General features: G+C 50.2%; 1 protein-coding gene across 2 annotated transcripts; it reads right to left on the minus strand.

The window, feature by feature from the left end:
- Positions 1-34,228: 34,228 nt before the first annotated feature.
- Positions 34,229-54,723, minus strand: GATA3 (GATA binding protein 3). Of its 2 annotated transcripts, none has more exons than XM_075552399.1 (6): positions 54,450-54,723; positions 53,289-53,947; positions 50,452-50,988; positions 44,879-45,021; positions 40,414-40,539; positions 34,229-36,433 (listed from the first exon to the last, which is right to left on the minus strand). In XM_075552399.1, the coding sequence occupies exons 2-6, from the start codon at positions 53,527-53,529 to the stop codon at positions 36,149-36,151; spliced, it is 1,332 nt and encodes a 443-aa protein (XP_075408514.1). In that variant the 5' UTR covers positions 53,530-53,947; positions 54,450-54,723; the 3' UTR covers positions 34,229-36,148. The 2 variants fall into 2 exon arrangements, with proteins under 2 accessions (XP_075408514.1, XP_075408513.1); XM_075552398.1 differs by having other exon boundaries at positions 44,879-45,024.
- Positions 54,724-67,444: the final 12,721 nt, after the last annotated feature.

Genomic DNA, 67,444 nt, shown 5'->3' on the forward strand with positions numbered 1-67,444 from the left:
AAAGCTGTGGAGCCAATGCCACCAACATCTAAAAGCTGCCACTCAAATTAGCACCTTTGGCCTTGGCTTTGATTCTCTTGGAGCCACACCTAAACACGATGGTGTTATCTCACCAGATCTGAGTTTTGGGGGGAGAACTGTCAAGGCTGGCTTCCTCCCTCTGTCCCGGTGCCAACTCAGAGCTGGAAAGAAAGAGCATTATCACAGGGGATCGTGGCCACCATGGTTCACCCTTATGATTATTGTTTATAGAAGACTCCAGCAGGGTTATCAACACACAGGGTGGTGTGGGGATGCCCCCTAGTCATTCTCAGGGGAATCAGCTTAGGCTCCTCTTTGCCACAGCATCAGATAATGGCTGACATGATAAGTTTCAGCTACCCTGGCTGAAAACGCTTCCATCATTTGATCCCAGTGAGGGATCTGATTCCCTCTTAATGTGAGTTCTCTTTGATGTCTGAGATTCTCCTGAGGATAAGGAGGGGAGTCTCTGGAGGTGACTGCCTGCTTCTGGGAGCCCCAAGCCCAGCTGGGTGGGGTGGGGGGTGGGGTAATCTGTGGGGCTTGATGTGGCTCTCCTTGCAGCCCGTAGGAGTTTGTTCACTCCACATCAGGAAGCCTGGTCGGCGGGGGTGGGGGGGGGGCCTGCATGAGAATTAACACCATTTTTAAAAACAAGCATCAGTAAGACATGCCACAGCATGGGCGCGCCTTGAAACACTATGCCAAGCGAAGTAAACCAGTCACAAGTGGACAAATGCCCTCCCCTGGCCCCCACGCTGCCACAAATGCAAAATAGGCAAATGTACAGACAGGAAAGCTTACTGGTGCTTGCCAGGGTGGGATAGGGAGGAGATTAGGGGGGAAAAATCATTAAGGAGCCCTGGTAGCTCGGTGGATTAGGCATCGGGTTGCTAACCCCCGGGTCAGCAGTTCAAACCCACCAGGAGAAAGATTGGCCTGCCTGCTCCAGGAAGGATTTAGTCTCAGAAACCTTGCAGAAGGTCACAGTGAGTCTGAAAGAACTTGGTTGGCAGAGGGTTTGGCTTGAAGGTAAGGGAAGTCACTGCTTAATGGTGGCAGAATAATTTGGGAAAGGAGATTGGTGATGGTTGTACAACACAGCGAACATCGGGAAGTCACTGACTTTAAACATGCAAAAGGTGCTGAACTGAATAAATGGTTTGTTGCATGATATATAGATATATATATCGTCTACCACAATAAATGTTTTTTTTAACACTGGTCAGTGTAAGACATTAAAAAAAATAAATTATCAAAGGTTTGTGAGGGAGGGGTGGGGGGAGGGAAGAGGGGGGAAATGAGGAGCGTATACCAAGGACTCAAGTAGAAATAAAATGTTTTGAGAATGATGATGGCAGTGTATGTACAAATGTGCTTGACACAATGGATGGATGGATGGATGGATGGATGGATGGATGGATGGATGGATGGATGGATGGACAGATGGATGGGTTGGGATAAGAGCTGTATGAGTCCCCAATAAAATGATGTAAAATAAATAAACAAGCCTCAGGAAAAGGCTTTCTTTCCATGCTAAGGACATAAATCTTGGGATACCAAAGGGTATCCATATTTGAAAGCAGTCCAATGTGCACTGTGTGTTATGATTCCAAACCTGGCTCTGCTCTCCCATAAGGAAGACTTTCTCCACGGACCTCATTGACCAGGGCAGCATTGTGTGGATGAGGATGGGGGGGGCTCTGTGCCCCTACTTAAGTTAATATTCAATCACACAGATTTATGAGATCACCGGCCTGGAGGTTTCGATTTCCTCTCCAGCAAGGAACTTCTAGAAGGCCTGGAACGGAGCTCAGGGAACCGTGCAGACTCCCTTTTCACTAGATTTGCTGAGTCACCGAAAATCCCCAAACTGTCCCAGTGAGTTGCGAGCGAATTGCTTCTAAACAGAAAGACAGAGAGAGAGCTTTAACCCTTCCCCTCTTCTTTGACTGCTAGAGATTGGCCTGGTGCACAAGAGCTCTGGGGTGGGAAGGGGTTTATTCCAGGTTCTTGACTTCTGGACCCTCAACCCCCAAATATATATATACACTTGTCCAACTTGCACACACACACACACACACACACACAAGCCTTAGCACACTAGATAGCTTGCATATTAAAACAAGATCAGATCACAGGTCTGATAGGGCCAGGTGGGGTAACCGGCCTCACTCCCCGAGCATCAAATACCAGGAGTCCTCTGGCCACTCCGGGTTCTCTGTCCCCTAGGACAGCTGAAGGGCTGTCGGCTGATTGACCTAGTTTTTCCCAAGTACACACAGCTCTGCCTTTGTGGAGGTCAGAAAGGTCATAGGGGCAAACTGGACCTGTCCTCGGCTTCTGCTTCAACATCTCCCACTAAGAATGCAGGTGGGGACACACTCGACCACAGGGCAAATTCCAGCAGGCTTTAAGCCAACAGATGGGTTTCTGCAGTCCTCAGTGCCTCCTTCCAGAACTTTCTCCAGAGTGCCCAACCTTCTCAATTAGGGGTTACCCCCAATGGCAAAATAAAAAACATTCTGGGCAAAGTCCTCCCGGAAAACATCCCCTCGTTGCCCTCACCCTGAGGTTTGCTTCCTAATTTTTTCAATCTCCCCAAACAGCTCCCAGCTCTCCCCCCGCCCCGCCTCAGGCATGCAGCAGCTCGATAGCAGCCCTCCTCCCTCTTCCCTGGGGAGGGACCAGGTGGCAGCCCAACAGGTGTCTCTGCCGCTCCTTTTTCTCCCAGGGCAAGAGGCAGATGCAGGTGCCTCCTGCCCCTCCTTCCTTCCTCTGTGGGAGTGGGTGGCTAGGGAGGAGTCTCTACCACTCCCTCTGGCCCCCCAGGGCTGGTGGCTTAGGGCGGGACCTCCTTCCCTCCTCCTCTTCCAGAACTAAAGACTGCAGTCAATAATCCAAACAACGCTGCCTTCCCCCACTGCATTCCCTCCCCAGCCCATCCTCACCTCCCCCGAACAGCCAGATGAGCCATCTCCTTCCTTCAGAGAGAACTGCCCTGCCGCCAGTGGGGACGTGACATCGTGGCTTACGAGTTAGGCTGCTAACTATGCAGTCAGCAGTTCAAAACCACCAGCCACTGTGCGGATGAGACAGGAGGCTTTCTGCTCCCAGAATGAGTTACAGTCTCGAACACCAACAAGGGACAGTTCTATTCTTGCTAGAGGCTTCGCTGGGAGTTGGAATCAACTCAATGGGAGTGAGATGCTACACCAGCTTCTGTCCTCCATGGCTGCTGACCTCTATTTCTTCTCTTTTTTTGTTGTTAACCATTTTATTGGGGGCTCATAAAGCTCTTATCACAATCCATACATCCATCCATGGTATCAAGCACATTTGTACATTTGCTGCCATCATTCTCAAAGCATTTGCTTTCTACTTGAGCCCTTGGGATCAGCTCTTCATTTCCCCCCTCCTTCCCCACTCCCCGCACCCTCATGAACCCTGATCATTCACAAATTAGTATTATTTTGTCATGTCTTACACTGTCTGATTTCTCCCTTCACCCACTTTTCTGTTGTCCAGGGAGGGGGTTATATGTAGATCCTTGTAATCGGCTCCCCCACCCTCCCTCCACACTGACCTCTATTTCTGCGGTGCAGACTGAGACCCACATGCCAGCCTGCAGCTGGGCTGAGGCAGCACAGAAATGCAGGGGGCAGCCCTGACCTCTTACTGCCCATCCTGGGCCCTAACTGCCTTACTGCCTTACTGCCCATCCTGGGCCCTAAGTCTAGGTTTTATCTGACCCCCGCCAGAACAGGACTCTGGGAAAGCATCCCTGTCATCACCCAGACCCTGAGGAGGTGGAAGGGAGAGAATTGGAGGGTATGAAGGCAAGGCCGGCGGGGGACAATCAGATTTTTCTGGATGCGCTCTCCTTTCCCTGTAGCTCCCAGGAAGAATGCGGATGATGTCTGTGCACTTAGTCTGTCCGCATGGTTGCAGTGCTTACTCTTTCCTGAGACTCAATAATAAGCCGACAGGTATGTCTTCTAGAAATGCGATTGCTCACCTCTGCACAGCCCACAAAACTCCTTAAAAGTAAAAGAGCTGCAACCAGAAAAATTTTTTAAAATTAAATCACTTGCATGAGAGGGCTTGGGAAAATGGGATTTTAAATTTAAATGGAATTTAAAATTAACGAAATTTTTCCACCAACTTTTTGTGGACACACACACACATACACACAACTCCCAAGAGCTCCCTGGTCACCCATCCACACAGCCGAACATGAGCCAATAGTAATACGTGAATGTTGGTGGGGAAGGGCCTCCAGATACTTCCTAGGCCATCCCTCTGATTGGAGTCCCAGAGGATTAAGTCACTTGTCCAAGGACACAGCTAGGGTTGGCCTGAGTCAGCATTGGTCCCACAGGCGCCAAACTTCAACTTAATAAGAAAAGGAAGAACTTGGCATGGCCACAATGAAGCTTGGTGGCAGGGGTCATTGTGGAATCGGTCCCCCATTCCCACTCCCAGCCCTGACTCAGGGTGACCCCATGCAGAACTGAATAAAATGCACAAATTGCACCAAATGCCTGTGCCCCGTCGGGCTGATTTTCCAGAAGTAGATCCCCAGTAGCGGATCTCCCCAGTCTCAGTCTGCAAGCTCTGCTGAAACCCGTTCAGCATCATGGCAACATGCAAGCCGCCGTTGATAGATGGGTGATGACTGAATAGGAGGTGCTCTGGCCAGGAATCAAAGCCGGGCCCCCCACAGATGAGACTGCTGCCATGGAAGCACCAAAGCTCTGGACCAGAACTCTCAGCACTAGCCAGTACACAGAATCCTGCTACGAACACCCTGCTTACTCACATAATCTCACTTGTAGCCACAACTGGAGTTATACAACACTGTCCGCAGCTGGACCGCTGGGGGAAAAGACATTTGTCCCCAAGGTTTCAGAAAAGAGCATGACATCAGGGTTCCTAATAATACCAATTAAATGCAGGGATGCCTTACGTCCTGCAAGTTCTAGACCATCGTGTTGTTATTGCATTTTTTGAAATGACCCATTTGGCTACACTAGGCCACATGAAGTTATCCTGGTGACTCCTTTTTATTTGCCCAGCATCTTCTTGCAAAGCAAATAGTTCCTGATGCTCATAAATCAGTTGTATGTAAACGGAAGTGTGTGTCTGTGCTGAAAGCGAATCCTCCTATTCTGCTTAGTGCCGCGCAGATTCCACGATGGACACTACATTAGGAGCAACTGGGGGGGAAACCATGTGAGCACGAGTGAACGCAGGAGCTAATCAGACACGTTCCCTGCATTTGGTCTTGCCTAAGTTCTTCAGTTTATCTCGTAATCACAGCAAAACCCCAGCCCTAAAGCCAGCCCCAAGCCCCCGACCCCAAATATTTTGGAAGGAACTTTATGGAAAGCAAATGATTATTAATAAGACAAAGAAGGACATCTTTTTTAAAATCATTTTTGGGAGCTCTTACCGATATTATAACAACCCATAATTCAATTAGACCAAGCATGATTGTACAATTGCTGCCACCATAGTTACAACGCATTTTCTTTCTTTTTGAACTCCTTGATATCAGCTCCTCTTTATCCCCTCCTTCTCCCATCCTAACACCCACCCCCCCAGGACCCCTTATTATTACATGTTAATATATATGTTTGCCTGTATCTTGCACCAACTAGTGGATCCATTCACCTACAATTCTGTTATTCACTCCCCTCAAGAGGAGTTATACTGACATTACTGTTATCAGTTCCCCTGTCCCCCCACACCCCCTTTCTCTTCCCACACCCTCAGGCAATCATTACTTCCATTAATGTTTCTAAAGGGTTATCTATCTTGGCTTTCGTTCAATTTAGGAAAGATCCTAATTATATAAATGAGCATAAGCAGGTCTGACAAGATTAATGTGGTAAAGCAAAGACCATAATAGTAAGGGGAGGAAATATTAAAGAACTAGAGGATAGTTATGCGTTTCATCAGCGCTACACCGCACCCTGCATATATCATCCCTTCTGTGTGGCCCTTCTGTAAGGGACTGTCTAATTATCTTCCAGGTGGGTTTTGGGGCTCCACTTTGTCCATGCCTCTTCATGTCAATTTGATTGCTTGTTTTTGAACTTCTGATACCTATTCCCATTGACACCTTGTGATCATACGGGTGGGTGTGCTTCTTCCATTTGGGCTTTATTGGTTCCCTGTTTGATGGCTGCTTGTTTAACTTCAAGTCCAAGCCTTTAAGACCCAGCCACTATATCTTGTAATAGCCAGGCACCATCCACTTTCTTCACCACATTTGCCTATGCACCCGTTTTGTCTTCAGCGATTGTTATGGAAGGTGAGTGTCATACAGTGCTACATTATTGGAACAAACCATTTTTTTCTCTCTCTTTTTTATTTATTCCTTCCAACACCACCACCACCACCCCTGAACAAACAAACTGTTGTTGTTGGACTGAGGTAGGATTTAAGCAGAGCCCCAAAGTCAATCTGCTTCCTTGTTATATTTATATATATACGTACATATATACACACACACACAAGTACACCTATCTTTATATATTTATATACTTACATATATACATATCTGTATTTCTACCTATATATAATTTTTTACTTTCTTCTTTTTCTTCCCTCCTGCCCCACCGTCATGTTTACTCATCATTCCTCTCAGATACATTTCAATTGTCCAAACATGACCAGGGGTGCTACACCCTCCTCACCATGAATTTTAGAGCCCTGGCTATTCCCCTGTCCCAGTCTTTATTGTCTCATTACTCCTCTCCCCCACCTCCACCCCGCACCCTGCCTCCTCCCTTCTAATGCCCCCAGCTGTCCTGTGGCTATCTCCTTAGGATTGCTTATCCTGCCTATCTTAAATAGATAGACACAGGACATCTGTCTTACTACAGGGCAAGAAGTAAAGGTCAACTAATTCTGGATTATTCCAAAGGGGAGGGGCAGAAGAAGGACCCTGGAAAGATATGGAAAAGATTTCAAGAAAGTTCAACAGGAATTAGGCGAGTAAACTCCTGTGACCAAGAACGAAACCCCTGGTCTTGAAGGCAACTCCAACTCGCGGCCACTCTCAGGGACAGCCTGGGCTTGCCTCTGCGGGTCCCCAGTCTGCTATTTACAGAAGCAGACCACCACGTCTCTCTTCCGCAGAGCGGCGGATGACTTCAAACCGCGGGTCTTTCCGTTAGCACTTAGCCACTGCACCATCAGGATTCCCTAACCCCTTTGAGGAGAATGATAAGCATTTTAAAAATTATTATTATTGGGGGTTTTATTGGGGGGGGGTTGCTTCTTTATAGAAAGTCCAACGAGAAATCAAAAGAGCAAGATTCAATTCAAAGGTAAAGCCAGGTGAGGTGCGTTGAAGGGAAGGAGGTGGCCCGTGTCCCCATCGCCCTGAGAAGCGGCAGTGAAGGTCGCTAGAAAGTGTTGGGGTTCCCTCGTATTCTCTGCTGATGCCGTGGTAGAGAGCACGTCAGATGCTCACGGCAGGAACTCTGGAAAGTACACTGCCCAACGCAGCCTCAATCACTGCTCAGGTAACCACCCCTCCACCGTTTGGCCAAGAGGAAGTTTTCTTTGCTCTGAAATGGTACCAATGAGTCTCTCCAAGGGCGAGGGCAGAACATTCACTTCCACGTCAAGGAATCCAGGGGGCTGAGCTGCGCTTCCTGCCACCTGAGGCTGCATTCCATGGAGCAGGATGACTAAAGCTTAGGGACCTGGAAAATAACCGTTCCACATTCCCAGGGCCCCTTCCCGCCAGAGCAAATGGGCCGAACCCTGAGGAGCTCCCGCCTGGCCCAATCCCCACCTTGCCCTTCTGCAATGTGAGACATTGGTCCAAGTGAGGGTGGAGCACTCCACGTGCTGACAAATGTGCATCACCCTGGGGCACCGACTGCTCCTAAATCGAGTTTTCAGTACAGGGGAAAAAAACCAGGAGAGGAATTTTCCACTGTCCCTTTATCAGGAGAGCAAGCAGCCTTCATGGCAGGACCCAGGGCTTAGGACCCACCCAGCTCCCCGCCACCACTTACCACCGCCCTGCAGAATTGGAACCAACTTACTATGAACTCACTAATGTGAATTTTTTTTCAGAGAGAGAGAGAGAAAGTGAGTGAGTGAGTGAGTGAGTGAGTGAGTGAGTGAGTGAGTGAGTGAGTGTGTGTGTGTGTGTGTGTGTGTGTGTGTGTGTACTGAATACTTAGGCAGTCAGGCAGGTTGGCCTCTTAGCTCTTCCCACAGTTCCAGTTGGCAATACACGGTAACTTGAAGCCGATTGAAGTATGGTTCCTGCTGGGTTCACTGTGGCTGACAAGACCCCACAGATTCAGCGCCTTTCCCTGCCCCTGTGTTCCTCGCATGAGACAATTAATTAAAAGGTCACTCCCTCACTAATTAGCTGCATGGAAACCTAAAACTAGACCGAACTCAAGTCAATTACAACTCAGAGTGACCCTACAGGACAAAATAGAGCTGCCCCTTTGGGTTTCCAAGACTATAAATCTTTTTTTAAAATAAATCATTTTATTAGCTCTTATAACAATCCCTTGTGTCAAGCACATTTGTACGTTTGTTGCCATCATCATTTCCAAAACATTTTCTTTCTACTGGAGCCCTTGGTATCAGCTCCTCTTTTTCCCCTCCCACCCTCAAGAACCCTTGATAATTTATAAATTACTTGTATGTTCATATTGTACACTGTACACTGCCTCCCTTCATGTATATTTCTGTTGTTCATCCACCTGAGGGGTCAGGGGGGCTGGGGGAGGGCTGTATGTCGATCGTTGTAATTGGTTCTTCCTTTCTCCCCAAGACTTTAAATCTTTAGGGGAGCAGGAAAACCTCACTTTTCTCCCACTGAATGGCTGGTGGGTTCACAGTACTGGCCTGGGTTTGTAGCCCCACAGGGAGCCAGCCCCCTAAGCCACCAGGTCTCCTTATTCTGACTCATCGTGATCCTATTGGAGGATAAATGATGACAGGAGCAGGCTGCTTTCCCTTTCTCCTGTGGAGCAGCTAGTGGGTTTGAACCATGGACTTTTCAGTCAGCAGGCCAATACATAAGCCATAGCTCCACCAGGCCTCCTGGTATGAACTCAGGCAAGTCATTTTTACCTCTCTTCCATGTGCCTCCATCTCCTCATCTGTAAAACGCTAATTATATAACCCCCCCAATAACATTGTTATTAAGATTAAATTGAGTTAAACACATATAGAACCAGGTACGTAAACATCTAGTGAATGCTAGTCATTAATGCCCAAGAACTTATTCATCCGGCAACTATTTATTGATGGCCTGAAGTGTCTCTGCAGACAGTGGTTTCTGCTTTCAAGGAAGTCAGTGGGAGAGACGGATGTTAATAACACATCATTATCACACCGCATGACAACTTTTGTGAGGGGTGTATTGTGATCACCCTATCATAGGCGATCTCATAAAATCTTGCCCATAATGCTGGAAGGTAGAGATCACTGTGCTGATGAGTTTGAGGTCTAGAAGTCAGTCACCGAGTTAGTAAGTCGATGTTTATGTACTTGAACCCAGATCTTCTGAGTTCAACCACAGACTCTTGATTCACCACCACCCCACCCCACTCCCCAGTTCTTTCCCCTTCCCCAGAGGATCCACCATAGCAGTTGGCCTTCTGAAGGGAGCTCAGGAGGTCCGGAGCCTAGCTCTAAATCGGAGTCCTTGGCAGGTTGATACTAAATCGCCTTCAGACTTTCATCAGGCCTGGTCCGTGTGGTTGTTTTTGTCACTCCTGTCTTCGTCTTTACAGATTTGTAACCCTGAATGTCACTCTAGGACATATGGCACCAGGTCTATAAATGGTCATCAGGCCACTGCTGCTGAAGGCTGTCCTTCACTGCCTGACAGTGATGATTAAACATTGCCTATTAAAGTGGCCATAAAGAAGCCAGGCATCCTGCACGGATGAATGGAGTGGAACACAAACAATGGACCAGAGTTTCCTGTCTCTCAGGGGACTCCCTCCCTCCTCTTTCAGAGAGGGAAAAAAAAACATAATCCTGGGCTGAGAATCTGCAAAGTAGCCTAATGGAGGCAGGGGTGGGGGTGGGGGGAAACAGGGGCTCGGGAGAAGTATCCTGAACACAGACACCGACCTAATTTTTTTTAGGGGTTCATACAGCTCTTATCACAGTCCATGCATACGTCAATTGTGTAAAGCACATCTATACATTCATTGCCCTCATCCTTCTCAAAACATTTGCTCTCCACTTAAGCCCCTGGCATCAGGTACTCATTTTTTCCTCTCCGTCTCCACTCTCCCCTCCTTCATGAACCCTTGATAATTTATAAATTATTATTTTGTCATATCTTGCCTTGTCTGACGGCTCCCTTCACCCACTTTTCGGTTGTCCGTCCCCCAACCAACCTAATAAACCTTTTACTGCTCACATGTGCACCTGAAGCTTAAAGAAAGAAAAAAGAAGTTGTCTTTCTTCTGGATTCTTAGTACAGATTTCCCATGGCACTGTTGCTTAGACAACTAACCCTAACCCTCAAGCCCACCAGCTGCTCTGTGGGTACAAGAAGAGGCTATTTGCATAAAAAATGTATAGTTTCAGAAACTCTGTACAAGGTCACTATAAATTGGAATCGACTTGATGGCAGTGGGTTTGGATGTGAGTTCGATTGTATGTCCCAAGAAGCCTGGGGGCGCCATGGTTGAAGCAGCTAACTGTAAGGTTGATGGTCCCGACTCATCAGCTATACTGCATGGGTAAGATAGGCCCGTCTGCTCCCGGCCATGGACGTTGATTCTAACTCGTCGCAACCCTGAAGAACAGAGCTGACCTTACTGAGGCTGTACAACTTTATAGGAGCAGACCGTCTTGCTTCTCTCCCAGGGAGCGACCGGTGAGTTAGAACCACTGACCTTACGGTCACAGGTCCAAGGCATATGAGTGAATCAAGCTGACACCATCGGATTATGGTCTGTAGAGGTAGATTAGCCAATGAGCAAGATAAGCATGGCTTTACTTAGGCTTACTTATTACTCTGTAGTGAACAGCTTCACACATTCATCTTGTTTACTGTCTGCCCTTGCCGTCTGTGTGTCTTGCTTACAGCGTCCTTGTCAGGAATCCTACATTTGACAGAGGCTGGGATTTTGTAGGAAGGTGCGGCCGAGTTGGGAGAGACAGAGTACAGCCAGACCAAGACATCGAATCTGTGAAGGGGTGGGGAAAGGTGAACTTGTTCACTACAGATTCATAAGCAAGCACAAGCCTGAGCTTACCTTGCTTATTGGGTAATCCTGTCTGCCCCACGTTTGCCATTTTTACTGCCCTCGATTGCCATGCCAGACCAGTCCCAGTCTTATGTTTCCGCTCTTGGTGCTCAACTTCTGAGTTCCTAGAGGGGAGCACCCTCCGTCCTTGAAGCCCCCGCCTGCCTGTTTCTCCGGTCCTCCCTGCTAAAAGGGGACCTCCAGTAGTGGCTTTGGTTCTAAGATAAGAAGGAATTTTGTTTGTTTTTGTTTTTATGGATTTGCATTTCCTTCCACATTTTTCTCCCTCTATAACTGGGACATGCTGTGGCTCCCTGGTCAGAGCTATCAGTGGCAGTAGCTGGGCACCATCAGGTAAAGGGGCTTGGGGCTCATGGGGACCATTATGTGGTTCCTGTGGACTAATTACTTCCTTGAGTCTCTGGCTTTTTTCCCCTCTCCTTTGTTCAAAACAGGAAGAGACCAATAGTCGTATCTTAGATGGCCCTTCTAAAAGCCTTTAAGACCCCAACTGTTACTCATCACAGTAGAATAGAAAATATTATCTTTATGAACTATGTTGTGTCAATTGGCCTAGATGTCCCCCAAGACGGTGGTCCCTAGTCATCAAGCACAATAACTCAGGCCCATGAGGTGTCTGGATATGTGACAGAAAGTTTTCATAAATATGCTGCCTGTGTGTGTGTGTGTGTGTGTGTGTGTGTGTGTGTGTGTAAATAGGTGGCATATACAACAGCATACACTAGTAAGAGGTGATGGGGTCCTTGGGAAAGTAAAGGAAATGAGAATGGTATCACTATTTTCCCTGTCACCCAATGTTGACTCTTGACTTCTCTTCAGGTTACCTCATCTCATCAAGTTTCCAGGTTCTATGGAATTTTCCTTCAAAATCTCTCTCCTGCCCCAGCCCACTTTTCCAAGTTGCTCCCTTGCATCTATGCTGTTTATTACCTCCAATTTGGGCTTCTCTGATGGCTTTGTGGCTGCTCTCTCTTCTGCCCATGGCTCAGCTTTCTGACCATGCTACTCATTGTCAAATGTACAGCTTTGAGTGGACCGCTGCTAAAGCACCATTCCTGCCTCCCTGCTGAGCGCTGAATAAAGTCCCAACTCTCACCACCATTCGGAACCTCCATTAGCTGACCCCACTTCTCCTTTTCCTCATACAAATCCTCCATACTCCTGAAAATAAGACAACCATTGTCTTATCCTTCCCTGCTTCCATGTTTAGCTCATGGGTTTTCTTCTGCATACAGTGTCCTGGCTCTTGTTTCCACTCTGCCTAAAAAATAAAAATTTTAAAAACCACCTCACTCATTCTTCAAGTTCAAATGACAATCGCTCTCCAAAATATTCCTTGGCTTGACTCTTTGGAACCTTTAACACTCCTCTTTCATAGTTGATGTTGTCGGTGTTTGGTGTTGTCAAGACAGTTGTGACTCATAGAAACCGTATGTTCAAGAACACGGCAACACTGCCCAGTCCTTGGACAGCCTCATTCTTGTTGTTCAGTTTTGTCTGTTGCTGCAGCCTCCTGGTTAGTAATGTCGTGACTTATTGCACGATTCACCATGTAGATTCTAAGCCCTTAGAGGGAAAGGGCCATATCTTTTATTTCCTGCATCTCTCCTGGAGCCTCGTTTTGAAGGTTAATCGAATCTCTGCAGAAGGTGTCCTTGACTCAAACACCTTCGTCACAAGGGCCTTTGCTCTGAAAGGCATCTACGTTGGAGCATCAACAGCACTTCCAAGGGTAGCATTGAGTCTTTCTAATCAACATCAACGTGATGTGGCAAATATCTACTCTCCCCATTTAAAAAAAAATGTTGCCATCACATAAATTCGAACTCCCTGCCACACACTGTTATCAACATGTGTCAGCGCGTCCATCTGCAGGAAGACCCCCATTTCACAGGTGAGAAAGTGAAGTTTCCATAAACTAAAAATGTGTGATTCTGTGACTCATCACCAGCACCACCCCTGCCACCCCGCCTGAAGTTCAGACTGGGGAGTTAGCTGGCTACTGGCCTTGGTGCCTACGTGTAAGAATATCTGAGTTTACACAGTCACTAATTTTCTTGATGATGGGCCACTTGTATGGAATTTGCCTCTGTTATTAATCAGCTCGAGCTACGAGTCAATAGGACACCAGAGGCAAGAGAAGCAGTCAAACTGGTTTGCCATCGTGCAACTGAATCATTTCTTTTTCCACTTTTGAAGTTTTATGCCTCTTCCACACCTCCGGAGACCCAGAGAATGCATCGCGCATTATCTGGACACTTCACACCTTAGTGATTGGTCTTAATGCTATTGAATTCTGGTGTGTGCACAGTTTTAAGCTATAAGCACACAATTTTGTCCCGATGGACTGAAGGGATTGGCTGCTAACCCAAAGGCTGACGGTCCAAACTCGTCCAGGGACTCTAAGGCAGAAAGACCTGGTGCTCTGCTTCCAGGAAGATCATAGCTTAGGAAAACATGTCAGACAGTCCCAGGCTGGCCTCCTTCTAGCTTGTTAGAAGTCAGACCCGGCTTGATGGCACAAGGTAACAAGCACAGGCAGACACGTCTTCTAAAGCGCTTAACAGAAGTTGCCTCCTCTTCCTCTCTCTGATTCTAAGATGCTATGAGAGAGCCAAGTGCTTACGGTAGTCTACACTATCTGGCAGAGTGGTTCTCAACCTTCCTATTGCTGCGACCCTTTCATACAGTTCCTCATGTGGTGGTGACACCCCCCCCCCAACCATAAAATTATTTTCGTTACTACTTCATCACTGTCTTTTGCTACTGTTATGAATCAGGCAACTCCTGTGAAAGGGTCGTTCAACTCCCAAAGGGCGCCCAACCCACAGGTTGAGAACCACTGAGCATAATGCATTAGGAACCAAGTTTAGATAAGAATTCAGGTCAACTGATACCAAGGGCTCAAGGAGAAAGAAAATGTTTTGAAAATGATGATGGCAACAATTTTACAAATGTGCTTGACACAATGGATGGATGGATGGATTGTGATAAGAGCTGTGTGAGCCCCCAATAAAATGATTAAATAAAAAAAAGAGTTCGGGTCACTAAATTTAATTGGGTTAATAGTTTCTTAGAGCTATGCCAGGGGAGGTTGGGGGAAAATGATAATAATAAGCATAAGGATGAAAAATGCTTGAAAATTTATTGTGGGGAGGATAGCACAACTCCTTTCAGTGTGCTTAGACCACTGAATTGAACAATATGTGAATTGTGTCAATAAAACTGTGGTTTTTAAAACTTCTTTAAGTGTTCAGGCCACCAATTAGCTTGGCGGTCCCCAAAACTCCTTATACTCCTTGAAAAGCATGAAGCCAGCAACTGCACACACGGCAGAAACAGCCCTAAACAGGATAGAGCGGGCTCCTTGTGCTCACCAGAGCAGGGGAGACCAGCACCCTGAGTCTTGTCAAAGTGGGGTCTCCAACCTGAACATATGAGAATCAATGGATTCCACAGCGATTTCTCTCCAGTGAATTCAAGTAGCTAGACAATGGCCATTGAGTCCATTCCAGCTCACGGAGTCCTTATGCACAAATCAAATTACCCTCGGGCAGGGGGGGCGGGTGCCACCTATTTGAATCCAGCTTTGTCGCTGTTGAGCAGACCCTTCTCACCACGGGTCTCTTTCACCTTGCTGGCTCTCTGCTCCACCGAGCATGATGTCCTCTTCCAATAACTGATCCTTTGATGGGTATCATTTGTGGTGGACCTATATGGAGTCACCTACTCAATGCAATATGGATTCTTTTTATTCCAAGGGGGGCTTTTGATGCTGCGACCCAAGTAAGCAAATTGGACAATGCTCTATTGTCATCATAATGCTTTCACTGACAAATTCTCGGGAATATATCACCGAGTTTTTCTTCCTGGTCTTAGTTTGAAAACCCCACTGAAATCTGTGTGCCATGGTGTGACCCTGTTGGGACTAGTGGTAGCACTGCTTCAGCATGATAGAGGTTTTCAGGCCACCACAATATGGAAAACTGGCAGATAGGTGATGGTCCAGGAACTCATCCCTCCTTGAAGAGAAGGAATCCTTGAGAAATATTCTCTTCCTGATCCAAATATGAAGCTTCTGATATCTGTTCTGGTGAAGATTTAAAAAAATGCAGGCATCTGAAAATCATGATCAGACCTAACCTAATTTATTGTGGATTTGGACCATCAAGACGAACACACAAATATGTAAGTGCTTGCATATCCCCTGAGAAACATGTAGTCACACATACTGTCAGGCATAAATGAACACCCACTCTTGTGACTATCCTCAATGGAGTCAATTATGAGAGACCATCACCTAGATAAAAATAAACTTTATGAACTTTCTCCTGTTTCTAAGGATCTGTTTGGATTCCTGTGGAGCTGATATCCACACGGCCAGCATTTTGCTCTGGATGCCAAGAGAACATCTACACAATGAGGCAAACAGCAAGTTGCATTATAACATTTTAAAAAATCATTTTATTAGGGGCTCATAAACTCTTATCACAATCTAGACATACATCAATTGTATAAAGCACATCTGTACATTCATTGACCTCATCATTCTCAAAACATTTGTTCTCCACCCAAGCCCCTGGCATCAGCTCCTCATTTTCCCCTCCCTCCCCGCTGCCCCTTCCCTTATGAACCCTTGATAATTTACAAATTATTATTTTGCCATTATAACATTTTTAAGTATCATCCAACTAGGTGACCTTACCCTTGATTTGGTTAACAATCCTTGGATGAAACAAAAGAACTGACAACACTTTTTACTGATCTACCCTGCACTAACAGACGCGGAAGCTAGAATTTCCATACCATTCCATGCTCTGGAAATGAGAAAACTATCGTGTAAGGAAATTAAGTCCCCTGATCTGGTATCGTGTAACAAGTAAAAGGTGGGGCAGAGTCTAAGAGCGTCTACCATTCTGTACGTTTTTCAGCCCTTTATTTCACAAACTTGGTGATTCTAAGAAGAAAGTGGAAGTTGGATGAATAAAGCCAAGGCTTGGCAAGCATCTGTTCCTCCTTCTCTGATTAGTTCATTGTAATGACACTGACAGAAAAATACAATTAAAACCTGTATTACACTTACCAGTGGTATCCCAATCCTTGGAAAAATTAGGGTTTAAAAGAAATAAGGAATCTCTGGAGTCCGACATTTAGAAAGCTGATGTGCTTGGCTAATTCCGAGTGGGTTACAGTCTCCATGTTTTTCTTTGTTACTGTGGTACAGCTGCGTCTTCTAATGGTCAATAATGGCCTTTTGAAATCCAGTCGTCATCTCTTAGAAGGCAAGTCATTTTCATTTTCAGTTAGTTTGAGTTTTGTCACGAATGGTTGGTTCCAGCATCCCATGCTGGGTACCATTTGTATTGTTGTAATGTGCAGTCACCTATCCAATACAACATGGGTTTGCTTGTTTGTTTGTTTTCCATGGGCTGCTTTGGTTTTGAGAATAATTCACAAGACTCAGTCAAAATATTCAGTCCTACCTCCACTGTCAAAGCGAGTAACTAACTAGTCTCCTTTAAAACTGCAATGATTGTCCCAACTAAGACATAAGATCTATCTTCAATTAAGGCTCCCACATCAATCTTTTAGTTGGTTGAACAGCAGTGGCTTCTTTACTGGAAGTTTTGCCACCAATATTTCAAATGCCAGTAGGGTCACCGGGGTGGACAGGTTGCAGCCAAACAATAATCTACATTTGAAAAGTAGCCAACGAAAACCCTGAGGAGTCTAACAAAATATTGTTTCATAGAAGGCTGGAACATGAGCCCCCTGCGTTGGAAGGCACTCAAAATACACACCGGCCACAACAATGGACTTGAGCACACCAGCCACCAGAGGGATCACACAGGATGGACGGGGCAACCATTTGCTGGTCATACATTAATCCCCATGAGTCAGAGCCACCTTGACAACACCGAACAATAAAAAACATATAGCTCATGTGGTTTTCAATGCCCTAGAAACAGAAATGCACGAAGCCACTCATCCTTCACAGTTCCTTCAACTCTACTGCCTCCTCAAATTTTCCTTCCAGCGCCCTCCCTATTCTCTGTGATCCCATTGCCCATGCTAACCCGCCCTAGAAGAGGCTTCTGTGCAGAGATGTTTAGCCTGTGTAAATTAGTTGGAGTCACTTTTCAAAGCATTGCATTTGGGGGCCATTTTTTTAATCATTTTATTGGGGGCTCATACAACTCTTATCACAATCCATACATCCATCCATTGTGTCAAGCCCTTTCGTACATTTGTTTCCCTCATCATTCTCAAAACATTTGCTTTCTACTTGAGCCCTTGGTATCAGCTCCTCATTCCCCCACTCCCCACTCCCCCATCCCTCAGGAGTCCTTGATAATTTATAAATTATTATTATTTTGTGATATCTTACACTGTCTGACGTCTCCCTTCACCCACTTCTCTGCTGTCTGTCCCCCAGGGAGGAGGTTGTATGTAGATCTTTATCATGTGTTCCCCCTTTCTCCCTCCCCTTCCCTCCACCCTCCCAATATCGCCACTCTCACCACTGGACCTGAGGGGTTCATTTGTCTTGGATTGGGGGTCATTTATTTATCATCCTCATTCCTCTTTTTTTTTTACTTTAATAAATCTTTTTATTGGGGCTCATACAACTCCTATCACAATCCATACATACATTAATTGAGCAAAGCACCCTTATACATTCATTGCCCTCGTCATTCTCAAAATTTGCCTTCCACTTGGGGTTCCTGGAATCAGCTCGTTTTCCTTTTTTTCCCTCCCCCTCATTCCTCTTTTTGTCCAAAGTGTCCTAGAGCCAAGATTTCCAGATAACTGCTCAAGGGCCAATGGAGAAACTCCATGGATTGCCCTCAAGACCATTTCAATTCATGGTAACTGGCCCAGAGGGTTTCCAATGTCGTAATTTTTAAGAAGCAAACTGCCACGCAACGTTCTCCCTCTGATCTGCCAGTGGGTTCAAACCACCAACCTTTTGGTTCACAGCCAAGTGCTTCACAACCAAACTGCCGGGAGTCTTCATGGCAGAGTTAGACCAGGGCAAAGATATTTTTGGAGCCCTCTCACGCTCTCCATCGAAAGGATGATCACTGATCGCCTAAGTACCTGTGGCCTGCTGTTCACCGATCCTTTCTTGGCAATCCACTGATAACTGAAGACTAGAATGCCTGGACAGACTTCCGTAGTCAAAAGAGTAACACTACTACTTTACCAGTGTAGGTATTAATAGGTAGTGGTTAGGATTTGAGCTGCTAACTGCAAAGTCAGCAGTTCGAAACCGCCAGCTGCTCTGTGGGAGCAAGAAGAGGCTTTCTACCCCAGTAAAGAGTTACCCTCTCAGAGATGCATGGAGCAGTTCCATCCGGCTCTATAGGGTCCTCGGGAGTCAGAATTGACTCGATGGCAGTGAGGTTTGTTTTTTATTTGGTTAACAATCCAACATAGTTCTAAGAACATTACATAGAGTATTTCATTTAATTCCTGCAGTGGCTAAATGCCTAGAAATATCCCTACCTTCCTGATGAAGACAAATGAAGTCTAAACAGATTAAACAATTCTCTATCCATGGATCCATGATTTCCTTCTCAGTCAACTGGCTTCAGAACCTACCTGTGCTCCCTTACCACTATGCACAGGTGAGGTAGCAGACAGCTGTCTGTTCCAGGACTGACTCTGGCCTCGGCAGCCCAATTTGCTGATTAAGGAGACCTATCTTGGCTGCCATTTTCTTATCACTTCTAAATCTCTCATCTGAGTGATATGCCCCGCTGGCTAATGCTCTTTTACCCCAAACTCATGGAGAACCATTCTGGCCTCAGAGCCTTATGACTTTCCAAATCTTCCCTCTGGTGGATGACTCTGGAGAGTGCGCATGCCCCTCTTGGCTGTCATCCTTGCACCCCAAATCCAAACAAAGAAATGCACACCTGACATATCTCGCCTTTTGAAATTTGTCACGGGGTGATCCTCCTTCACCCCGCCCTCACCCCACCCCAACCCTCATCTTCATTCCTCCTCCCAAGGGAAGGGCATGAGTGATCTGGGTCCTCAGGAGTCCTCTTCACAAACCTACTTCTCGGCCAAGCCCAGCAAGCCAGAGGCGTGTGCAGCACCATGTGTGGAAACGCCCTGGCCTGGTGGCTTCTGTTCAAACCTCACAGGCACGAAACCCGAGTCCAGCCCACCGCCTCCATCCCTGCAAGTGGAGAGAGTAAGCAGGACCAGATCCCAGCGTTCCAGGAAGTCCCTGACAGAGAGACCAGACCATTTCCGGAAGTCTCAAACTCGAGTCCTACATGTGTACCACTTCTTCACCATTGTCACGTAATCAACATAGCACGCAAGTCAACAGTTCGATCGTATCAAGAATTGTACAATCCATTTCACACCATGTTCTTTTTCCTGCCCCCATGATTCAATGGCCTTTAACGTGAGTTGTATAATCACCTTCAGTTCTAGAGGTCACCCCCCTCCCACTTTCATTGTTTACTTCTGAAATCCCCTCCCCCTCTCTATTTCCCCTCCCCCACCCGCCCTACCTCCCCTACAAACCCCTGCATCAGTTATTATCGCCGTGCATCCACTCCTGTGCTTCACAAACTGTTGGACCCGACTGTAACTATAAAACAGAAAGGAATCAAGAACTCAAAACGAAATGAAACGCCTCCATGCCTTCTGATCCTTCAGGGAGAGGCTCAAGGGGCTGTATTTTCACCTCCAGGTTGACAAGGCCAATAGACATCACTTAGAAAAACAAACCTCCGCAATCCCCGCTTTCTTTTGTAGACCCGCCTATAGCGCGGATGGGGCAAGAGGCATATTAATTAGCATGCGCCAGTCACTCTCTGGTCTGGGATGAAAGGCCAGAGAACCATTAATAATAATATTATTATAATTATATTTTATGGTGGTTTCTCTAACCTGGACTACTCAACACCGGTTAATTTCTCCATTATAAAAATAAAAAGAAGGTTCTTTTATGGGGCCGGTGTTTTGTGATTAGCTCGGTTGAGTTAGACATAATTAAAGGGGCGGGAAGCCTCCATGTGGTACCTGAAAACCCGTTATCCACTCGAGCAGGTTCAAAGAAAGGACCACTCTCCGAAGGTCGCCCAGACCCTCCATCAGTCTCAAAAGTGCCGTCCACACTGCAGAGGCTCATGGCTTTCCCCTCCCCCCAGCGTCCCCAAGACAAGGGTCCCAAGCACGGTAACTTCGAGGTTTCACCCCAACCTTGACCTTTCCCTGCCATGAGATGTTGGACAGGTCACTTAACCTTGTGGGTGTTAGGGCAAATGGTTAGCCTGCCTTTCAAGGGAGAAACTGTGAGGCAACCACTCAGCAGAAAAAAAGCCAATTAGAAAACATCCAAGGGGGCGGGGAGAATCCAAAACCTGAGCACACCGGGCGCAGGGATCCTTACCTCCTGTCTGGTTTCAGGGCCTGGAGGAAAGGCCTGGCCGAACTAACGCAAGGTAGAGCAGGGCAGCACAGCTCTAGGTGCAGGGAGCCTAAGGAGCTGTGAGCTAATTACACAAATCCACATTTCTAAGACCCTGCTGCGGGAAAGCAATGCAAACTCAGAAACCCACGGAGGCAGTTCTAACCTGCCCTCTAGGGTCGCTAAGAATGGAAATCTACTCGCTGGCAGTGGACTTGACCTTGGCTTTGGAAGGCCCTTTGTGGAGCCATGGGTTAGCCTTGCAGTCGGCAGTTTGGAGGCACCAGCTGCCCCGTGGAAGAAAGGTGGGGCTTTCTACTCAAAAGTCCCCCCCCCTCGGAATTCCCTAGGGGCGGTTCCACCCTGTCCTCTAGGGCCACTATGAATGTTTTCGGGTTTTTTGTTTTATTTCCATCCCTTTGTCTTCACAGGTAAAAGGCGGATAATTTGTGGGGATACCTCCACCCTCGGGTTGCAGGAAGGATCACAGAGGTAGAACACGCATAGTCTGCGCATCATTCAGACGAGCCTAGAAATATAAGAACATGCAGACTTGGCTTATTGATCTCAATGCTGAGATAAAATAAAATAAGGATGATATATCTCAACGTGGTAGCCACCCTGGGCATTAAAAAAAGAAAAAAAAACACTGCTATTCATAGCAACCCTATAGAACAGGGTGGAATTGACCCTCTAGGTTTCCAAGACGGGTAACTCTTCCCAGGAGCAGAGAGTCTCATACTTCTCACTCAGAGCACCTGGTGGTTTTAAACTGCTGACTTTGCTGTTAGCAACTCAACTCATAACCACTCTGCCACCTGGGCTCAACAACAACATAGTACCAGGCCTTGGTCGACTCTGAAAAGGTCCCTTTGCCCAAAGATTTTCTATCTCCCTGGGTATTGTCTCAGATTCCCATGGGACGCCTCTTGCCCGTAAGGTTTAAAGTTTTAAAGGCTTCTTTCACTTGCCAAGCTCAGCAGGATAGAGTAGCTCTCAGCCATTAACATCATCCACAGCTTAGCTCAATAAGAGTGTCAACTCACTCTCAGCAGAAGAGTTTCACCGGAGGAAGGCCGTGACAGGTCAGTGGTAGAATCTCACCTTCCATGCAGGAAACACCAGTTTGGTTTCCAGCAGATGCACCTCATGTGCAGTCACCACTTGTCTGTCAGTGGAGGCCTATGTGGTGCTGTGATATGGAGGCTTATGGGGTGTTTAGGCTTGCAGACTAAGATGGGCTACGAAGAAAGGCCTGGCTATCTACTTCTGAAATCCAACCAAGGGGAAATCCTATGGATCTCCATAGTCTGATCCTAAAAGGATCACGGGGCTGGTGCAGGACTGGGTAGCATTTTGTGCCAGCGTTGGTAGGGCCCCCCAGGAGTCAGGGCTCACGCTTCCAGCGGCTGTTAACAACAAACAAAGGAATCAGAGCATAGCATGGGTTTGTTCTGAGAGGGCGATGGGGTCAGTTGACAACAGTCCGGAGCTCAGGGCTCTACGTGGGTCAGGATTCTGCAGTAGAATAAGGGACAGTCCCAGGCACTTGGCATTGTGGTGACAGGTACCAAGACTGAGCCAGTGGGCACCGGGAAGGGTGGGAACTGGTCTCCAGCGAGCGTCATTTTCTTGAGCCAGTCACCTAGCTACAACTCAGGTCACCATCCCACAAAACAAAGCCTGCTCTGTCCTCTCAACCTCTAGGAAAACCACCATTTCTTTGGAAAGGTGCAAGATGCAGCATTTGGCCCTCTTTTCGCATGGCGCATTGCGGTCTGGGCCGTTCTGCCAGGGGGCGGCGATGGCCACCTCAATGCAGTCCTACTGACAGTGGTGGAGAGGCTCCAGGAGGCTGGGAGCTGGTCCCACATGGAGATAGGGATCACCCTCCCCCGGCTGCACACCACGTGAAAGAAGAATTGGGATGGTTAACTAGCCTATCTTGTACCCGCTAAGTCTTCTGGCAACAGCCTCTAGACTCGCCGGCCTGTACCTTCAGCAGACCGTGCCTCTCTGCTAGAACTCTAGGCAGGGCGGCATGCTACACAAGGCTGGAGCCACGTTCATTAGAGAGCAAACAGATTGGGCTGAAGGGTGCATGGGGTGTCTGTATTAGGCGTTCCCATTGTTCATGTGGATGAGTTGGATCCTTTAAGGTCTGGGGGGGAAAAAACCCAGAGGGTGAACGGTCAACACCAGGCACAAGAATTTTGCCCTGAACAAAGTGACCTTTGAATTCCTAACTGGTTTCCTATTTTTCAGGCCTCGTTGGTCACTCCCTAACATCTCACATCTTGAAAGGCATTTGTCTGCCGGTGGGGTTTATCCTCTGTAGCCAATAGCCACTGATTAACATCTAGTCCGAAATGACGTAGAAACGTAGCCCTCCAGAAAACGGGCGCATTCCAAGGAAGGCAACACATTGTATGGGGGTGCACACTTCAGCCCAACCTGAGCATCCTTTCTCACTCAGTGACGGCTGGCTGTCCAGCATTAGCAGAAATCCACGCTGGCCCCCAGGTTGTACGATCCAGCCGGACCTCTTCTTTAACACCTATCATCAGGTATGCAGTTCAGTGACTGAGGGTTGCAAAACACACGGTCTAAGACATTACATGGGACCTCCATCGACAGAAATGGGACGTTTTCGAATGTGGAAGCCGGGGGACATGTCTTCCGTGAGGAAGAGCCTTTTCTAGGGACCAAACACCTCTTTCTCAGGAGGAGGGCAAAGCGGCACTTCCTTGAGGCCAAAGGTTTCCTGTTTCTTCTCTCTTTTTTATTGTTCCTGCTGAGAACAGGTGGGACAGGTCTTTGACGACAGGTCTTCGTGTCCTTGGGTAACTCAGCTACGTCCTCAGGGCTTCAGTTTCCCAGGTCACGACAGAGAGGAAACGGCAGCCAGCAGTCTACCTTAGGGGACTGGGCCGATGGAAACTGTGGATTGATACACGCCTCTCTTTCCTTCTCTCCTTTCACCTTTGGGCAGCCAGCTGGCTATGAGGGGGACCTTCCGCCAGCTCTGCTATCTGTGGTAATGGAAAGAAGAGACACCTAATCCCCAAACTTCATCTTAGACACCACTGAAGTTTAAAACCTCTGCCTTCATCGGAGCTGCTGGTGAATTCAGACGGGCTGGCAGAGACCTTGCTGCCTTTGCTCCCCGCTTTGGGAGAGAAGTGTGTGCGACAGCAGGGAAATAGGCTGGGTTGGGATCCAGAAGGAAACACTGCAGAAGTCAAGGGCATGTCTATTCCACAAGGGGATGGTCAGCCCCTGATGGACCTGAAGTGTGGGTGCTGGCAAGAGTCGTAAGCAGTGGACTCAACTTCAAGTGCCGTCGCTACACCTCTCCCCACCCCGTCAATTACATTTGGAAAACCTGGTGGCAGCTCGAGATGCCCTGGTCCAATCAAGAAGATTCGGCCTGCTGTCTCTGTCATAATAGGATTGAGCACCTCAGCCTGCTCTGTGAGTGAGCCAGACTCTCAGTCCCAATTTAATTGTTCTCAGGTTCATCTTGTTACCCCGAAAGAGAGGGGAAACCTTCGAAGCTCAGGTTTGCCTCGACACATATTTGGATGAGATGCTCACTTACTCTTGTCACTGATGGGAAGCTGGAAGGTAGCTGTTTCCTTCCCCTGATACATGTCCTGCTACTCACCCATTTTATTTCGTTTTTATCATTTTATTGGGAGCTCTTACGGATATTATAGCACTCCATAGTTCAGTCGCATGAAGCAGTATTGTACACTTGTTACCACAATCAGTTTCCAAATATGCTCCTTCTTCTTGACCTTGATATCCGCTCTCCTGTATCTCCTACCCCCGAACCCTTATTTTATATATAGTTTATATATATGTCGTATCTTACTAGTGTAATATATCCATTTACCTGCAATTCTATTGTTTGCTCCCCTCTAGTGCAGTTATACAAGCATCGTTGCTATCAGCTCCTCCTTCTCCCTCCCCCGCCTTCCCATGCCTTCAGGAAACGGTTACTTCTGTTACTTTGGTGGGGGCGGGGGCAAGTACTCACCCATTTCAGTCACTGAAATTCCACTCCAAGAAAAGCATCTCACTTGGGTTAAATGCGATCGCCGAAAAGCCCTCATGGACACACAGCAAAAGCGGGCAGAACAACAGGGATCGCTGTCATTTTACTACACTCCCGCAGAAGTCCTGCAGCAAGAGGCTATAGGAAGAGGCCTGCCCCCCGCTAACACACCCCCCCCCGGGGAGGTCTTGAATGAAGACGTCCCCTCAGCATGTCTGGACAGAGTCATCATAAAATGAAGAAAGTCCCACTCCGCCTCACTTTGGAGACCAAGGAACCGTGGCCACCATCAGAAGCCAAGGACGAACCAGCCCTGGGCTTGGCGACAGGTGTGTCTTCCTCCACTTCTTTAACCGTGACTGTGGATAGGTGAAGCGAACTCCGCGGAATTCACACCTGATGCAAAGACAGACCAGTTTGTGGCCCTGCCCCCAGGTGGGCCCGGCCAAATCTGTGCAGAAACAAATGTGTATTTTTCCATTCAGATGGGGGAGGGAGTGGGACCCTTTAATCACTGCGGCCTCTACCCCATGTCTTCGTCCAAGGTGAAGGGCAGCTCCTGATTTTTGACCAAAGGCAAGCAGGGCAAAGGAAGAGGTCTCAGTGTTGCCAGGAAAGGCAACTGAACCATGAGGCCTCCCAGTACAGGCAAGGGCAAGGGCAAGGGCAAGGGCAAAGCTTCTTCCACAGAGCCAACAGAAGGAATCAGTCCTCCGGCGGCCGTGGCTTCAGCCTAGCGAATTTGCAACTTCCGGTCTCCTAACTCTAAGGAAAAAATTGTGCGAATTGAACACCCCCCACCCCACCCCTCACGGTTTATGGTCGTTCGTGACAGCACCAAGGGGAGACGAGCACAGGTTTTGTTTTCACAGACAGGGCCCTTGACCTTGCTGATGAGTTTGTGTAGAAGCAAAAGGTTGAGACGATCTTGCCGCCTCAATGGTGAAGCTTCTGACAACCAGCAGAAAGAGCGGTGATTGGAACCCACCCAGGGGTGCCCTGGAAGAAAGATCTGCCTGTCTGCGTCCAAAACATCCCCGCAGGAAAGCCTTCAGGAGCCCAGTTCAAAGCACGCGGGGTGTCACGATTCAGAATCACGTCAATGGCAGCTGGTGTGGTCTTTTTGCTTCCTTTGGCGGCTCCGTTGCTAATTTCTTGCATTGAAGTATGTACATAAACTATATGTTTTTCATTTAAGAAGCATACCTGGGTCCGTGTTTTCAGCCAAACCACTCGAACCCTCCTTTCTAAATAAGCCCTAAGGGTTAGAAGGAAGACACAGTGGGTGCCCCTGTGCTGCTGGGAGTCCGCCATGATTCCATGCTGTCGCCAGGAGCCCTGGAGTCTTCAGAAGAGAGAAACCAATCCCTTGTCTGCCGGAAAACTGAGACTCCTCGGAAGGAGGCCCAACTTGCTGCGAGTCACCTTGGGTGACTCGGCCACAGCAAAGGAGGCCGGGGATTTTCAAAGAGAGAAACAGGGCCACTTCTTGCACCCAGGGCTCAGATTTGTAAAAGACAGTTCAGCTTGGGTGGCTCGTACAAAAAACAGCTTGTCCAGGGTGGGGGGTGGGGGGGACTTCATGCCCCCTATTATCAAGGCAGAAAAGAGGACAATCTAGACATCTTCTGCTGTCAGCAGCGCTGGTGTATCACTCTAACACATTACCAATGTGTTCAGTGGGGGTGGGGGTGGCAAGCTGCTGTGGTCATGTTCAAGACCTGCCCGGGCTGTCCTGAGTGTGGCTGTGAAATCGTTCTCTCAGGAAAAAGGGATGAAGCCTGCCCTGGCAATAAGAAGGGAGAGAGAGAGGCCACCTTGTACCAAATCCTTTTATTAGACAATCTCTTCCCGTTCATCAAGGAGCCTTTGTGGCGGAGTGGTTACCAGTTGGGCCGCCAGCTGCAAGATCGTCAGTACAGAACCACCAGGCACTCTTCGTGAGAAAGATGAGGCTTTCTACTCCCATAAAGAATTAGTTCTCCATTGGTTCTCCATTTGGGGGGTTGTGTTTGTTTCCAGTTTGGGGGGTTGTGTTTGTTTCCAGTTCATCGGGTCACTAACAATATTGGAACCTACTCGAGGGCAGTGAGATTGGCTCTTCTGTTCCAGCTCATGAGCAGAGGCGAGGTGAGGCTGTCTGCTCCCATAAAGAGCTGCAGCCTCGGCACAGGACGGAGCAGTTCTACAATGTCCTCCAAGGTCACTGAGAGTCACAACCAACCAGATGCCAGGGGATTTGGGTTTGACCCAGTTCGCAAACTGGAATTTGAATGGCCTTCAAAAAGCCAATGCTTTACCCAAGTCCCCTCCCCCACCCTCCCACATTGGGGCATCCAAGATAAAGTGCTCAAAAGACTAGACCACACATGGCCAACTCACCAGCGGCAATGGGCAACATTTCAGTTCCTTCTGCGTCTTAAAGGGAAAAGGTTTGGGCACTTTGCAAGTTTGCTGAGTTAAAATCAATATTGCAGAAGACCCAGAAATCAAAACATCAGCATAAAGGCAATGGATCTTTGATAAGGGCCCAAAAATATTAAATGGGAAGCAGATGCCATCTTCAATAAATGGTGCTGGAAAAAAATGGATATCCACCTGCAGAAAAATGAACCAAGACCCTTACTTCACTCCATGCACAAGAATAAACTCAAGGTGGATCACAGACCTTGAGATACAACCCCAAACAATTAGGGCCACCAATGAGGGAATTGGGACAAACCTGAGACCCTTGGCACAGGGATTACATAGGCGACCAGAAATAGGGAAGGATACAAATACAGAGGAGACACAAATAGACAAGTGGGATATACTGAAGATAAGACACCTGTGTACATCGAAAGAATTCACCAAGAGAGTGATAAGAGAGTCCACTGACTGTGAAACATCTTTAGCAATGACACATCAGATAACAGGCTTTTTACTAAAATCTACAATACTTTGCAAGCTTTCAAGAAGAGAAAAACTAATTGCCTACTGAGGAGATGGGCAAAGGACCTGAACAGAAGTTTCACAGGGGCAGAAATCCGAATGGCCAATAAACATATGAGAAAATGTTCCCGATCTTTAGCCATAAGAGAATTGTAAATTAAAACTACTATGAGATACCACCTAACACCCTCAAAGATAGCCCAATTCAAAAAATCAGAAAGCAACAAGTGTTGGAGGGGTTGTGGTGAGATAGAAACTCTCATCCACTACTGGTGGATCTGTAGGTACGTACAGCGCTATGGAAATCGATTTGGCGATTTCTCAAACGGATGGAAATTGAGTTACCATACGACCCAGCAATCCCCCTACTGGGCATTTACCCAGAAGAGGCAAGAAACAAACCACGGCCAGACATCTGTGCTCCAGTGTTCATTGCGGCACAGTTCACAATCACAAGGAGTTGGAAACAACCCAAATTTCCATCAACAGACAAATGGATTTAATAACTGTGGTACATACATACAATGGAGTACTACGCTTCGCTAAAAAGCAGTGATGAACGCATGAAGCATATCGACGTATGGGAAGAAATGGAGGAAATTATGCTAAGTGAAGTAAGCCGAGCACAAAAGGACAAGTATAACATAAGTCCGCTGAGGTAAGTGTATAGATAGATAGATAGATAGATAGATAGATAGATAGATAGATAGATAGATAGATAGATACAGAGAACAGAAAGGTAAGTGCAAAGGGACACAGGGAAAAAGCTACTGTATACAAACACTCCAGGGCTCCAGGGGTAAGGTCCAGGTAGTATGGCAGGGGCCAGACCAAATCCAGGGGTACTTATGGTAGCAAACTAAAAATGCGGTGGAGAGAGGAAAGGGGAAAGAAAAAAAAAAGATGTGTGATGGGGGAATAGGGAACTGACCCACCCAAACGGAGGGTATTGTTTGTGTCTCCACAGGGAAAGAGGGACCAGATATAAAGCCAGAGCCAGATGACTGCAGTGTGCTGGCAAGGAGTAGGGATCCAGTGGAGGGGCCTGAGGGCTCGGCCCCCATACCAGCTAGGTGGACAACTGCCCCTCACCCCAAAAGAATTTACTTGAGAGGATGGCACTGAAGCTACAGTTAAGGGAGAGGGGCATGTGCAATCAGAGAAAGTTGGAGCAAAGAAGGGGGAGGAAGAGAGAGTGAAGCACATCCTGGCCCACCAGGCCTGGAGGACGATATCTCCACTCTGAACAGCCAATGCACAGAGTGGACAATATGGCTGATCCCACTATGAGACACACCATCCCTTGATGGCCCAGGTCCCTAAGGGGGACAACGCTGGAGACTTAGGGCCGGGACTGGCCAAGACTGACCCTATGACACTGAGGCAAACCACTAAAAGCGTGCGACAGAGCAATCATGGGATCAGAGCAGGGAGCCCCAAAGGAGTACAAAGGACAAACTCTGGGGCCAAAGCATGGTACCCCATTGGACCTGACTGAAGGACACGCCTAGAGATCAAAAATAAGACCTTGATCTATTTACAGGTTTTCTTTCTTTTTAATTTTTTTTCTTTTTTATTAATTTATTCTTCTATGGGTAATTGGTTTCCTTTTTTATTGTCATAGCTGTGTTCTCACTCATCATCTATCTGGCTATGGCTTGATTTTTGGTGCATATTATTATCTCTACAGATCTATCTAGATAAGATAGACCGGATGAATAGTCTGGAGGAGAAAACAATGGGACCAATGGTCCCGGGGGACACAGGAGAGGGGGAGGAGGGGGCAAGGAGGTGGTGCTGACCAACCCAGGGATAGGGGAGCAATAAGTGATCCAAAATCAGTAGCAAGAAGGGTGTTAGTGGCTGAGCATGATAGTGGGACAAGAGGAAAGTAAAGGGAAATAGAGGAAAGATCTAGGTGACAAAGGGTATTTATAGAGGTACAAAGACTGGAATATACATATGAAAATACATTTATATGAGTGTTAGGAAACAGATCTATATGTATATATTCATAGGCTTAGTACTAAGGCAGCAGATGGACATTGGGCCTCCACTCAAGCACTTCCTCAATGCAAGAACACTTTGTTCTATTAAATTGGCATTCCAGGATGCACACTTTCCTGACACGATTGCTGAAGAAAAATGGTGCATAAGCTGATGGTGCCTGGCTATCAAAAGCATCTGAGGTCTTAAAGGTTTGAAGATAAACAAGCGGCCATCAAGTTGAGAAGCATCAAAGGCCACATGGAAGAAGCACACCAGCTTGGCTGACCACGAGGTGTAGAAGGGACCAGTTATCAAAGAACTAAAAATCATATCAGTGGGTGCCCACCTTCCTGATACGACCACTGAAGACAAAGTGGGTGCATAAGCAAATGTGGTGAAGAAAGATGATGGTGCCCAGCTATCAAAAGATATAGTGTCTGGGGTCTTAAAGGCTCAAAGTTAAACAAGTGGCCATCTAGCTCAATAGCAACAAAGCCCACATGGAAGAAATACACCAGCCTGTGAGACCACGAGCTGTCGAAGGGATCAGGTATCAAGCATCAAGGAACAAAAAAATCATATCATTGAAAATGTGGGTGAGTGCAGAGTGGAGACTCGAAGCCCATTGGTAGCCAAACGGACACCCCTTACTGAAGGGTTGTGGGGAAGAGATGAATCAGACAGCGTGCAGGGTAGCAACGATGAAACGTATAACTTTCCTCTAGATCTTAAATGCTTCCCCCTCCCGCCCCCCCCGTACTATCATGATCCCAATTCTACCTTACAAATCTGACTAGACGAGATGATGTACAAAGGTACAGATAGCAACTGGAAACACAGGGAATCCAGGACAGATGCCTGCTTCAGGACCAGTGGTGAGAGTGGCGATGCCTGGAGGGTGGAGGGAATGTGGGGTAGAAAGGGGAAACTGATTACAAGAATCTATGTATAGCCTCCTCCCTCGGAGAAGGACAGGAGAGAAGAAGGCGGGGAGAGACATCAGACAGTGTAATATATGACAAAACAATAATAATTTATGAATGATGAAGCGTTCATGAGGTAGAGGGGCATGGGGGGAGGGGGAAATGAGCAGCAGATATGAAGGGCTCAAGTAGAAGGCAAATGTTTTGAGAATGATGATCGCAACAAATGTAATATGTTCTTAACACAATAGATGTATGTATGGATTGTGATAAGTCGTATGAACCTCCCAATAAAATGATTTTAAAAATCAATATTACAATCCTTAAAAAAGGAAGGAGGAATTAAAACAAAAGAAAGATATCCATTTTCATATATATATTATATTCCTACAGGTCAGAAAACAGATTTGGCTGAATTCCTGGTAGACTTTCTGGTTGGTAAAATAACATTGTACAGACACCTTTCTCCAGCAGGTTCTGCTTCAGACCAGTTCATTGAATTAGCACTACTTAGTTTCCGGAGCCAGTTGCCTTGACTCACTCCCACTATCATCTTCCTCTACTACACAATTCTAGGCTCCGAGCTGGTTCCTTAAAACACACATTTACTTTTAGGTCCTTGTGCACACCGATGGGGCCGTTGCTTGGTTCGGGTACCCTCACTCAGGAGAGTACTGGGAACACCTGTAGATTTTCATCCTGCATATCTTTGTGTGTGTGTGTTTTTTTTTTTCCTGCATATCTTTGTACTTAGCTTCAGACCAACAAGGAAAGGAGCGGACAGGGCATGGGTTGTATATTCGTGGGTCTACGCTCCAAATCCCCCCTCCAATGTGCAACTTGCCAAACTGTGCACACAGACATGACAGGGGATTGTGAAAATGCACCATAGACAATGGGGCTAATGTACCAGGATCCCTGCAAAGCAGTTCAGGGGAGAGTTAGGAAGTCACTAGGGATATCAGGATGTGAATTGAGCACCCTAAAAGGAAACGCTTCTTTAAACATTGATCTGCTTCCTCTCTTTATCCCCTTCTCCAGAGAGAGACAGAGAGAGAAGGAAAAAAGAAACACTGGCTATATCCCTGTAAGTAATTCAGGCAGAATTTCTTTACACAATGGATGAGTGAAATATGAACCACACTGGCAAAATCAGCTAGACAAGCAAGTCCTGTGTATTCAGCTCAAGAGGAGCCTGGACACATTTCCAAAAGAGCAGGGAATCTGAAGAATGAGACACTGCCTCCTGTTCTGAGTCGACAGTCATAAAATACAAGTTAATTTGTGTTGCACAAGATAATATTAAGGATAGATGGGAGGGGAACTGGAAGCTTAGGAACCAGGACCCTTGCAAGCTTTTAAACTATCCTGGTCAAAATTCCAGTGGGGAAAGGGCAGAGCCTCCAAGTGAAGTTTCCCGGGGCCATAGCATTCCACTGCCATTGCGTTGATTCCTATTGGGCAGAGTCCCGCTGCTCCACAGGGGGACCGAGACTGTGAATGTTAAAGGAAGCAGCCAGCCTCATCTTTCTCCCATGGAACAGCTAGTGGGTTTGAACTACTGACTTTATGATGAGGGGTCCCACGAACTCATAACCCACTGCACCGCCTTCAAAATGATCTTATCTAATAAGGTCCCAGCTCTCAGAGATATGAAGCAAAAGCCTTGGGTTGTGCTTTTCATTCATGGCAGGGCCAGGAGTCAACACACAGCCTGCAGACTTCTAGAATCATGGTCATAACGGGTTATAAGGCTCAACGTTTTTCTCTGAACCCCAGACTTCTCCTTTTACCGTGCTCTTTACAAAAGGGGTGGACAAGTCAGATCTGAGACTCCATTCACACGTTCGTTGGAACAAGGTGTTATAATCAGAAATGAAAATGCTTTCCAGAAGTGTGCTTGGTTTGGAAGGACGGGACAGGGACTGGAGTGTCTGTCACACCACGGTTTGGGGAGTAATGGTTATATTTTCGGTTGTTCTGATGATAAAACGATACTACACCATGATTCAAGTGGTTTCTTTTTAGCCTTGTAATCACATTATCTGCCTTTCATTGGGAATTGAAGCCAAGGTGTCGGCAGAGGCCTTGGCACCAGCCCACGGCCCAGAAAGGACCAGAGACCTGCTGCTAGGAGATGAGAGATGGGTTTGGAGCTGAGGGTGTCTGAACCAGGAGGACAGAACAAGAGAAAGCAAAAAAGTAACCACCACACCTATAAATCTTTGAAATGTAGACTGGGCAGCTCAGGGTTGGGAGGAACCTCAGAGGCGGAATGGACCGCACCTGCGTTGGCGAGTTTGAGTTTTGAGAACAGGCAACCGTTTTATTCAATTCAGAGCAGACGCGTCCCACCTGGAGAGGACGCGCACCCTTCACACTGAAGTCTCCTAGTGAGGAGTACGCTTCTAAAATCCTTTTAAACCCTGAGAAAGATCTAGCAAATTGAGACTGATCTCAGCAGACAAGCTCTGGGAGTTCCCACCTCCATCATGCTGTTGGCTACTCACTCAGAGGCCCAATAGGGAACTTCACGACCATTCATGTGGCATGTTTTTTTTGTTGTTGTTGTAGTTTTGTTGTTTTTTTTGTTTTTTTAGAGGAATAACAATTGAAATGTCATAAAGTAAGAATGAGATCACTCTTGGTTTCTCTATTTCCTGCTCTGCTTTAAAAAGAAAAAAAAAGTCATTAAATGGGCTTTAATTACCCTGGCTTTAGTAGGCAAGACACAGGTGGATGTCGTGTAAATGAAGTGCTTCAATGCACAAGTTTTAAATCACGAACTTCCACTGTGAAATAAAATAAGATGATTTCAGAAAGAGCAAAAATGGCTCCATAGCCATCTGGCTTCTTTTTCCTCTTGTGCTGACTTTGAAAACACTTTAAAAGGAGATGATCCAAATTTCTCACATACATAAAACCCAACCCCAGTGCTCTCCTGTGGATGAGCTAAGGTAACTATTAGGAAAATGAGGGGACCACAGACTGTCGGTTAATTAGGCATAGCATTCACTTACAATCATTTTAGCTATATTTTAGATCGCTAATCTCGGATGTCTTTTTCTAGATTGAGCCCTCTAATGTGCTTTACATTTTCCTAAATGGAGGGGGGGTGGGCACTGAGACCTTGGAACCATGTGATGAGTCTAAAGAAACAGAAATCACTGTTCTTAAATATGATTTTCATAATCAGTTGCATCATCTTGTAGAAATACCTTTCAGGGTGAAAACAACGTACAGAATGATGGAATTGCTTTTCTCTGCAGAAATGACAGGATTAAATGTCCATATAGCTATATAGTTGGGGGGTTATGGAAGTGTGCTCTCCCCACCCCGCCCAACACTCCCCACCTCAAAGAATGCCAAGAATTTGAACTCCCTGTTCTTAAGGTTGAAGGGCATTAGGTCAGATCTGTTCCTGGAGAAAGGAGGGAGCCAATCCCAAGGCAGTGGAACTACACAGTAAAATCTGCCAAGTGTTCATATGGTAATAGGCAAGTCTTTCAAAAGAAGGACACCCGACTTGCAGGGAATTAACTGGGAGCCAGTGAGATCGCCATTTGCAGCTCAGTAATTCTCTACTCCTTTATTTCAACATTGAGCTTTAGGTTTAAAATAGGTGCCAGGAAAGCAAAGCGGCGCTTAACAGAGATTTTCAAATGTGGGCCACGAGTTACACATTCTGTCCACAGAGTCAACGGGAACTATACAGCATCAGTTACAAAATGGTGCTCTCTCGTTTCGCCAACCTTCCAAGCAACCCTTCGCTGCGGTGTTATCCAATTCAGCAGTAGCAAAGCACAACGGAAATGAACTCCACAGCCAGCCCAGCCCGCTTCACTGGTGCAGAGAAGCGCACAGTGGTCCGTCCGTCCAGCAGCTGCATCTTCAAAGGCCTGTGAAGCTCGATGAAGAAATACCCCCAACTGCTCTCTTGGGAGAAGGCAGCCCGCTCCAAGTGCTCACGGCGTCCAGGCCAGGTGAGCTGCAGTTGGTGGAGGGACCCCAATCCCTCTGGGGATAACTCAATACCCCCTGGGACAGAGATGCCCTTGGAGCTCCAGAGATCCCCGGTTTCCCAGAAAGGACAGATGTGGACTACCCAGGTTTGGCATGATCTCTTCGTGGATAACTTGAACACTGTGCTGTTCTTTTACAAAAGAAAACCAAAAAAGTTCTCCTCCCCCTCCCCTCCCCCTTAAATAAGCTAGAGCTACCAAACTCTGTAAGAGCCTGGCCAACATTTTAATGCGATGTCATTTTGTTGTGTTAAAATAATTTTCACTTTATTTAATATTATTTCTTTATTTATGATTCCAACAGACTGTATTAAGGCAGTGATCACTAACACAGAAAACGGACAGGAGCTAACAGCCAGGCTGCTCTCAGGACCTGGGCCTGCTGGGCCTCGGTCGCTGACATGCATGTCGGTAGCTCATACACTGCTACCCTCAGAACAGAGGCTGCGGGGGTCGGCGGGGAGCGGAAAGACAGAGGCTGCTGTACCCTTAGAAGCCATTTAATAAATATCATCCAAAAACAAAATGGAAAATAAACCCTCTGAGAGCACAACCACCTTAGGCCAACTGAATGTAATCTAGTTTATTATTATTAATTATTATTATTATTAACCCAAAAAATTGAGAGAGAAGGAAAATATTAAAACAAAACAGGGAGAGAAAAAATAAAAGCCGTTCTTAACAACTAGCAGTAAATAAATTTATACAACAATTAGGTCTGTATAATATGATGAAATAAATCTACATCTTTTCTTATTTTGGTGCTTTGAATTATACATACAAACAACAATTACAGGGACTTGTTCACAAAGCACGTAGGTCTGAGAAAAGCCCACCTGAGCCCCTTGATGGCAACGTGTGTGAACACCAATTGCCTGGAATTGATAGTATTTTCTAGGCAGAGGCCCACAGCTTTGGATGAATGATTTGCCTACGACATTTTTTTTTCTTTTTTCGTTTTTGTTTTTTTTTTCTTTTTTTCTCTTTTAATGCATCAAACGACCGTGGCCAGTGAAAGGAAACAAAACTGGCCGTTTGTCCATTTGGATATTAGACCTAGTTTCTTCTTAATTTCCACACTGTGTTTTCCCCAGAACCTTCAAATGCTTGGCGTCCTTCATGCCCTTTCTCACAGCTACCCAGATGTAATAAAGTCTTCCTCAAATGTACAGGATTTCTTACAATATAAGTTATATGCACTGTTCAGCGTTTTGTTTTTGTTTTTTGTTCACAGCACTAGAGACCCTGTTAAATAGGGAACATGAGTCTGAATGGCTTATTCACAAATGGGATCCAGATTCAGTGACTGAGAACGCAGACACCACAGTGAGCTCCCTTGCCAAAGTGGCAAACATCATTTTTGCTTTCTGCCTTCAAAAACATATCCATGGGTTTTAGGCTTCATGATACTGCTCCTGTAGAAATGCAAATATAAGGGTTGGAGGGACTCTCGCTCGGAGCCCTGTAAGCATCGAGCAGGGACTCTAGCCCATGGCGGTGACCATACTGGAAGGATGGTGAGGTCCGAAGGAGAGGCTGGACGCTGGGTGCATCGGTGTCGGAGTGGTCAGCATGTGGCTGGAGTGGCTGAAAGGTGACATGTGGCTGAGGGAAGACATGTGTCTGGAGAGGGCGGCGGGGTTAAAGGAGCTGCTCTTGGGGAAGTCCTCCAGCGTGTCATGCACCTTTTTGCACTTTTTAGATTTGCTAGACATTTTTCGGTTTCTGGTCTGGATTCCTTCCTTCTTCATAGTCAGGGGTCTGTTAATCTAAACAAAGATCAATTTTTTTTTTTTTTTTACTTTTTTTTCCCCCGCTAGCTCTGAAAGGGCACACTGGCTTCACACACCACGGGTTCCTCCGACCGCCCCTGATCAGAGATCTGCTTTCAGCCGGCCCCTTCCTCCCGCCTTCCCAGGGACCCCCCAACAACTGTGGTCTGGCCCAGACCACGCCTGGGAGGGAGGTACTGTCAGCTTCTATCAAAGGTGAGGTTCATAGGCGAGGTGTCCCCAGCAGAAGTTAACCCTTCTGCCCCTGAGCTCCAGTCATTCAAAGGGAAAGTTTCCTGAGGGAGAACTTTGCATTTCTAGGGACCACATTTACAGACATCTGCCTACTATGATTTCATCTCTATGGTGATTTAAAATGACTGGCTTTTCTTATTTCATTAGAGTTTCCTTAAAATACTTCGTGAGCACAGAGGCAATGAAGGGATCTTCAAGCGGGAAACGATGTTTTGTCCACCCTTCTGATGGATCTGCCGTACACCACCCATGGATGGCTGTCTGCACTGCTTCCCCAGCCGGCCTCGGAAACACTGGGGTTGTATGGATCTTAACAGTAACCTCTCTTACTTGACCTTTTCATAATGAGAGATGCCATAAATCTTCCCCTGGAATTTACTCTGTTCTGGGACCTTTTCTTAAAGGTAATTTCTGGCCCCTGTCACTTCAGTGGGATGGGGACAGCTGGCAGTTGCCGCTCCTACCGACTTCTAACCACACAAACACCCAAACAGCTCAAATACGTGATGCAACACTGTGCGAGCATGAAAACAGACTCGTCCTACAGATTCAAGGCCAAGGATAAGCCAGAATAGAGAGACAGAGGCAAGACCTTGCTCTAAGACAGAGGCTAAGATCCTGCTCTAGGTCACTAAGCTTCCATCTCTCTCCTTGAAAAACCTTTTTCCTATCTCTCTCTCTCTTTTATTTCCCCCCAAACATCTTAGCTTCAGAGAAACAGAAATTGAGAAAGGGTTGAACAGAACAAGCAGCAGCTACCACCCACATGGAGTCAGAACCAGTTCGATCCCAGCTCCAGGCATTTGCCCCAGGTAGCACACGGCACATCCAGTCAAGTGTTCTTCCACCAGCGTCCTCAGAGGTGGAGGAAGGGGCTCCCGTGGCTCAGGGATCTACTCACAAGCTCTAGGAAATGACAACTCAGGGAGAGAGACTCCAGATGGCCGAGAGGGACCTGGCCGCTGACAGTACTTCTGGGAACGGCACACACACACAGACACACACACACACACTCCTTCCTGGAGCTAAGCTTGGAGAGGATACAAGGGGGAGAAGGGACTGGGAGCCAGACACTGGAGCTTAGCCCTGCTTTCCTCTGTGCCAGGAAGGCAGGAGAGCTAAAAGGTCACTATCCAGAGAGCATGTCAGGGATCCTTCTGCAAAGTTATCATCAAGATAAAGAGCCAATGGGAATCTACTGCCACTTCAAATCTCCACCAAGATAAGGTCCAGATACACAGCCCTTTATGGTGCTATCGAGATATACATAGCCTGATATCTAAATATCCTATCTAGTTACACAAGATAGCCACATAAGGCTGATAACTAACAGTTACCACGCTACCTAGATGCGCTGATAGTGAGCTGTGCTGAGTTATCTAAACAGCTAGAGAAGGGGAAAGGGAAGTCAGGGAGCACCCACTTATGGCTAGACCTGCAGCTGAGCAGAACAAAGTACAACACAATGAAAATGTGGACCGATCCTTACCACTTATTGTTAAATACACATCAACTTCCCTCTTCTGTAGGGTTGTCCTAAACCAGGGAAGACAGAAAGCTACTCTTATTGATGAACTCACTGCAACAAATCTGTCTCCGCCCCGTCACTGGAGCCCTGCCGTGAAGACCGAGCTAACGATGGATGTGGTGGAAAGAGCTATGGGGAGTTCCTGGGCTTGTAATGAATATTTTATATTCTTCACACACACACACACACACACACACACATACATTTTTTAAGATTGAACACAAGTAAGAGCCTCTCTCATCACAATTAACGACTTAAAAGAAAAGCATAACTCATTATCATTTCCCGTTATCTCTGCATTTCCTAATAGCAAAAAGTACGTGTTTACACACTGTTTCTTACAAGTGTGTTAGAGTTTATAATGAGAAAGGATTTCCAATGATTCCCCTGTTAGTCTTTACTTTCCTGAACTTCCTTTTCCGACTCTAAAATCAAGCCTGTGTTCACGGGGCTCCGGCAATTTAGATCCCACGCCCGATTCTTCTGCTTCCAGCACCCACAGCACCTTGTCCAAGTTTCCACTCGGAGTTACCATTCCGTTGAGCACAACTGGAAGCAAAACAAATTGCCTCCCTGGCTAGATCATGAAATGACTTGAGGCTCACACGTGACCAAAACATAGAAGGTCTTTGAAAATTAGATGGTCAGCCCTACGATGACTCTCTCGGCTGTGCCATTGACCGGGGAGTTCATAAATTTAATGTCCCCGACCTTTCCACTGTTAATTTAATTTCTCAAATCTTTTTTTTTTTATCTTCCCTGCAGCAAGGAAGTAAATTGCTCCGAGGGAAATTGGGGTTTGGGTTCCATTGTCCATAACTGGCACAGTCATGGGCTCGGGGGCAGAGAGAGGAGCAGGGCTACTTCACCTAGGTCCCTGGGCATCGTAGCAACATGTTCCTCAAGAGTGAAAAGAGGGTGCCCTGAGAAATGGTGCTTTGACTAAGGAGAACCCAAACCGAGCAACTTCCTCCCCAGTTCCCAGGTAATTCCTGAGTAAGAAGAGGTGGCTGCCAAAATGGCCCTGAGCAAGCCGTGCGGCCTCTTCCTTGTCCAGTGTCACACTCTGCCAAAGTTAGGCTGGCAGAGGCTTTAGGAGAATCGGAGAGAGCTTTGGGGGCTGTGGGGGGAGAGCCTACACAAGAGTGAAATGACCATTCTTTCTCTGGGATTAATACAAACTTCAGGTGTTGTTAGGTGTCAGAGTTGTTTCAGGAGCAAAGCAAAGCCCTTCTCCAAAAATATTTTTTAAAAAGTGAAGGTATTCTCTATCATGGGAGGACCCCCATATTAAAAGATTAGAAATGACACAACGAAACCCAGGTGACCGGCGATTATCACTCTGCTAAGATGACAGAGAACGAGAAAGAGTTTCTCTGCTGTCATCAGCTGCCATCCCTGCCTTCCTCGGACGTCTCTGCATGCGGGCAGCTGGTTAGGAGACAGGCTGCAGACAAGATCGCTCAGACACTGCATCTCGTTCCATGGCTTCCGTAGGGAGAGGCCGCAAAACAGGCAGCGCACAGGGTTAGCCAAGGCTTTTTGACTCCTCGGGAACGGACTCAGTCCTCTCTTAGGTTCAGGAACTCGTGTGCCGTGCGTTACAGTGCTATTCTCCTCTCTTTCCTCCCACCTCGCCCTCTCTCATGCTCTTTGTGCCAAAGGTAAAGGGAACTCACAAACTAACGGGTGATTTCCCACCCTGCCCGGGGAAGGCTGGTGTGTTTGTTGTTTTTGTTTTCCTTTCTTGAAAAACCCAGAGGAGACCCGCCAAGCATATCAGATGGCTGGCTTTCATACCCACTCACACTCAACGGGCTGCCTCCTTCCTTCTCTGTAGCCCTGCAGTCTTCGCGAGAAAGGAGGACTCGGGCGGACTGGCTCAAAGGGTGGGGAAGGGCTGGTCTCTGTGGTACTAGGGTGAAGGTCGGAGCCAACCCACAGGGTGGCTCCTTCCCAGCGACAATCTACGTAGCCGGCAAGGTCCTACTATGTACACCGCGGAGGAAATCTTCCTTTTAGGCTGGGGAAGCAAGGAGTTCCGAGACTTGGCCCCCCGCTGGCCCCAATGAGTTGAAGCCTCACAACCGTCTTCACTCATAGGAGGTCAGACCCGGGTGAGCGAGGGAGTGCCAGGGGACTTCGATGGGCACCATCGCCCAGCCTACCCGTGGGGGGTTCCAGGGACACTTACATTGTGCAGCTTATAGTACAGCCCACAGGCGTTGCAGACCGGATCTCCATTGGCATTCCTCCTCCAGAGAGTGGTGGTGGTCGTCTGGCAGTTGGCACAGGACGTGCCAGCTCTCCTAGCCGCCGACTGGGCATGAGAGGGGCGAGAGGAGGAGAGAATCAGACAGGAAAGGTGTTTGGGTGACGGCTGAGATGGACATTTTTTAAAAAGAAACAATGATCCCTGAAATCAAGTCAATCAATAAAGGTCCCAGAAGCCACCTGGAGGCGCAAAGTGTAGACCGTCCACGTCCACGAAGGGTGTCAGACTCAGCCCGAGCCCCTCGGTAGGGAGTCTGCTGCTCTCTTCTCTGGTATAGAATGAAGGATCAGAGAGCTGGGAGATCCACCTCTGGGGGATCATGACCCCCCCGACACACACACACACACACACACACACACACCTTTTGTTGACCCCACAACGCTCACCAGATGGTTAAGCTTTAGCGATAGCTGTTTTGATGTCACCAGACTACTTTGGGTTCCAGGCCTTGGCAGGGGCCTTTTTTAGGGGGTGGAGGGAGAGGCCTACAAGAAATGTCTTCCAGGAAAACGCACAAGGAAGTCCATTTTCAGATAGGCTACGAGCCATCAGGACATGAGGACAGCCAAGGCTGAGCAAACCCCAGCTAGAATGGCGCTTAGACCCCAGATAAAGAGGGGCGGGATGACGAAGAGGGTGCACAGAGGTCCAGGAGAGCGGTCCCCTCGCTCGGGAGGGACAGTGTGTGGTGTGTGACTCAGTAAGAGCAGGACACGCTCAGTGCCCCAGGCCCTGTCTCATCTGCAATGGTCTTAAAGGTACCTGGCGCTTGCTCGCTCACAGGCATACCAGCCCCTGTTGCTAGCTTTAGCAAGTCCTCCGTTCACAAGACCCAACGAACCGAACTAGGGCTTGCGTTGCTCTTGTTCTCGCCAACAACCAGTCGTTTCCTACTCACTGCTCAGGTCAAAGGTCAGCCTCAACTGGGACTTGTAACCCCTTGGTGGTGTCACTGTCTTCATCCCCCGCCTCACTCCACCCCCCCACCCCCGTCACCTAAAGGGGGGCTGTCTTTGACTTGGGGACATGTGGCAAATGTATAAGGGGGTCTGATGCTCGGCACTGAAGCGAATACAAAGGCTCTGAAACTTTTGGAAGAAGATGGAGTTGTGTCACCTGTAGCCTACACCTCTCGCTCCTCATCCACCCCCAGAAAAAGAGCATTTTGGCTCCACATCTGTTCCTGCTCCCACGAGTGAAAACAAGCATCACAGTAAGAGAAGGAGAAAGACAACTGAATTCAACTAGTCGCTGGTCGGTGGTCTGAGGGAAAACTCTTGTAAAAAGGACGGAGAGGAAACTAGAGGGAGGGTGTACGCTAGCATAAAAGTGAGGCCAGACCCCTGAAGGGCCAAATATGGGAAAACTCAAAAACCAAACCACGCCCGTCTCATCAACGTCCACTGATAGCTGCCCTAGACAGGGCAGAACTGGCCCGTGGGGCTTCTGCAGCGATCGAATCGAGCTGTAAGGAAGCAGGCTGCCACATGGCTCTCTGGCCTTTGGGTACGCAGCTGCTGTGCCATGGAGGGGGGGGTGTCCCCAGACGTGGGAGATGCAGTAGTGGTTTTGGATCAGCCAGCCTTGACCTTTCTCCTTAGAGCCACAAAACTGTCCCCGATAGGTTCTGATAGCAGTCACGGCTTTTTCTTTAGTCTCCGTAGGCGAAGGAACTAGAAAGAAAGACAGCCCCCATCTATCGGACTTAGAAGCTCCCCATTTTCTGCTGTCTTTTTACAGTATAGGTCCCCACAGTTCTCGGGGATGGGTTCAAACTCCACAGTGTCTTTGTGAAACACGATCCCTGAAACCTTAACTCATTTCCCTTGTATGTTCTTGGGAAGAAGGTGCAACATTGTATCAGTGCTTAGTGATTTTGAGAATTATGTTGCAATTTTTATTATTATTACTGCCTTCTGGTGGCTTTCCCTTTTCCTTAAAAAGATATGTATTTTAAAAGGAAATACTTAGACGAATACCTACTCAGGCATTTGGATTTCCCAGCCCAACAATTTCTAAGAGAGAGTTCAGGAAGGACAAATGCCAACCGGTAAAATAAGAACTCTAAATGGCGGGGCTGACTGTGGCATCCCGTGCGGCGGTCTGTTGGAGTAACGTAAACATAAACAGATTCGGAATATCTCTCCGCTGTTACAGACTTTGTAGCAACTTCTACATAATCTCTAAAAGCCACACTGCTTGGTTCACTAGCAGGAGGCACAGTATATTAGTAAAGGAAGCTTCTTGCCTTTTTACTAGTCAAAAAGGGGGGGGAAATTCTATGGCTCTTCCCCTTCAATCATTTCATCTATTTCCTGCATTAGCTTATTCAGTGCTAGATAGGCATCTGACGGAAGAGCCAGCTGCACTGTGAGCGCGGTGGTCTTCAGTAAGTCTGCAAAAGGGTGAAAGAAAAAATAGCAAACTGGAAAGATGGAGCTGGCGTAAATGTGACAGGAAACAGTGGGGACGGGGGGGGGGGGGCGGCAGGGAAGGTTCTAGGTATTCAAAAGTCAAATATTTCTAAGGCCCAAGAAAAAAATAGCGATGAATATGCTCTGAGTGTCTGATTTCTCTGGAATAAAAATATAAAAGCACTCAGAACAGATGTTTAAGAAGTTAAAGGCAACTTTAAATGGGACTGCAGCTGAACTCTAGCATTAAAAGCAAGAATTACTCAGAGTTCTAGAGATGTCTTTTGAAAGGCGACAGGCGAAATCTCCTTTGTAGTCAGCACAGCGATGCCCCAAGGAAATGTCAAGTGTGCCCTGCCTCACCCATCAGCCTCAAATTGGAGACTTTTGCCCTCTTTTTCCTTCTTTATTTACCTTTAAAAAAAAAATCCTATAGTGATACTACGACTTATTTTCACAAGGAGGGTTTCTCCTTTTCTTTCTTTCTTTTTCTTTCCACTAAGGCCAGGTTTTAAGTGATTCAGAACATTCTTCTGTGGTGCGATCAGATTCATTTTGTGCCAACACCTCCACCCCCCCTTTTCTCAAACCCTTCTTGTTCTGATCCGTTCAAACATCTTGCTGTTTAGGTTGGGGAAGCTGAGTTGTTGTTTATGAGTTATCTCTGGGACTCAGATATCCGGCAGCTTTTTCCTAGGAAGTCAGCTTCACACATAAGAAAAAGGAAAAGAAAATTAATGAAATGACGGACGAGAAGGGGCCGGAGGGGCGGCTGAGAAAGTTGACGCAGCGGATAAAGATGAGAAAGAATAAAGCCCAGAGACTGAGCGTTGCCAACATTTCAAGTCATGTGGGCACTTCCATCCCTAGAAAGTTTTCCCTTTTTCTAAAGAGCATGTGAAAGGTGTTGAGTTACATGAAAATCTGATGGAAAAGACACCAAAAAATGCCGTTACGAGGACTAGAGCGGGTGTTGGGTATTTATCTGTCTTCCTCAGAATGTGATGGGGCGAATTCATCCATTTGTCTGCATGGGGAAATTCCCCTCCACCCCTGTCTATCTGATGGATGTTACCAGCACAGAAAACATTTTGATCTCTGGCTGTGGTTTAACTTATCACTGGCCAAGTCTGCTTCGTTTTTCTCTCGGCTACTTGGACTCAACGGTTCAGTCTGGCCACGGAGAAGCTGAAGAATGAACCTTGCCTGCTGCCTCTTCCTTATAAATGCCCAAGGGGCACCAGGTTTTCTCAAGTATTCGGAAAGGTCGTGGTGTATCAGAAAGAAAAATGACCACCCTATAATAATGCAAAAGGAAATAAGACCCAATGCTAGATTGAGACGGAGGTAAGACAGGAATACCACACACACACACACACACACACACACACACACCATGTCCCCCCACAGGAATTACCTGTGAAAAGTCCTCAATTCCTACAACTGAAATAGGAAGGACAAGTCCATTCGGGTCAATGGCTGGCTGCTTCTGAAACTCCGTTAATTGCCCCATCCATCTTAAAGCTCACTGGCGCAAGAGGCACACTGCCCGCAGACACGGCACTGCATCTGCGGTCACTTCCTGGGACCCCGCCTTCTCCTCATCACACATTTCAGATGTACTCAGGACTTAGCATCCTCTGCCTAAACCCCTCTGTGTGGGAGGCAGTCCGTGACTATCAATGCATTAATCACTCTAATGATTAAATATAGAGTTGATAACCAAGAAGGCGGCGCATCCTTAAAATATCGAGGAAGAGGGGGTAAGAGGGAGAGCTTTTCTGTCCATTCAACTTGAAAAGAGAAAACAAAATGGGGGGTGGGGTGGGAGGAGGGAGCTCTCCCAAGCAAGCTGACATGATTTTGAGCTGTCCTGCCAATTTCCTGCAGAAAGCTCTCCTTCCTGAAGAGAGGAAATTAAAAACACAAAATGCTTAGTGTTGGGTCAGTGCCTCCCAAGGAGAACTTACCAGCCTTCGCTTGGGCTTAATGAGGGGCCGGTTCTGTCCATTCATTTTGTGATAGAGTCCGCAGGCATTGCAAAGGTAGTGTCCCGTCCCATCTCTCCGCCACAGTGGGGTTGAGGTCGCCCCGCAGTTTACACACTCCCTGCCTTCTGGAAGCAAGATCACACATAAGTCACGTATGGACAGAAAACCTATCTGGCCTTAGGTGTAAGGGGTACGATACAACTGAGAACTGTTTTCCTTTCTTCCTCGTGTACTCAGGGCACTTTTGTGACACCCCCACCCCACCCCACCCACTCCACCACCACCACCACCACCACCACCTCCTCCTCCTCCTCCTGAAAAGAAGGACTCTCTGGGCATTCCTGGTATAACCATTCGCTGCACACCTACAGCTCACCCGCCCAACAGTGGCAGATAAATAAATAAGAGCAACAGAACTGTGTTCTTGGCCTGCCAGACTTGAAGGGGAAGACCAAGCAGAGCCAAGGAGGAAGGCAAATTCCAACTTGAAATATTTCACTGAGAAAAATCTGAGCCCTGGACGATGGCAAAAGTGAAAACATGCCACTCATTTCTATCAAGAGGGGCAAAGGGAAAACGAAGGTGTCCCATTATCATCACTGGATCTGTCTCCATAAAGTGGGTTTAAACACTGAAGATTAAGATGAGGAAAAGGGAAAGATGAGTCCCTGGCTAGGTAGATAAACAGATAATCAATAGATGTATAGATTGATCAATTGGCTGATTGATTTCAGTAGCCAGGTTTCCCAATAAAACAGTCAAGGTCTTGGCCTGGAAAGAAAGAGATGCGAGACTGAGCAGGGGCCACCCCTTCCTTAGCATCTTTTCTCTCTCTGGAAAATGCCTAGTTTCCCAAAGCTTTCCTGCTACTGTGATAGGGACGACACTTAACTGTGGCCTCTGCCCTGCCCTGCCAGAGGAAATGGAGTGCACACAAAGCCAGGGAACCTGGAAAAAGGGCGAGAGGGCGAGAAGGCTGGGAGAGCAGAGTGAAGATCCTATATAGATTAAGAGTTGGGCCGGGCAGGGCAAGGCAAGGCAGCTAAAGGGGGAGGGGGGCCTCAGGGCGGTGGCTCATTAACCAAGGCCTGCTTGCAGTTGCTTTTTCCAAAAACAAACAAACAAAATAAACAAAAAACCGGCCTGGCCGGCTTCGAACAGCGTTCCCTCCAGGGGAGCAGAGAATGGCCCAGATCCACCTCTAGAAAGCTCCTGGGGAGGAATTTCTTACAATTTCAGTTTAGGACAAGGGGGATTTTGCTAACTGACTTAGTGCGGAACTGATTTCTTTTCAACTTCTGTGGGGGCAAGAGGAAGGTTTTAAAAGACATTTGCCCCTCCACCTCTACCGCCCCCCTGATTTTGTGGGACCAGAGGAGAGTCAGGCAGCAGTTTGGCTGACCGGGAGCTGGCAGCCTCATGCCACTGAACCAACATGAGCTGGGGGTCCAGCTCACCTGGGTTGGAGGTCCTGACCCACGGGAGTGGGTGCACTGGATTTATACCCTTAGGGAGGAGGGGGGAGGGGAGTGGACGAGGGTTGGGGAGATGAAAGAAAGATGAGCCTCAAAGGTGGTTTTGTTTTAAGAGCTTAATCAATTAGCACCAATCAAGCCCTAGTGGTATAGGAATTTCAACTCCTAAAAGATAATCAGTCCTGGGAGCTGATTCTGCATTTGGAATCCTTCCCCACCCCATCCTACCTCAAGTATGAAGGATATAGGAGTGAGCTCATGAGCGCGCGCGCGCGCGCACGTGTGTGTGTGTGTGTGTGTGTGTGTGTGTGAGAGAGAGAGAGAGAGAGAGAGAGAGAGAGAGAGAGAGAGAGAGAGAGAGAGAAACCTTCAAGCACAAGTTCTGGGGGAAATAACTTTTGCCAATGCAAGAGGCTTTGCCTCCTTTCCCATTGATGTCACTAAAACTGTTGGGTAGATTTTGTCTGGTTTTGCTTCTTCAAAAACAAAAAATGCGTGAAGCAATCAAAAGATGTGTTCTTTTAAGTTCACGTTCAAAAAGGACTCAACTGCAGGCCCATAGAGGCTGGCCATGATGAAGTTTTTAAGAAGCTGTGTCTGTGAGCCAATGCCACTTTCTTGGGTACCTGAGTGCTCAGACCCAGCCCTGTCCTATAGACATCAGAGAAATGTGGTGGCTGGAAGGAGGGAGGGTGAGTGCCATGCCAGGAGGCAGGCAGGCCCTGCGGGGTAAGTGCTCCTAAGGGGCAGTCATCGAGTCTCTTCTCAGGGGGCAGCAATCCTGACCCTGTCCCCACTGGGGTTCCCTAGCTCACCCCATCCTGCCAAGACAAGGCTGCTCAGCTTCCCAGTCCCTTAGTTGGGTCCTAGTTGGGCCCTGGGCTGCAGGAGGGCTGGGGGAGCTCGTCCTGCACCACCAGCAGCAGCAGTGGCACAGCTGAAAGCCCTGTGCTACTGTGGTGAAGGGGGGGGGGCCTGGGCACACCCCTGCTCCTGTGCGCCCCTGGCACTGGGGGGGATCTCCCTGTCTGACGTGATTAGTCTGATTTCCTCTCATTTGTCAGGTGTTGGCGAGGATGACTGCTTCCTTTTCAGAGAGACCTTGCAGCTAGCAACGGGAACCCGCTGCAGCAAGATTCTGCACACTAGAGCAATTTTCTGTCTTGATTCACTCGGCAAGTTTGTGATTACCTTGTGTGGGGTGGGGTGGCTGTTAGCGTGTGTTTTGTTTTGTTTCTCTCTGTGGCCTCTAGCCTGTGACCAACCACCAATGTTCCTGATGGAGGTGGAGGCCCTGACTCTTGCTTGCTTTCTCTCTCCTCGCTGGTGGCCTGGCTCACGCTGCTCAGGCAGACACCTCTCTGCTCGGTGACAAGAACCACATTCTCTCGACATTCAACAGTCACTTGCAAATACCCCCTTTTACTTCTGGGGTTGGCCTTCCTAAGGAGACCTTGCAACTGAGCTGGGCACAAGGAGGGAGGGGGGGGGGGAAGAGGAAGGGGGAATAAGATGCCCGTAGTCAAGGAGCAGGTGAGGAGTTAAGAAATGGCCCTTTGCTAAAAGCCTTCGTCTTTTGTTTGCAAAAATATGTATCTATAACCCGGCACAGAAAGCCCCCTAGATGCCCTCACCACAGATTCGACCTTATTCCCCAAATGCCACCAACTCTCTCTTCTCCTGTCTCCCCCACCAGCAAATGTCTTTGCAAAGAAGATGTTTGATTTTTTGTAAATTTTTCTAAAGTAACCACTAGAAAAGGCAGAGAATCGCCTCCCGGAGAATTCTCACCCCCTCTACTCTTCACACAGAAGGTTTTCCGAAGAAACCTCCCCTCCAGCCTCCAGCTCCCAGACGCCTCAGCTCCCGGGGCGGGCCAGGTGTTGTGCCCTTCTGGGTTTGGGTGACTGGAGAGAAGGGAGTCAAAGGCCAACTTGGCATTGCCATCACCACCACCGCCGCAACTCAGCCAAAAATAAATGGGTGTCTAGATGGGATAGATGTCCCTGCTTCTAAGTCAGACCAACCACAGATCTCTTCCCCCCTCGCTGTTCAGCGTCTGGAGGAAAGAGATGCGAGCAAGGAGAGGACTCAACTGAAGATCCCACAGAGAAGGAGGAATCAGACAGAGGCAAGAAAACCGGAGTCCTTTGGAAAAAGTGGGGCTGCCCCCCTCCCCCCACCCGGACCACCCCACCAGCCCCAGGTACCACAATCGTGCCCAACGTACAACTCTACCAGAGAAGAGACCTTGAAAGAAGAAAAAGAAAGAAACAGAACACCCCTTACTACCTCACACGAATAGGTTGCTCTCTCTATACCCAGTCCTCAAGCCCTCACCTAATTCCCCCTTCAGTAGTAAGGCTGAACCCCCAGTTCTCTGCAGCCCTCCGGCTCCCCCCTGGAAAACCCAGCCCCATAAGCCCTGGGGGAGGCACTTTCCTCCTGCCTGCCTGCTCTCCTTTCCGCTCACTTTCTGTTTGACGCCGCCGCCAGCTAGCCTACCCCTCTCTCTCCCTCCTGCCTCCTCTCATGAACTGAACATGCAGGTCTGAGTTTTTCTGTCAGCCTAACCGCATCCGGACTCTATTAAAGTTCTTGGCGCGGGATAAACAATGCAACTGTCGCGTGCAGCAGTCTGAAAATAATTGGATTAGCTAAAACATATCAACTAAATAGAGACAGTCCTGCTCAGGCAGTCTGAGTAAATGTCACCCTGGGACAAAAAAATACAACAAAAAACCTTGAAAACGGATCTCAGGGTCACTGGGCTCCCAGTGTCCTACCTCTGAAGTGTGTGTGTGTGTGTGTGTGTGTGTGTGTGCGCGCCTTCCCTGGACTTAGAAAGCCCTGCTTCAAGACTTCTCATCCCACCATGAAAAATCACATATATTTACTCTCTCTTTTTCCTATGGGATCTACGGTGAACAGAGGCAGGGCAGTGAAGAGTGGACCAAAACAGAGATGCCCGCCCTGACCTAGGAAAACCTCCGGAGGCACGAAGCAGTCACCATCAGATCATCACAAACACACACACAGTGAGACTTTTCTGAGGCGTCCCTGCTCCGATGCCACTGCTTCCCTGAGAGGCAAAAACCAGGGGTGGGGGATTACCATTGAAAGCCAAATCGCCCTAGCTTAACTACTGCTCTGTGCGGAGTGGTTTTGCTTTTGTTTTGTTTTTGTAACGCAAGTGAAGGCACCCCATGGAAAAACACACACACGGTGTGCTTCCAGACAAGGTTTTCTTGTTTTGTTTTGTTCTTTAAGAAAATAAGCAGAGGCACACACCTGAGGCATCTCTCTCCCCTCTGGCTTCAGCTCCATTGGGGACAGTGCACTAACCTAGACACCTTCCGGCCCTGCCTATGCTGAGCCAGGGCCCTGGAGGAGACTGTAGGTAAAAGGGCCCACCTCTTTCTTCTAAAGAAAGGGAGGTGTGCCAGAGCCCCCTCTCCCACGCCTCCCCACCCAAATGGTGTGCTACTTTCACAAGGTTCCTCTTCCTCCCCCTTAAACATTAAAAAAAATACTATGTATCCACACACTTTATTTATCCATGTCTATATAAAGGCCTGCCCTCTGCAGTGGACGGCCTGCCCCCCTTTGAGCTGAGCAGGAGAGCTCCAGTCAGATGGACCCAGGGGCCAACGGGGTCACAGGAGGGACCTGTGTTTGTTTAGGTTTGAGGAGGTTTCGTTTTGAGCATTAAACACTAAAGATTTATTCCCTCAGCCTTCCTTCCATTTGGTCTTGGAAACGGACTAAAGGTTACTGGCAGAACCCAGAAGTTCTGCGAAGGAAGGCAGGAGTAGCACTTTGTGTTTGTCTTTTCTTTTCCCAGCTCATTGGGGATGGGCTGGGGTGGGGGGTTACTTTTAATGAGATCCCATTCCCTCTAGGCCTCTCTTCGAAAGGGAGAGGACACACCTCATTCTTCTCCAAGCCCCCCCTCTCCCCGCCAAGAATGGGGGGAATCAAATCCGACTGCTAGCTCTCTTTTCCCTGCCCAGGATTAGGGCGCCGGGAGCGGCAGGCGCAGGAGAGAATCCCAGCCAAGGGGGAAAAGGGTCCTACCTGTGCTGGATCTGGCCTTGGGCCTAGACTTGCATCCGAAGCCGGTGGGCGAGCCTCCCAGCAGACTGCTGGGAGGGAAGAGTCCGGAGCTGTATTCGGGCACGTAGGGCGGGTAGGTGGTGATGGGGTGGTGGGCCGAGGCGGAGGCCCCTCCCAGGGTCGTCATGCTGCCCCGGGAGTGCGGGGACTCGAGCTTCATGCTGTCCGGCAGGGACACCGGGTACTTGATACACTCTTTCTCATCCGGCCGGGCAGAGCCGGCAGAGCCTGGGGTGGACAGGGACGGATCCGGAGAGACGTCCTTCGGCGGGGTGGGCGGGAAGGTGAAGAGATGGGGGCTGGAATGACCCGCCGACAGGGAGGAGGAGGAGGCCGGGGGATAGACCGAGAGGGGCCCCGGGGAGCCGTGGTGGATGGACGTCTTGGAGAAGGGGCTGAGGTTCCAGGGCGAGGCGCTGTGATGACTGCCCAGCGCTTTGCCCCCGTCCAGCCAGGGCAGGGATCCGTGCAGCAGCGGAGGACGGCACACCTGGCTCCCTGCAGCAGGAAGGCGAGAGCGGGATTCTGGCTGAGTGAGAGCAGCTGGGGAGGGCCTGCGACACTCCTGGGGATTCTCCCTCTCCCACCTGGAGAGCAATCGGGGACCACTCTCTTCGAATCCAGGGGGTCTCAGCAGCACCTTGGCCAGCATGCCTCAGACATAGAGGGGGGCCTCCGTTCACCCCTCTCTCCACACCAGTGTCCCATCAAAGATGGGGGATTAAGGGACTGTGTCTGACACCCAGGAGGTGCTGAGAAGACGTGGCCCCTTGACTTATTTGGCCTCTCCAGATAGACACTTTCTAAATTACCTTCCCGGATGTCCCTCGCTAGAACCTGACTTGATTTATTGGTTGCCTTCAATGGTCCAGGGTCCCTGGGCCCAGACTTAATCCCATCCAGCCTGATAAGAGCCGACTGTGAATGATGGGAGTCAAGAAGTGAGCTCAACACCAGCACAGCACACTGACCCTGTCAGAGACCCTGGAAGCAGTGCCCAGCTCCCAGGGTGGAGAGGCCCGGAAGGAGGGTGCTGGGGAGAGGGCACATTTTAGAGTTACTTCCAGAGGAGCCTAATACAGTGCTTGCCACTATCACCACCACTGTTTCCCAAAGGCCCGAGATGGACGATGGGCGTAAGGAGGAAATTTTCATTGTTCAGGCTCTTACAGGAAGTTTCCAAAGCTGGAGCCTGGGAGGACTGACTGCTTTTTTGGCTTTTCCTCGCTCTCCCAAATCCTCCAGGAGAAGAAAATAAAATAAGCCCCGTAGGCCCTCAAAGCGGTGGCCCCAACAACGCAACACCTGCACTTTTACCTGAGATATGTGGTTGCGTGTGTGTCAAGGCAAGGCTGAGTCTATCCAACATTCACTGAACTGCACAAGTGTAACCTAGCGATCCCTCCCACAAGCCCCTACACCGTGAGAAGGGTACATTTAGACCAACCGCAGGCAGTGCACATCCACAAATTATCGATCTCCTAATCCAGTCAGCATTTGGCATTGTAGTGAACCATTATGAACAATACTGAAACTAAAAAATCTTAAGCCAGAGGAAGGGGAGGGGAGAGAAGGGGGGAAGGGGCCTTCTCTGAACATGAAGGGTCAAGATTCATATTACGCAGGAAGTCGTGTAGTAAATAATATGAACACTGCATCTACCACATTTCCACTTAACTGCTGATCTGCACAGAATGAGGGCAGCCAGCTAGCGCTCTGAAGAAAACCTGGTGACAGCAGGGCCAAAGGCCTCCAGGCTCCCTGGGAAGGGGGACCTAGGCCCACCCACCCGCGGTCTGGCAGGACTAAGAGCGCCTCACGTTTTCCCAGCTTCTTGCTTTAGGAACCAACTTACATCTCCAAAACGTTAATATTGCTTTTTTCCTGTCTAGCGAGCTGGGTTTCTTTTTGCCTTTCAGAATTCAAGATGAATGGAGAAATGGAAGGGGAACCGGGAGGAGGGTATGAAATCGCACCTACGTTAGAAAAGGGGAAGCCCTGGTGACCCCCAAATCCTCCGTGGGAGCTTAAGGAGCCTACTGTAGGCCGGAGGAGAGTCAGGCCAGAGTTGTAGGCAACTGACACGCGGCAAGCTACAAGTAAGGACGCGGGTAAATTCTGTGTAGCCGGGAAATCTAGGCAAGCTCCAATCTCTCAAACATAGGAGAGTCGAACTTTGCACTGAAAGCCTTTCAAGCACCAGAATCCCACTTCTCCAGGCCAAAAACTGGTGGGTGACCTGCCGAGAAATCCAACGCACTAGCTCTGGGGAAAGATTACAAGAAAGGCGATGTGAGTCAAAATCTCTCACGGGCCTCGCAAGCAATTTGCCCAAGAAAGAAACCCAGGAACGCTGGCAGGAGCTCCCCACCCCACCCGCAACGCCCTGAGAAAGAAGTTAGGGGATAAGGGAGCGCGAGGCCATTGGTAAGGGCCTGGGTGGGCCGGGCTTGCACCAGAGCCGGCCCACGGGCCCTGAGAGCCTCCGCTGGCCCAGACAGCACCTGGGCTCCCGGGGCCTGAGTCCGCAGGGGGCCCCGAGCCTGCGGCATCCAGGTGGGCGTCTGGCGGAGGGAACTAGTGTCGCGGAAATGCGCCTGCCACGACGCTTAAAAACACACTCTCGCGGCAGAGAAGCCTTCCTCGCCCATTTCCGGGCCCCAATTATTTTAAATGAACCAGTAACGGCACTTAGGGGGTTTCGATTAGTCTCTCCGCCCCCTGATCCCGCCCTGCCACCCCGACCCGGGCCGGTGGGGGCAGCTCGGCGCGGGTCCCCGCACCAGGGGCGGACTCACCGTGGTGGGTCGGAGGGTACCGCTGCACCGTGGCCCTCACGGAGTTTCCGTAGTAGGACGGGACGTGGTTGCCTTGGCCGTCGATGTTAAAAAGTACATCCACCTCCTCCGGCAGAGAGTACTGCGGCGGGTCCATGTAGGAGTGGCCCAGGCCCGGGTGGTGCGTGTCCGGGTGCTGCCCATTGAGCACTGCGGGGTGGTGGTGGCTCACCCAGCGCGGCTGGTCCGCCGTCACCTCCATGGCCTCGGCCTGCGCTCGCGCCCTCTCGCCGGGCCCGGAACCCGCGCGCGGAGAGGGAGGGCGGTCGGGCTGGGAAGTCGCTGTGCTGCGAGCTTCTGCAGGTGCTACTGTCGTCGGATGGGTGGGGTAGTCTTTGAATGATTGGCTTTCAGGGGCGAAGTAGGGGATGGGAGATTTGGGAAGGAAAAGTGAGGAAATGAGAGTTCGTTTCTTTTTTAAAAACAAATCCTTTAGGGGTATTTTAACAAAGCGAAGAAGGGGAAGACAAACTAAATTCGGGGGAGGGGAGGAGAAAGGGGGGGTACGGAAGGGGGCCAAAGTGTAAAGAATGGCGAGGAGGGCTGGGATTCTCCGCCAGCGAGGCTCCGCTGCACCGCGCGTCCTCCGGAGAGGGAGCCCGAGCTGCTCCCCGGGTCCGCTGCAATGGAAGAGGGGGGAGACCGGGGTGAGCTCCTAAGTACGTTAGCACCTGAGTTTACCAAGTGGCACCTCCTCCCCTCCCGTCGGCCGCGGGACGCGCGCGCCTCCCCCGGGCCCGGCCCGGCCCCGCGCACCGGGCGGCGCCGCGGGTCCCGCAGATCGGCGTGCACACGCACACCCCTCCTCGGGAGCTCGGGGCAGCCGCTGGTCGCCCGCCGCGGAAAAGGGCTCCCGAGCGCATCCCGGGCAGCGTGGCCCCGGGGAGCCCGGCACGGAGCCGTTCAACTTGGAGAGAGCGCTCTCCGCCTCTCCCCTCTCTCCCTCCCTCCCTCCCTCGCTCGCTCGCTCTAGAGGGGACACAGGTCCCGAGACCTTCGGGCCCGTAGAACTCCTCCACCAGAAGATCGTTTGATTTTTAAAAAGGGTTAAAGTCCTTGCAAGTGGAGAGAGGGGGGAAAAAAAATCAGCAGACTTTAAAAAAAAAAAAAGGCAGTACCAACCTGGGTAGCGAGGAGCGGAGCCGAGGCGGCGGAGGACCTGCGAGCAGAGGCTGCTCGGTCAGATCGCGTGGCTCGCTCTGGCTCGCTCTGGCCGTCTCTCGCTCTCTTTTCCTCTCTCCCTCTCTCAGTATTTTTTTTTTTTACAGGGAATGCATTCTTTCTGAAAGTATCAAGACGGCGCCAGGCAGCTCAGTGTTCGCAGACAGCTGTGGCGCGACGCAACTTAAGGAGGTTCTAGTGTCATCCGCGCCGCGGGGGGAGGAGCCTGGCGCTGGTGAGGAGGGGACAGGATCCCGAGCACAAGGAAACTGCAACCCAAACCCGCTCCAAGACTTCGCCGCCCCCCCTCCCTCGCTCCCTCCCCCCGCCCCTCCCTCGCCCCTCCGCTGACCGGAAAGGGGCGCCGCGGAGGGCGGCCGCTGCCGAGGGTGGGCGAGGCCCGCCGAGGTTCGGGACGCAGGGGGCGGGCGAGAGGGAATTCGCGCTCTGGCCCTTTAAATGTGGCTCGGGCGCCTGCCAATTCAAGCGGGCTCCTTAGATGATTTTGTCCCCGAGAAACCGGCCTGCCCCATTCATAAAGTTAACTTCTACGGGCAGACGCCCTTTACCCCCACCCCACCCAGCACCACCAGGACTTTGTATGGGTGGGGTGGGGGGGGAGCTTTTCATTCAATCCAGGGTATCTGGGAGAATTCAGTTGGGGGGATAGGTGCACGTCAAACTGTTGAGTGAAAAATGCCGTGAAGGTCCTGGGAGCCTCGCGTCCCGTGCAAACTTCCCAAAAGATCGCGGACTCCGGCGATCAGGATGTCCGTGGTACTGCTGCGGTGCCGATTTCCCCCTCGCTCCTTTCCGAAGGAGTCCGATCCGGCTGTTGCAATCGCCCTCTCTAAATCTAATATTTGTAATCGATGTTTGCTTGGACTTGACTGACACGTGATGGATGAGAGGGAGGGAAGGGAAAGAAAGACTGAACTAAGCACAGTTGACGAGTCCGTGTAAGTACCTCGGTCTTGACCGCAGTTGCTGAACTTTTCCTATATCAGTCCCTTCACCCCGCCCGGAGTCTTCCGGACTCCGGCTCCCGGCGGCTCTCCCCCAGTCAAGGCCCCCTCCACCGACCAGACCCCGGCCGGCGGCACAGCACCCTACAGTGACTTCTCCCCGGGCTCAGCCGGTCGCCGGGACAAACTGCGGAGTTGGACAGCCTGGGGCAGGGGGAACCAGGCTCCCGGACTGCACAGCGATGGGGGCGGGCCGGGGCGGGGCAAGGAAAAAGGACCAATCACCGAGCGAGGCTCGGGCCGGGCCGCGATTGGCCGGCTCCGCAGGTTCGAACCTCCTTGGCCTCCTTCGTTCTTTTGAGTCACTGCATCCCCTAGTGGTGCTTAGACTCCTGCAGCGGCTGAGCTGGGAAACTCACGCCCGCTGGGGTCAGGCGGGAAAAGACTCGCGTTCCACTCTCTGCACACCCCAGGGGAATGTGTGCTTTGAGAATGGAGGTGCCCCCTCGGGCATGCCCAGGGACAGAGCAAAGAACTTGCTATGGGATCTTACTTAAGTCTTTTAAGACCAAACCGAAGACATGGTTCCCTCTATGTTCCTCTACGCCCACAAAATTTCCTACAAAAACAAAAGGTCGAAATAGAAGAAATCATCCCTAATCGTGATCCTGTGTCTGTGTGTGCGTGTTGTGAGAAGTGGCTTCATTTTTGAAATATCCTTGTAGGAAAAACTCATACCACTTATTTGAGAGAATGAGTGCGGATGTAGTTCCTTCTGATCTGGGGTTTAGAGTTTTTGTTTTTTTGAATCGTACCTTAAATATTATTTAAAAATAGGGTTGAATTTCTAGGTATGGAATAGAAAAAAAATTTAACACCTAAATTACACAACCCCACTCGTTTCTCCTGAGCCCAGTTAGTCTTCCGTTTATTAGGGCGGCCCAGTAAAGGAGCATCGATTTTCCCTTCACTCTGTGACCACTCTTTTCTCTAGGGCCAGTCAAGCTGGCAGCATCTCCTCCTGCTCACGGCGCTCTCCGAACCTTTTAATTATTTAGTTTCTGTCTAACATCCAGCGGAAACCATTCCATAAACAAGGAGAGATGAACGCAAGCACGATTTTACTGAAAGTCCCGGGATTGAGATTAAGATTTGAAGCAGAAAGGGAGAGAAAGCACATACTTCTGAGAGTCACTCCAGGACGTCCATACTCGAGTCTGGCCCTGATTCTCAGCCAAACAGCAAATCCTAAAATTCACTATTTGGTCCTCAGTGGACGACCTGACAGCCAGGGCGGCAGGGGTCGAGGAGGGGGCAAATAGGGAACTACCCTAAAGAAAGAGAAGCTGCAGAAGGCTGGTCCTGAAAATGTTAACCTCTAAGACCAAGAATTACTTTTAAAGACAAAAGAAAACATTTGTGAGAAAGTGACCCTCCGGAGTTAGGGCGCCGCTTCCGTAACTTTGGGAGTAGAGACGCGGGGAGGGGGGGAGCAGTATATTCGTTGTAATTAAAATCACAAGCACCAAGTTGGGCTGCCCTGGGATGGAGAAGTCACCCCCTTCTTGGAAAATAAAAGACCTCGAAGGCCCCTCCAGGTCTGGGTGGGTTGGAGCTGGCAAAGAGGGGTGGGGGGAGTCTGGGGGTCTGGATGCCCGGTGAAATGGAGCCAGCCTGTAGGGGGTATTTAACATTTAATTCCCAGCCGGTCCGCCCCGGTTCCCGGACTGACAGTGGGTAATTGGGAAAGAGGACGTTGCTCTTTTGATGGCCCGCGCCGGCCAGTCTCGCCGACGCCACACTGGGTTTGACGTCACGGGCCCAGCCCCAGAGCCAGGAGCAGAGAGCTAGGGGCGGGGGGCTGGGGCGGGGGGGGGAAGAGGGGAGAGGGTAACCGGGGAGGGAACACCGAGGTCGGCCCCGGAACCGACCGGGAGGGAAGGGGGAAGGGAGCTAGGCCGGAGAGCGGCAGCGGCGAGTGGCCTGGGGCGGCGAGCCGGGCTGCTGGGGTCTGGGCCCGGCCAGGCGCCGGCCTGACCCGCCTGGCTGGCAAATGCAAGGCGGGCTTCCTCCACCGAGGGTGGGCGGGGGAGGGGAGGGAGCCTGAGGCCGGAGAGCCGGGGAAAGGTGGTCCTGATTCTCCCTCGCCTCCTGCGGAGACTCCTTTGCGTTCTCGCGCAGACCCGATGACCCCTTCTCCCCAAGCCACCGGGCTCTGGCCGATGCATTCCAGCAAATCTCCCTCCTCCCCGGGAGCGCTCGGCAGGGCTCTGGTGCAGGACTTCAGGAGGATGCTGCCGCCGCCAGCGAGTCCTGAGCTCCTGTAGGGCGTGAGGCCTCTCTCTCATCTCACCAGGGTGAGGGGCTGGGAAATGCAAGCGCTCCTGAAACCAGGGGACAAGCATCCTGGAGCCCTGCAGGCGACGGCGTAGCCATCGCTCCCCGAGGGGCCGGGTCTGGGTGCTGCTCTTTAGGCGGCGAGAGCCAGTTGGGCCTATGGTAAAGGCCGGGCCTCGCGGTTGCTGCTTTAGGCGTCAAGTTGAGCGAGGTATGTGTGCTCTCTTGGGAAAGGGTAAGGAATAGTTTTACTTTCTCTCTCCGGTTGGGGTGAACAGGGACCACACACACACACACACACACACACACACACACACACACACACACACACACACCCTGGTACAGGTTCCTCGCCCCCCCTCCCAAAGATGCCGAATCTGCCCTGGGTGGAAATGGGAGCCTAGTCCCACGTAAAATCCAGAGCCCGAGACGCAGAGGAAAGGCGCTGGGGCCGTAGGCTCGCCCCTCGGGTTGTAAATCTGGGAGAGCAGAGATTCACGCGGCCAGCGGCACCCACCCGAGCCTGGCGACTGGGCGCGTCGAGGCGAGCTCCGCGGGGCCGAGGTGCCGGGGAAAGCAGCAGCCCCCGGCGCCCGCGAGATGCCCGGAGAGGGGTAACCAGAAAAGCCAAGCCTCGGGGGTCTACCTCATAAAGTTCCTAATCCCGCGCCGGGGGAGCAAGCGTGCCTCCGGCCGCCCGGGGCGGTCATTTGAGCGTGTTTACTTAAAGACTTTGCAAGCCGAGCGCGCGCGAAATCGTCGGATTTCCAGCGAGGCAGCAAATATTTGCAGGCGGGGGAAAGAAGCGGAGCCGGGCCGCGCCGCCGCGGCCCTCCCCCCGGAGCCGCGGCGCCGGCCTGGGCGGACCCAGCCGCGCTGTTAAGACCGAAATGAGCCCGGGAACCTGCGGGGCTGGGGGCGGGGATGGCGCACAGGGAGACCAAAGGCCAGAAATCGGAGGACCGCACCAGGGCCCTAGCGAGCCGGGGCTGGGGGAGGCGACATCCCTGTCCACTCTAGCTCGATCAATCTTCCCGGGCTGCGATCGGTCAATAAAAACGGTGTGAACTGCGCGCTGCTGCTTGTGTGTCTGGGGAGGAAGTGGAGGCCAGAGGTGCCGGCGCCGGCGCCGGCGCCCCGCACCAGCCGGGCGCGCTGCTGGGCGGTCTGGAGGAAGCCTCCGACCCGGGGTCCAGTTGGCCGCTGGGAGGCCAGCTCGGCGCGCCGAGGCCTTTAATTGGGTGTCTCTCTGCTTCAGTAGTGGCCATTATTGGGGCAATTAGCGAAAGACAATAACCGCCGAAAGGCGTTTAATTCGATTCGGCAGGCGGGCTGCGGCCGGAGTGTGGGGAGCCGCAGCTTGCCGGTGGGCGCTAGCCAGAGACAGAGGGTCCCAGGAACTGGCTCTCCTGCGCCCGCTTTCTGCCCCCAGGTGTGCGCGTGCGACTGCGTCCCGATGGGGCCTCGGGTGTCCATTGGAAGTGAGGCCGGAGCGAGGGGGGCTGGACCTCGGTTGGGAAACCCGTTTCCCAGGCGCGGTAGCCTTGCCGGAGCGCCACCGGGAGGGTCGCGGCGGCGAGCGCGTGCCAGCGCTTCTACGGCCGCGCCTGTGCGGGGGAGAAGCCAAGAGGACAGCGACGCGGAAACCGGCCTCCTTCGCCCCGGTCCCCTACCTCGGTCCCCCGAAGCGCTTCCGAATTTCATTCCCCACCGAGGAAGGAGGGGACCGGGAGAAAAACCTGGTTCTGGCCCGAACACACCTCCCTCTCGGCGCGAGCCAGCCTCCCCACCCCCTCCTCCGACTCAGCCCCTGGATAAGGTTACCTTGGCCCGGCAAGGATTTTTACTGGATGCGAGAATAGCGCCGGTAAAGCTGTATAAACAGCCCTCCGACTGCCGGGCGTGAGGGTTACGCCGGGGACACGGCCCAAGGCGCCACCGCCAGGCAGCGGCCGCGCGGGCGCACCGCACCGGAGGCGGCTTGCGCGCGGCGAGGGATGCAGCGCCCTAAGCAAGCTCAAGACTGTACAGCGTCCCACCCAGGGTCCCTTTCTGTCGCCCGCGGGAGCTAGACAGCAGAGAATTTTGTGATGTAAAATCGAAAAGCGTCCAGAAGTGAGCAGCGGTCTCGACCGACTGGGTGACCTGGCTCAAATACGGGTGCTTTTAAAATGAGAACCCCAGCTGGGCACTGAGGGAGATGCCCAGAAGAAGGGGACTCCAAGGCTCGCTGGCAGCGGGAAGATGGTGGATGGAGGTGGGCGAGCCTAAAAGGGGAAACGCCGCAGGAACCCACCCCCACCCCGCCCCACCAAGCTTAGCAATCTACCTTGTCTGAGAAATGAGCCGTCTGGTTAGGGGCGGTATGTGGTTTCATTTGCCCTTCTTTTCGCTTATTCATCTATCACCATTTAAAACGCCAAAGGAAACCCGCCAGGGCCAGGAGGAAGGGCGCGAGAGTTGGAGAGTCAAAGAGAGAAGAGATGCTCCGGGCGATTAGGGACCCCCCCGCCCTCCCGCTCCACCCCCAGGCCTGGCCCTCGAGCTTCGAGGGATCCCAAACCCTCCCTCTGCAGCGACCCCTCTCCCCGCCCACCTTCCCCGGGAGAAAAACCCTGACGGTAGCAAGATAAAAATTGGGTGGGTAGGGTTGTCGCGGCCGAGAGGAGGGAGAAGACAGGGGATTTCTGCTTTCGGGTTTAGCCAAGAACAGGTGAAGGGAGGGCGGCAGGGTAACAATGGGGGAAACCCAGGCCGGGCAAGGGAGAAAACAGTTCCCTTTGAGGGTGAGCCTAAAGGAATGCCAGTCGCCTGGGAAGTAGGGTGCCCCTCAGCTCTTCCTCTTACCTGGCCTGGGCAGACTTGGGGGACAGGTGGGAGCCCAAAGAGAAGAGAAAGCGAAGCAAAGTACCCCTGCAGATCTGAGTCTTGTAGCTAGGACCCCTGGCAGCCCATTGGGATCCGCAAAAGGGGCTCCCTGGTTCTAGATCCGGCCTCTAATGGGGCCCTTCCAGCCAAATGTGGAAGCATCCAAAATCTAGAACGAAAGAGTGACCCCCTCGCCAAGAAAAGCTAGCGGTGTGGGTGAGTCACCCATTTGAATCTGGCATTTTTTCAGCTAGGAATGATCCACTTGGGGTTCAGCCCAGCAACCCTGGCCCCTAGCCTCCCTATGCTCCCTAACTACTACCAACCCCTCTCCTGTGCACTGTCACTCAACTACGGAGCCCCCCAGCCCCGCCAGAGCAGTTGGCCTGAATTTGCTATCTCCATGCTTCAAAGTGGCCCTTAAGAAGGGGGTGGAGAAAGGGCTCTGACTCAGAGACGATTGTGTTTATACTTCTCCTAGAGATCAGCCTGCAGAACTGAGGTGTCCTTGGGGCTGCTGTATCCGCCCAGGCTGCCAGAGAAAGGGGGAATGTTCCTAACAGGGATGGGGGAAATGGGGAGAGTCATTTCGTTCTGATTTAAGCGACATGCGAGGCAAGCTTTTAAAATCAAGAACTGTTCGTTTTTTTCTTCGGGATAAGCTGGAAAGCCCAGGTTGAAAGCTGACTGCGTGGACTCCTGGGTGAAGCTCTCCGGGGGTCAGAGTGTTTAAGAGGGCTCCCCTGATAGCTCTTGCCTTTCCCTCCCCCTGGAACTCGCCCCCCCCCACCCCCACCCCCACCGGCCAGGTCTCACCAGCGAGGCTCTGCTCCGAACAGGCTGTCTGCCACCTCGTAGACCCTCAACCAATTGTTGTGTAAAATAAAACAAAACCACACCCATTTGCCTGTTCTTCTCTAGCGCCTGCCATCCTGGAGCACCAAACCCGGGAGCAGAAGCCTAAGCAGCCAGCGACACATCGTTTCTTTGTCATTCCATCGACCACCGCACCCAGCGGGCCCAGGAGCCAAGGGCAGTTGGAATCCCGTTTGAGGGCTACCTCGACCCGCTCCTTTGGGGCTGCCAAGTCGCTCTCTGCTTGCTTCAACCAGGAGTTATGAAAAAGAGGGGGAAACATATCTGCTCCTCACACAAAGACATGCTTGGAGAGGAATACACATTGGGGTATTAGAAAGTCTCAAGCACCAAGCTTCAGACTCCACTTGCCTGTAACTCCGTACTAGAAAGAACCCATTGCTAGAAAATGGAGGTGCTCTCCAACTCTGCCTCCCAGCCTCTGTCAGGACCCCTATTCCCCGCCACCCCAAACAAACCCAAGGCACAAATTGCCTGAGAGTCCAGAAGAGAGGTTAAACCTCTCAGCCACCTGGCTTCCGAGAACCTGCCATCTCCGGGTATTCTGTCTGACCCTGACTGCTGGACATCCCTAGAGGGGTGCTCTCTAGCTGAGTGTCCAGGGGTACCCATGCCCATCCCTCCACTGAATTCCTGACACCCCCCCCCCAATATGTCTCTGCAAGAAAGTAGACTGGAAATAAAGACAAGGTAATCTCCCTTATCTACATCAGCTACTGATGGGAACAGATCAGCCCCCAAAAGCAGACCTCCTAGCAGAGCCGGTAGACATTTTGCATAGAATGAAGAGTGGCCCTGTGGGGTGATGAGGCTTGTATACCAACCTCCATTCTCACACCGCATCCCCATCCAACAAGGCTTCTCAGGCCAGAAGCCTTAGGCCTCAAAGGACTACCTGCCATGCAGAAACTGGGAACCTGGCATCAGTAGGTGGAGCCCCATGCTTTCATACCAGGACCCCACACCCACAGAGATGGTCTCCATCCATCTCTCCTAAACGTCACAAACCTAGCCCTCCTCCCCTCCCACGGAGTTCAAAACAGGAAGGGGGGGGGAGAGAACTCCCTTCCTCAGAATGGCACAAAAAAAGTATCATGGCAAACCCCAGGGCCCCCACCAGCCATTTCAATCCCCAAGCTTTCCATGCACAGTCACTGAGAGTGACAGCAGGACTCACTGCCCAACTTGTCACCTGGTGACCAACCCACTCTCCTCACCAGCTTCCCCTCTTCAACTACAGGGTGGAAAAGCTTCAGCCAGTTCTGTCCTTTTAAAGTTCTTAATCTCTCATCAACAAGCCCAGCAATTTTGGTAAATGTGGGCGATGGGAGAAGAGAGAAGGGCTAGGGAATATGGGCACCTTGGCAAGGACAGCTTTCACACCTTAGTCAAGAAAGTGCATCCGCCCTGTAGCTATTCCCTGGACACCCTGTAGTGTCAGAAGGAGGAGAAAGGGTGCTTTATATTTTAACAGAAAGGACCTGTCTTTGTCACTTACTGCCTCTGCCTGAGTGACTGCTGGCCCACCTTTTAGTTCGAGGTGCCTAGAGAAACTTGAATTCTCACCCTCTCTCTGGCTCTCCTGCCTCAGGGTGGTTCCCAAAGCTAGGACACCTCCCAGCCACCAGCTCCCTGGGGGGATAACAGATGCCGACACATCTGGGCTCCGACTTTATCTCACAGGGCACAGCTGTTTCTTTAATTATATGCAGAGACAATAAGCCTAAACGTGCACTTGTAAACAGAGACATAAGCACAAAATCAACACCCAGACTCCCCGAAAGCACCTTCAGGAGGAGGCTGAGCCGCTAGCCAGCAGCAGCGGGCCATTTCCTCCCAGCTTCTCAGCACTCTGTGCAGTGGAAAACATGGGTCAGGTCCATCCAAGCATGCCCACCCGTCTCCTGCTTCTCGTTTCGCACCCCGAATTCCACTAACCCTTTCCTCCAACCAAGTACACAGACCGTGGACACACATCGCGCGCACCACGCCAGCCCAAGGTCATTGCTGAAAAGCCCAAAGATTTCCAGTGACTGAAAAGAGCCCTAAGGATGGACGGGGGCATCGAGTTCACTTTCTGCCCCAGACAGCTGCCCCTCCTCCTAATTCTCTCCACGTGGAGCAGGGTACAGCGAGAACAGAAGGAGGTGGTGGGGGAAGAGGGTGAGATTTTGTCACTGACCTGGGTAGCTCTCTCCCGAGGGCCAGCTGGTTTTTATTTTTTTATTGTCTGGACTTGCTGGAGATCTGAACGCAGAAAATGCCAGGCAGCGTCTTCACCCCGGTAGCCGTCTCTGCCGCCTCTGCTCTCGGCATCTCACGCGGGCTTCCAGCGAGAAGTCAAACCTGGGGAACGTGCGTCCTCCTCCGGAGCCCCCTCCGCTCCCCTCCTCCTCCTCCTTCTCCTCCTCCTCCTCCTCCTCCTCCTCTTCCTCCTCTTCCTCTTCCACCTCCTTCTCCTTCGAACGCTCACGGTAGAGAGCGGAGCTCTTCCGGGTTGCCAAGGGGGAGAGGGAGGGAGGTAAGAAGAAGGAGCGAGAAAATGAATTGCACCTTCTTTTTGCAAACACACACATACATGAGGTGGTGTGTGTGTGTGTGTCCGCGCGCGCACGCGCGCGCGCGATGCTGGCCGCAGGGCTGGGCAAGGGAGAACTGAGACCTGACCCAGGCTCCTCCAAATTCCACTCTCCTCTGTAGGGTTGGAATTCAGACTATAAAGATCAGCAGTAGTGTTGACCAGGCCATTGCATGGATGTAAATGCTTTTACTGATTCTTCTCACCATTTTTTAATAAGTGGAAGGTGGAACCCAAATGGAAACATCTAGAGAGCCCAAGGCATCCATTCACAAGGCGAAGGCACGGGTCTGCCCCCTCCCCAGGACCTTTCCTGTCCCTGAGAGCAGATGCCTCCGAATGCCCCATCCTGCCTTCATCTCTCCTCCGCTGGCCTTGGAAAAGTTAGAAGTCGGGTGCTCGGCGAGGGGGTGACTGGCTTGGTTGCTACCCTCTGCCCCGCCTTCGGTTAGGCAGAAAAATATGTAGAGTTTGGAACACCTGTGTATCTCAGGTCTTTTAGAGAAGATTTCTAAGGCAAATGTACCTCCCAGGAGCATGAGATCAGGGCGCAGGAAGGCTCTCCAGAGGTAGGACGCTCCAGAGATAAAATCTGTCTGAAGGATACTGACTCTCTTGGGCTAATGTATGAGACCCTCCCCTCCACCTCCTCCGCTCGCTCGCTCGCTCAAGTCCCTTCCCTTCCCCTGCCTGGGGGGGTGAGGAGATCAAAATAATCCACAGAGAGACCCTGTCATGAATACATTTCAGCCAGAGTAAAATGAAACTCCATAAACATTGGGGTAGAAAGGTCAGGGTCCTTTTGTTTTGACAGGTAGAGTTGTCCCTTCACAATATTTATACAATAAGAATACGCAGACAGGCTATTTAAAAATAAATAACTCTTTGAGGGGGGTACTAAAGTAAAAGCAGAAGATTCCTGAGCTCCAATCGAGTTTCTGAAGGGTTGGCTACAAAGCGGTTGCTCCGTTGAACGAATGGGACAAAGTGTTTGGGGTACAGTTGCTGCTGCAGGTTTGGGTGTTTAGTTTTGTGTTGAGAGCAAGTGTGTTGAGAGCAAGCGAGTGGGCAAGGCAATTTGGTGGGCAAGCTCTGCAGGAGCGGTGTGTGAGTTTGAGTAGCTACCTGGAGAGGTCAAGTTGGGGAGTCAGGGAGGGCCTGCGGACATGAAAGCAGTTGTCTGAAGACAAGGGCGCCTGGAGAGCCAAGCCTAGGTTAGGAGGGCAGTTAGCACGTGTGCGGGAGGGCATTACCCCCTGAGCTGGGTCCATGGCTGCCTTTTAGCAAACCTTCAGATCACCCTCACCTCAAACCCTAGCCTGTTTGCCAACCCGTCCAGCGCCCTGCCAGGGCTCAGAGTGTGCACGAGTAGGGGGAGAGGTGCCTATCACCTGTCAATGTAACCTGGAGGGGAGAAGTGACACAGCGGTATAGGCAGCTCCCCCTCCCCCAGCCCACTTCTGGTCGCCCTCACCCGAAGCTCAGTCTCTCCTCTGTCTTCCTGCGCTCTCATTCCCGCCTTCCGCCACCAAGTGGCAAAGCGAAGTTGTCCGGCGCCAGGGCTCCCATGGAGGCCTGAAGGAGAAGGTCACTGTCGTCATAGCTTCCACCCAACCTGTTGCCCCGAGCCTGCCCCGCGGGCTGCGTGACCCGCGAAGGGTTGGGCCCGAGCCTCTGCTAAGAAGAGTATCGCCTGGATCCTAAAGGTTCTGAACGCGACCCACTCCTTCTCTGCTCTGCCTCTTGAGCAGTGTGGGCTCCGAAGATGGGGGATCCTACACCCGAGGGGAGGCTGCCATCTCTTGGCCCGGAAGTTAGTCAGCCCCACTGGGCCCTCCACCAAGCTGCCGGGTCCATTTGCACGGCTTCTCCAGCGACCTACGGTCGGGCCCTTCCTGCGCCTTGCAGTCTCCAGCCTTGCGGTCAGCTCGCTTACCCCCACCCCCCACCCCCCTTCAGTTCCTTCCCTTGGAATCTGAACCCTCGGGGACCGACCGAATGCAGCCTTGACTTCTGGCGTCTTTGTGACTCCCTTTGGCGGCCCCCTCGCGCACACACCCTGGTCACCCGGCACCCTGGCCAGCCTGTCCCTGGCGCGCCCGGCGCCCCTGCGCTGGGTTCTGTTCCTTCTCTGCTGACGCGGGGACTTGCTCGCTCGTGTCCAGGTTTAAAGGGACTCTTTGGGATAGAGCTGAGTGATCCCATCACCCACATACTGCTCCTCCAGCACACACACACACACACACACACACACACAACCATTCTAGTGTTGGGAAAGGAAGGTGTCTTTGAAGGAAATTAGACTACCAAACAGCCCTGGCCTTACAAACAAACAAGCAGCATCCCCACAATGATTTAATTAAATAGAACTGGTTTTTCAGTTTATGGTCAGACCTAGGCTAGACGCAGAGAAAAATGCGCTTTGGCCAGCTGGGCGTGCACTGCTATCTTGATAGACTTAGGAGTCTTAGGTGGAAATGCTGCCGATTAGGGGCTCAAGAGTGAACTATCCCAGGGGAGTTTAAGGGAGGGTTTTGGTTTTTGTGTGTGTGTGGTGGGGAGGAAGTGGGGTTTAACAAAATCCCGAATTCTGAGAAGTATGGAAAATGAAGAACCGCTTCAGTCCCTTCGACTTCCATGGCAATTCGTGGGCAGTGGTTCTTGCAGGGCATAAAGACATTAATTAATGACGTTACGAGTTGCGTTCTGCATTCTAAAAGGTAACCCCTCTGCCTGGCCGAGTCATAGTTGAGTAGTTGAAGTCTCCTTGTGGATACCTCCCTCTCTCTCGGTCTACATCTGTGAGAATACACACTCCCATGGACACACGCGTGTGCGTGTGAGAGATCATATGCAGAAACGGCACTCCTTTTTCTTCAAGAGCCACTGTCTACTACTTGTTACACGCTCAGCCCAGCTGCTCAGCCTGTCCGCGGTTTAAACAAGTCTGGGCGACCTGGGTGACTTCACCGCGAAGGTTTTAGGGCTCTCCCTCCAGGGAACCCCCCTGTCGCGGGGAGCCCTTGGGTTAGGTGGGTGCACCCAGAGCACTAATAAAAGCCACAGACCCAGTTCTCAGCCGCACACAGGCACGCACACCCCAATAAGCAACACCCCCCCCCACTGCCCACATACGCAAGCCTGCCTCCCAGAAGTCTCCCCTGCAGCCCCGCTTCACCTCGCTCGCCCGCCTGCCTTTTAACCCCTTAGCCCAGGCGTGGGAAATCATGCTTCCTCGCTTTGGGGTTTAGAAGCCGAACCAACTAGAGAGATGGTCTGAGAGTCCTGCGCCTGGGGACGGAGCTTGCGTTTGGGACGCTTTATTGAGTGCC

The sequence above is a fragment of the Tenrec ecaudatus genome, chromosome 6 (genome assembly GCF_050624435.1).
Source record: "Tenrec ecaudatus isolate mTenEca1 chromosome 6, mTenEca1.hap1, whole genome shotgun sequence".
Lineage (NCBI taxonomy): Eukaryota > Metazoa > Chordata > Mammalia > Afrosoricida > Tenrecidae > Tenrec > Tenrec ecaudatus.

Excerpts from the sequence above, each read along its gene's own strand:
- GATA3 (XM_075552398.1), bottom strand. The coding sequence starts at position 53,529 with ATGGAGGTGACGGCGGACCAGCCGCGCTGGGTGAGCCACCACCACCCC. Across the intron at positions 45,025-50,451 it reads CAAGGCCAGATCCAGCACAG|AAGGCAGGGAGTGTGTAAAC; the intron begins GTAGGACCCTTT and ends TCTTGCTTCCAG. Across the intron at positions 36,434-40,413 it reads TGTACTATAAGCTGCACAAT|ATTAACAGACCCCTGACTAT; the intron begins GTAAGTGTCCCT and ends ATCTTTGTTTAG.